Source organism: Protopterus annectens, chromosome 7.part1, assembly GCF_019279795.1.
Source record: "Protopterus annectens isolate FY-2018-M chromosome 7.part1, PAN1.0, whole genome shotgun sequence".
NCBI lineage: Eukaryota > Metazoa > Chordata > Ceratodontiformes > Protopteridae > Protopterus > Protopterus annectens.
In genome coordinates this window covers 85,116,568-85,188,656 of record NC_056740.1, presented here as the reverse complement: position 1 = coordinate 85,188,656, position 72,089 = coordinate 85,116,568, and positions in this window count along the sequence as shown.

The following is a 72,089-nucleotide window of genomic DNA, read 5'->3' as shown; positions in this document are numbered from 1 at the left end:
GTAGCCACTCTATTGCAGTTCCTATCTCACTGCAGAAGTTGTTAATTTCTTATTCTAATAGTTATGTATTTGAGGTACTGTAGTTCATATATTGCAGTCTGACAGTGGTATCTATGCATCTGTAGATGTGGTATTGCTCTTATTTATTTGCTGTACATACTAAAGGTTTTAAAAATATCATTTCTTGCTATTTGCCACTTCTCCATCTTTCCTACAAATCTTTCTTCTTTAATCCTCACCTTTCAGTTTTATATTACTATTAACATACTTACACAGACAATATAGTCCATAATTTAATATTTAATATACATAATGGCATTTATAATTTGCCTTTGACTATTGAAGGTTATAAGCTCCAAATTTTATTTTTTTTAGTGTTTGTGTCTGATTGTCAGACCTTTAACCATATGTATTTTCTCAGCTGACTACATTTAGGTTGGTGTCCCACTCCTTTAACTTGTTTAAGTTTCTACCATTCAAGATAGCATTAATTTATGCTGTCTCATCCTTTTAACTCCCTGTTTTATATTTCCACTTCTCCAACATTTTTCTTTCTTTCTTTTCATCACTTTTGTATTTTCAGATGATGTCTTCTCATTTATTAAAGTAAACACTATTCATTTTATTTTTTTTTTTGTTTTGTGAAAAAGCATTCCCCAAGCATGACCACAAGTTATTTTGCTCACCTCCTAGCTTATTGCATCACATACCAGAATTTATCTTAGTGATGATATTTATTTGATTTTCTTGTTGATACTTAACTTATTGCAACTTACTCATTGTCCTTGTCTTGTTTATTTTTTCTTTCTGCCCTCTGGTTAATCCTCATCACTTATTTGTGAATTATCCTTAACCTCTGTAATGGTTGTATATTACATTCCCCCATTACAAAGCTTCATTCTGCTAGCAACAAGTTAGGAATCCAAAATGAGGCCTTGTGCTCAAGCAAAGGCTGATGTCCCAGTCATCCACTGGTAGCCTTGAAAAAGAGTTCACCAGGTATAGCTATTATTATTATTAGTATAGTATTATATTACCTGTCATTTTCTTTTTATAGTTTTGATAATTCTTGTCTCATCTATTGAAGCTCCTCTAGAACTAGCTGTCATTTTGCAACTAGTCATTGGGGAGTAGGTTATTCCACTTGTCTTTCTCAATAACTGTAGCAACTGCTTTAGATTGTTTTCTAACAATGAAAGATGATTTTATTTTGCGTTGTTATCATCCAATGTTTGAATGATAACAGAAGAACAGACTACAATTCAAGTAGAAAAAAATATGTACTAATTATTTTAATTAGTTCTATATCCAGTTGTGATACAGTTCCTTTTCCAATAATCATTTGCTGCTGGTCAGCAGGTATAACTGATAAAAATATTGAGGAAAGATTTATTCTAATTACAGTCTCCTTTGTAGCACCAGCCCCTTACTTTGCTGCTATCAGCCCAAGTCATTCAATTCCATCTTTCATAACTCAACTTTGGATGCAGATTTCCAATATAGAACTTCTATTATTCTGTCAGATGATTAGAATGTGGTCCTTAACCCTGTCCTGAACCAGCTGGATATTTAAGTTGGCAATGTTAAGGATAGTATAGCTTTTTCAGGAAATATGGGAGTTTCAACCTTTCTAACCTTTGGAAGACTTTCCATAATAACAATGATCTATACACTTCAAAAACACTCTAGTGTGTAGCTCTTTCATGACTAGACTTAATTGAAATATGTGATTCTAGTACCTTACATGATATTGCAGCTAAAATTAGCTAGACTTCATTGTAATAATTAATTCTAGTATCTTACATGATATTGCTGCTAAAATTTGCATTTTAAATCTTGAAGCTTGGAGACTATATTGATGCACTCATTGTTTTTGGTTTACCATACTTTTCACAGCCAAAGTCTTGTCTTTCATTTGTAAAAAATTATTTTGTGGGTACTCCTAAACTCAAAAGAGATCTAACTTTTCTTTTATCATAAGCTACATCTCAGTAATCAACTTGGAACTAAAAATTGTTAAAAAAGTGTTTGCTTTCTACTTGGAAAAAATCTGTAGATGATATCCAATAATAAACAAACTCAAAGATAGAATGGACCAGCAGATAGCATTTCATAACTGAGATGCACCTCAGCTGCAATGCTCTTACCAGCTAGGCACTGCTCCTGGTGCTGTACCAGCTAACATCAATACAATATTGATTTCATATCTCACTGAATTCATGAAACTTGTGGAGCAGAAAACAGAAGCTTAGTGGGATGGACGCAGTTAAGTACCCTTTGTCACATTTTTTAATTGTCAGATTAATTTCTTACCATGGCATTATGTATAATTTTTTATTTATGAGCATTTATTTTTTTTTAATTGCATTTGTAATTCTTTGCACACTGTTCTAAACAGTAAAATACTTTTCACATTTTTGTTACATTCTTTTGTTCTTATTAAAATACTATTTGAAATAACTAAGTTAAAAATGTTTGTAGTCATTTTTATGACATCTTGTTCCACTGGTAACTCTTGAAATATCAGCAGAGATTCAAATCACTCCTTAAGCAAATCATCCTTCATATCATTTTAAGACGTTTTACAGTTTCAGTGTTTTAAGGTTTCAGTGTAGTCAGTGTCCCAGGGCGCAATGTTACAACTTTCTCTGTAGTAGTAGAACATTCTGACTGGTTAAGATCTTTGGGGACTGTTTCCTTATTGAAACTTGTAGTCATCTATTTAGAGAATTATTTTATAAATGCTTCAACACCTTCTATGGTTTCATCAGTTATTATTTGCTTTTTAAAGATATGAGCCTTGAATGATTTACATTATAATACCTAGTCCATTTCAAAAGAGTATTTTTTTTTGCTCATTGAATTTTTGGTGAACTCAGATTCATGCATTCTCTTACCTCTTCTTAATTCCTTTTTATTGTGAGACTAGAACACACCCTAGTGTATAACAATTGGAGGCAACATACACATTTTGCAGAGATACTTCTTTTTCTAAGAAGCTGTATTGAGATTTGTATCACACCATGACACATCTCATTTGACTTTGTTCTTTATTTTATGTGATAGTGGAACACATTCTGTTATTAAGTTATCTATGCTGCACATACTCTGTGTCAATCTTCCTCAGCAGTTAGTTTTAATAATTTTTGTTGCTAGTTCCATGACTTCATAGTTGTCTTTTTAGAACAACCTAAGTGTTTCTTCTGTCTCTGTCTGCTTTTTAATGTTTAGCCTTATTGACCAAGTTATATTTATATAATCAGAAAAGTCGACTTGCTCAGTCAGAAACATGTTATCTGGGAGTGGAATTAAAATGTTTAATTCACTTTCATTAGGAGAGCAGAAGTTATCCTATATTGATAGTGACACATTTCTATCATCAGCTATTGTTTTCTTGCTGCCTGTCATAACACTTAAGACTTCAGTAGCAAAGTTTTCTTGGTTTCATAGTTTCAGATTTGGGCTTCTGTGAAAGGTCTTGTTTGGGATTGGCAATTTTGCTGTTAAAACTCTTGTGGCTGAAATTTTACTAAGACACTATTAAGTACCATGGAAAATGGTGTGCAGCCCTTTAAGTATATGCTTTCTGTAACTGTATTACTCTACATATTTTTTTTAAACTGATGATTTTTTTAATATACCATGTATCTGTAAGAACACAAATGCCTGCATGTTCTTTAGTCTCTCTCTCTCTCTCTCTATATATATATATATATGTATATGTGTATATTTTTATATATATATATATATATATATATATATATATATATATGTATATATATATATATATATATATATATATATATATATATATATATATATATATATATATATATTAATTAATGAGTCTACTTCTAACTTTTGAAGTTTCAAAACTTCACATTTCTGATGGCAGAGACCATAAGATCAAAGTTTTGAAACTTCAAACCATTTCAATGGAGATAGCCACACAGCACAGAACAATATATTTACTATTTACTGTTTTCCTCACTGTAGTGTGAGTTCAGAGTTGGTACATTTAATTAGCAGGTGGTGTGGGGTTGCAGAGGGGCTTGCTGCCCTGCAAAAATGTAAAAAATAAAGTTTTGTTTTTATTTTTTTATTTACATTTTGATGTTCCAAAACTTCAATCTTATGGTCTCGATCATAAGAAATTTGAAGTTTTGAAACTTTGAAATTTAGATGTAGACCCATATACATGAACTACAAGCTCTCCAAAGCCAAATTAGAAGTGTGTCTAAAAAAGTTTAAATCAGCTTAATTATTTTTGAGCACAAAATTGTGCTTCCCACATGATTTTACATATAGCTTGTCTTTAGCAAAGAATTTGTTCCATGAGATATAATGTTTTCCCAAAAGGATATTTGTCTGTTTCAGTTCATAAGTACTGCTCTTCAAAACTCACTAATCATTTTACTTGCTTTTTGGATAACATAAATGGAATAATTTCATAACTGTAATATGACAGTAAACAATTTAACCCCCCTTTCCGTATAAAACCAGATAATTTCCTAATAGCTAAAATGGCATCATGCTCTGAGTTTCTCATTACATCAATGTGACCTGCAACTACATTCACATCTTTGGTTAGAAGATTGCCTCATTTTTTTTATCTTTAAATTTATAGCCTGTAAGGTATGCATATGTTTTTTGGTTTCTCTTTGATTCTTTGCAGAAACATTGTATCACTGAATCTATAATTATTAAGACTTTGTTGTTTTCTTCTACTATTTCCACATTATTGCTGTTTTCAGTTTTATTATCTCCCCAAATTTGTTTGTGTACATCATTTATGTCTGTTCCTTGTGGAAGGCAGGCTAACAAACACGTCAAGCTATTTTGCCTGTTTGATTCACCTAGTTTAACATGAGGACCTCAACCAGAACATTGTGCCTTCTTTTTTCATTTTTTTTCCTTTGTCAATTTAAAACATCTTCCTCTAGGGTACAACATTGCTGTTTTTTTCATTTAGGTTTTGCATATCTAGTTCAAAGTGTTCATAACCATTTAGGTCATTGTGCCTTCCATTTTGTTGGACTTTTAAGTGACCTTCCAGCTCTTTTACTTGACTGATTTGAGATGGTCTGGTGTATACTGAAGATCTATTTGATCTGATGTTACTGATTCTCCAGAAGTTTCCATCATATTTCAAGCCTGCATAAACCAAATCTGCCTGCATGCATAGCTTTGCATTCATTTGTTAGTGTCAGATTTGAAGAAAGTTTACTAGTCACTGTTTCAGAGGAAGTTAAGCTGATAAATGAATTAGGATTTCTATGGAATCATGTGAATAGCTCTGAGGTTGAGAATGCATTGGAAATATAAATTAATTTGAAGTCGTGTGAAAAGCTCTGAGATAAAGTTATCCAGAACGCATTGGATATATAAATTCATTTGGATTCATGTGAGGATTAAGTATTTCAGCCATGATATCTGATATGAATTTACTTGTCAAAAGTCATTGCATGTGTCTGGTGGTAGTCTAACGTCAGTGTCATCCTTAATAAACAGACAGTATCAACATCTTCTATAACAGAGTAACAAATGACATTTATATGCATGATAAAGTACAGCATGTGAGTTTCCAATGATTTCCTGTTTATGACAATCCAGGTATGTCTGCCTCTAAGTGAGGTACAGTAACATGGCAGTAATGTATCTCTCACAGAGTGGCTAAAGAGTGGAATAACTCACAGGTTGTATGAATGACATGTAGAAGAGATGCAACCAACATTGCAGAAGGTGAAGTCTGCAATCTCTGCTTGTATATGGCATGACCACTCTTATGTCATCTGTCACTCTTCCTCAGGCATTCTGGAAAGGAGGCATGTATGACTCGCTCATCTTACAGAGCTATTAAAACTTGATGACCAATTATCAAGACTCAGATTCCTATAGTTATCACACTAACAATTTTTAACCCTGCTAAGTGTGGATTAGTATCTTACAGTTTTAGGGGTCCATGGTAAACAACCTTTCATATCCTATTGCCTGTTTGTACTAGAGTAGACAGTACAGCTCAACATACGTCCATTCAGTTTTTGACTTGATAACATGGCTGTTTTTTTGCAGCTCTCTCCAGTTTGTTAGCAGCCCGTGGTTCTGCTTTTGAACAGAATGTAGTTATGCTGGGATGGTACTCATTAAAAGAAACTGCCAAGATGCAGATATATTTTATTTTTGTTTTAAGTGTTTATTATTTGCCATAGTAGTGGTAATAGCAGCAGTGGAGGTCAAGCGACTTGATCTTTAAAGAACTGTCCTCCTCATACACAATAAATGCTCATAATATTAAACACTTTAATATTAGTTATGATATGCCATACAAATTACATTGTAGTGATGCTCTACAAAGATGTAAGTCAAACGTATATAAACAAATAACAGTATGAAAATTATGCATCCATATAACACATAGGGTTGTATAGTGTAAAACTAATGACGTGTGTAAGTCCCACCAGACTCCACTTATGTGGTCTGTACCCAAACACATTTGTTTTCTTTCTCTTCTTAGATCATGCATGAACATGTGATGTTTGTGACTAAACTAAAATTGAATAAGCTGGTCATAATATACCTAAATAAAGGTATTATTTAACCATTTAGCAAACTGAATAGCTTCCATTTAATCAATCATTTGTTGTATAGGAAATATTATAAAAATGTCAAACCTAAGTAAACACAGATCTAATCCTAGAGTACTTAGTTGTTCAGAAGATAGATGCAAATGCATTCAGATTTTACAGAGTTATTTCAATATCCATTTTAGGATAGTCAGTATGCAATGTGCAGCTGGCTGCTTTTCATTGTCATATTAATAATATTGCTTTATTCTCATGAGGCAGATGAAACTAAGACATCTTATCCCATTTCTTAGAACTGGTTCAAAGCCAGCTTTTTCTAAAGAAAAATAAATGAAAACAGGTATGTCATTCTTATAATTGTTGCCCCTAAAAAATGCTGTGAAGTTACAGCTAAAAATAATCATGTATAGGAAAATAACCTTCAGGAAAGATAAAAATCTGCTCTTGCAGTGACTCATCAGCTATGATAGCTTTAGCATTACAGCTTCAAGCAGACTCCAGATGTTCTTTCTGTCATACTGAAACAACCAGTGACCTGTGGGATAGAAGAGAAAGCACCATATAAAAAATTCTGTAAGAAAATTGCTAGCAGTATCAAAAGCTCAGCATACTTCACTGTTCATGACTTACCTCTTCTGGGTAATATAACAGGACCAAAATATTGATAAGATGATCTTTTCAATGAAGGAAGATTTAGATGAGCTACTGCAAAACAGAATATAATATATATTATTTCAGTTTTGCATTATTCGAAGGACTGGTGATTCTAATTGGAAAGCATTATCAAGCTTATTTAATAATGTATTAATAAAAACCTGGAATTTCTTTTCAGTTGTTCTTGGTGCGTATATTTTCTCATTTTTATATTTAAGAAAGAAGTTCACCTAAAGTTCTGCTTATAGCAATGTTAAAGCTTCAGTGAACTCATCAGTTGCTGAAGTGTGCCCCAAGTTACTGCAGTTGTCCTATTTTGAAATATTTCTTAAATATTTATTAGAATAGTAGCTAGCTCTGGTCGACGTTACTGCTACATGTGGCTATAACATTACTGTTGTAATTGCCCTTGATAATTTGTGAAGTGTTGTACAATGTCATCTTCTCTCTCTTGTTTCTCACAAGACTGCTGTTCCACTTTCTGACAAATTTTATTAGTAAACCTTAATAATGTTGTCACCTAATCTTTTTAGGGGATACTATATAATGAATGACTCAGAATGTTTCATGATATAACAGTTTTATCTAGTTAAATGTCTGCTGAATATCATTGACTATATTTATCGTTTTTTTTCTGTTTCTGTTTCTGTTTATGCATCTAATTGCTTGCCAACAATCTTTTCTCTTTGTTCTTCACTAAAAAAGAGTAAACCACTTTGACTATCACACGGAAAACAATTCAATAAATAAAACGACATGTGCAGCAAACTGTTTACTGAAATAATATGTCTAATTGGTAGTATCTGATGAGGCATGATGGGAAATTTCAGGGACATTAGCATTACTATCCTTTTAAGACTTTGTTACATCATTGAATATGCTGAAAATAAATTTTGTAAGTGGCAAAACATAGGCCAGGTTCAATTATCTGTGGTGACTAGTTAAGACAAAAAGACAGAATGTATGATTAAATTAAATGCACTGTGATTTCCCTTTGCTGTGATAACTTTGTTGACTTACTCTTGCTGACATTGAATTCTCACCATTAATACTGATGTGCGTGCTATAATCTGTTAACTGTGATATCACCCTCTCACTTCTTTAAGGCTAATACTGGTCCACTGAATTGATTAACTCTGCTGCCTAGGCGTATGGAATTCATTACAGTCTCCTCACTCTGTTTATCTTGATGGACCTCTCAGTCCTGTTATTCTTGCTGAGACGCTCTGATTCCATTAATCTTCAAGAGTCACTTATTTATTTAAAAATATAAACTAAAAAAAAAAAATACTAGCAAATCGTACTCAATAGGAACAATGTATAAAGATGTTTATTCAAAATGCAAAAGTAGCAATCTTTTCTGCAAGCATCACTCCTTCAGGTTAAACAAACTAAATCATAAAAATAGCACACTCAAACCCCTGGATTTATGAAGCCCTTTATAGCGTGCAGGATTAGTTTAAGAGCTATTTTTGGCAATATGGCTGATGTGCGATCCAGGAATGAGCTTCCGGGATGTGCACGTGAGCTCTTAGGCTAATACTGCACAGACCGAGCTCCTGTATGCAAATTACCCACATTTGCATGTGAAAACCATGCAAATGTGGGTAATTTGTGATCCAGGAAGCAGACAGCTGTCAGTGCAGGATGAGTGCAGTCTGCAGAAATGTACTCGGTTAGTAACATTTAATTTTATCTTCGCCGATCTTTCCGGTTAAGCATAGGGCAGCGGCGCGCAAACGGGATCGGGAGAAAATAATAAAACAAACCTAAAATAAGCATTCTAACTAAAAGCAATATTCTGCCATGCAAGTCAATGGCAGGCATAAGACAACCTGGACAGTGAGTAATGGTTGCTAAGGGGGGAGGCTCAGTGTGGGACATGTAACTATGTGGCAATCCTATGCAAATCAGGGGAAGGATAGTGAATCCCAGATTTCCTCAGGGTGTGAGGCACGTCCCAAGAGTGTAAGAGTATAAATAGCTGGGTGCAAGACTAGGATATAGGTGACATCATGGGGGGGTGCCAGGCATACTGTAAGTGGATTGGAGCCCTGTGGCTCAGGACTGCTCCTAGCTTAGCACAGCTAAGCTAGAGGTGTGTCCAAGCTGCCTAGCACTCCTTACAAAGTGTAAGTGGGTGTGCATGCCACGCACCAGGTTTCACAGGAAGAAAAAGGAAGTTAAACCAGGAAATAGCAGCTCTGTGCACATTTGAGCACTCTGTTTGCGCTGCAAGCACAGGCTTAAACAGGGAGGCAATGGGAAGGGAAAACAGCAGTAGGAAATTAATCAAGGGGAACTAACTTAGCTGACAGGTGAAATGTATCAGAAACAGCTACTCACACAGGCAGCAGCCCAGCCCAGCACACCATTTTAAACTATGCAAACACCTTTCCTCCTTGTTATTCCCAATAATTCTGCACCACCGGTGTATACAAATGGGGAAATTTTAGAAAACGAAAGCAAGAGAAATAATGTTAGGGGCTGCATTTGCTATCATAAACCAGCATGTGCAAGAGGCTGAGGGTGGTGAGGATGTGAATGCTGCCAAGCAACCCACAGTGAGGAGATGGAGAAGAGTGTACAGACCCAGGGTAACCTACCAAGAGATACATGAGCTGGAGATAGTGGAGTGCTTTACGATGGACTGGGACCTCCTACAGCAGATTGTTGAGCTGTGCTGGCCACGCCTCACACACAGAACTAACAGAGGGGAACCCATCCCAGTGGATACCAAAGTATGTGTAGGCCTATGAATACTAGCTACAGGTACCTTCCAAAGGCCAACTGGGGATATGATGGGGATATCGCAGGCATCAGCATCCAGGGTACTCCACCAGTTCTTGGATGCCATGTCAGCGCATGTTTGTGAGCATGTATATCTCCCCATCACCGGTGAGGCATTGGCCAGCAATATGCGTCTCTTCCATCAAATAGCAGAATACCCCGAGGTAGTGGGTGAAATAGACTGCACGCACATATGCATCAAAGCACCACCCTGTGAGTGGGGTAGGGTCTACATCAACTGCAAGGGCTTCCCCTCCATCAACTGCCAGGTCATGTGCGATGCCTAGGGCATAATAATGAATGTGTGTGCTGGCTGCCCTGGAAGCTACCACAATTCCCACATCTGGCATCTGACACAGCTGTACCACAGATTTGCCAATGGGGACATCCCACATGGCCACCTAGTGGGAGGATGTTGGATATGCACTGGAGCCATGGCTGATGACATCCATCAGAAATGCACACACACCCGAACAAGAACTCCATAATGAGGCACATGCCCAAATACGAATCATAGTAGAGCGTGTGTTTGGGATGCTCAAGTCATGGTTCCGGTGTCTGGACACATTTGGGGGAGCCTTGCAGTACTCACCAACTACATGTACCCAAATTGTCCTTGTTTGTGCCATGCTACACAATATGATCCTGCAGAAACAGCTGCAGCAGGAACAGCATGGGGCAGGGCCACACAGCCCCCCACCATTGCCAGGGCCTGCACAGACACAGAGTGACTCAGAGGAGGAACAACCTGAGCCTGCCCCAGTAGGCAGAAGGAGGTGTGCCCAGTATGCCCTGGCCCTGGCAAAGAGGCAACACATAGCACATGCACTGACACAGTAGGGACCCAGGGAATGTCACCTCTCTCCGACTCGCACATACAGTAAAAGGGATGTCAAACATGACACTACCTGTGCTCAACCATGTACAGGGAGTGTACTCTGTGTATCCAACCTAGGCAGCCCCGCAGCACCACCCTCAATACTGGGACACCCACAAGGTAAGTGACTCACCCATGCCAGTTGTGGGGGGGGGGGTTCACATACCCAACAACTGTTACAGTCAGCAGGATAGGTGCAGACAAACACAAACAACTGCTGCACTATGGCCTCTGAATGAGCCCTATGTGTAACCCCCCCAGGCCTACACAGACAGACTACAGCAGGCCAGGCAGTTGGATTTAAGATGTGAAGGCTAGGAAGTCAGAAACTAGCATGTAGGCAGTGAAAGCTAGGATCTGTAGTACACTGGTATGCCTCTAGCCAGCACGATAGGTAAGACTACAGACTGAAATGGAGTACCCGGCATACCAGTACAGTCCTAGCAAATGTGTAGAAGTGTCAGGGGTTCCCCCCCATCCTACGTACACTTATAGTAACAGTCAGGTGTGCCCCCCCACTCCTGTGTAGAAATGTAGAAACAGTCAGGTGCCCCCCCCGCTATGCAGAAATGTAGCAACAGTACATGCCAAATGACCGATGGATACCCTGCAGACACAGCATGCTACCTGTTGGTGTACAACGCAAAGGTCAGCACCGCAGTACAAACAACCTGGACATGATCCACACATGCAATACAGATGGCCATACTGGGCATGCTCACACACTTAGAGGAATGAAGGCAATGTCAGTCAACAACATACTGAAAGGTCATACTGGGCATGTTCACACACAAACACATGAAGGCCATGTCTGCAAACACCAGTGGACCAGACATATCTGGCAGTCGCAGTTCTAAGTGCAGACACATGTCAGTATGCCACACTCCTGCCCTGCACATGCAGTGGATAGGAATACAGACATATATGTAAGGACAACACACTATAATAAGCCAAAGGTAGATGGACATAGATGTGTGGAAGAGTGTCATCGTGACAAGGACCCATCTGGGACTGTCCCACCCAGCACACAGCCAAAGGCCCACAAGCACATGAGGTGCAGATGCACTCACTGCAGATACTAGCCATCAGCATCTGTCAGCATGACAGACTATGTGGTGCTCGTGCCAGCTGTGCAACATGACTGTACAAGGAAGTAGTCATCTAGTAGCTGTATACATGTACCTGTGACATATGACCCCGTGTGTGCCTGCATGTGGCATGTCAACCCAGACATGAATGGGTTATGGCCTATGCACACATTTCCCACCCCATAGTAGTATTATGACAAACCTGCTGAGGTCATCCAATGTGAAATACACCTTTGTGAGAGCCGTAGCTCAGGAATCACCATGGTGTGTCCCATAACTGCATACTGCTGTAGTGATAAACCAGTTAGATAGTAGCTCAAACCCCAGACTTGACAACTGTGTGAGTGTGTGGTTTTGTGTGTGTGTGTGTGTGTGTGTGTGTGTGTGTGTGTGTGTGTGTGTGTGTGTGTGTGTGTGTGTGTGTCTGTCTGTCTCTGACTATGTAGAGAGCAATGCTTTTTAGGAAACTCAAGCTCCGTACAATAGTGTGTCCTGTAACTGCGTACTGCTGTAGTGTGACAAAGTAGTTAGGTAGGTGTTCTAACCCCAGACCTGACAAGTGTGTGTGTGTGTGTGTGTGTGTGTGTGTGTGTGTGTGTGTGTGTGTGTGTGTGTGTGTTTATGTGCGAATCTGTGTGTGTATCGGACTGAGTAGAGAGCAATACTTTTTAGGTTACTCACACTCCGTACAGTTCATGTACTCAACTTTGGCAGGGCTGCTGATGTCACTCACCTACAAGTACATCTCTGGGAAAGTCATAGCCCAGTAATCTCCATAGTGCAGAAACTGCATACCACTGTAGTGTGATAAAGTAGTTAGGTAGGTGTTCTAACCCCAGACCTGGCAAGTATGTGTTTGTGTGTGAATCTGTGTGTGTTTGTCTAAGTGAGTAGAGAGCAATGCTTTTTAGGCTACTCACACTCCGTACAATTCATATACTCAACCTTGGCAAGGCTGCTGATGTCACTCACCTAGACATACACCCCTGGGCAGAGTGTAGCCCAGTGATCTCCATAGCTCGTGCTGTAACCAAGTACTGCTGTAGTGTGATTTAGAACTGTGGTAGGGTTCCATCCCACTCGTGGCAGTTCTGGATGTTTTGTGTGTGTTTCAGTGTGTGTGTATGGAGCAATGCATTATAGGCTACTCACTCGCAGTATATTTCAAATGCCCAACTGTGGCAATCCTGCTGATGCCATCCATTGTGAACTACAGCTTTGGGGAGACAGCTTATCTGTAATCCCTGTGTTGCATCCTTTAACAGCCCATGCTGTAGTGTGATATAGATCTGAGTCAGGGGTTCTATACCCACACATGTCAGTTGTGGATGTTTTGTGTGTGTTTCACTCCCTGTGTAGGGAGCAATGCGTTTTAGGCTAGTCACTCACAGTACAGTTGAAATGCCCTACTTTGGTAACCCTGCTGATGTCATACATTGTGAAATACACCTTTGGGAAAGAGGTACAACAGTGGTGTTCGTGGTGCATACTATAACTGTATAGTGCTGTAGTGTAATAAATTAGTTAGGTAGGGGTTCTACTCCCAGACATGGCAGATGTGCATGTGTGTAACATGTATCCTTTGTAGAAGTGGCTGTGAGTGTGCTCAGTTCTTTTATGGTGGCTATATATCACCAAGTCAACCATACAGGGATAACAGATGTAAATTAGCTGAGAGGCTATGGTGCAAAGGCATACCCAGTCATCTGACATCAAGGCCAGCTAATCACAGTTAGCAACCCCACTATTACCCAAAGCACATACACGTGCCTAGGCAACAGCCAATATGTGGGTAGTATATTTGCCCTGTGTTTGTGCCTCCAGCCACAACTCTGTCAACCTTTGTACATGTTATGCAGTAGGGGGTGCATATGTTCTGTACTTCATAGTCATTGACAGCATATCTGATAACAAGCCAGTGAGATATCAGACTGCTACACATGTTATGTATAGTAGGGTTTATAATTGAGGACATAGCCTGGACATTATGTGGTTGTGTGTACAGTACTGAGGTATGTGTAAGTCTGTTAATTGCTGACAGTGTGTGTATAGTGAATATGTACCTTGGCCTGTGTAGAGACTCTTGTAGATGTCATTGTTCCTGATCCTGTTCTGTCTGATGTTACATGCTGCTCCACTGTATGTCACCCTAAGAGCTTACATGTTTGTAGGGGTGAACACACACACATGTCCCATACCACACACAGGCATCGGACCACACTGTCTAGTGGCACAGTATATGTAGGGTTGTTATGTGAGTGGCTCATATGAGGATGGTGTAGGTCAGATAGTCCATATACTGTAACAGTACGCTAACTTACCATATGTGGCTGTGGCTGTGTTCATATTGGTTGTGGTTATGCACTTTCACACAGGTGTCTGTTACTCTGTGATGTGACATGCCTGTAGAGCCTGCTATATATGCAGGTACATGTGTATCCCCACATGGGAGATGTAGCCCAGTGTTGAGTCAGTCTGTCTGTAGCTTGCACTGTGCTTTGTTACATGCCTAGCACATTATTGTACTTATCCAGTGAAATGACATGTCCAGATACTTGCCAGATGTACTTCTGCTGGGCCACCATGACAGTCATGTATGTCAGACAAAGCAGTGGGATGCTGTTCAGCTGTATGTCACTAACTAGTGGGTAGTATGTGGCCATGGCACCTCTGTACCAGCAGTTATTATGTGTCAGGAAAGACAGGGGTGTATGAATGCATAACCTATGGGGGCAAATGTATACCAGTATTTACGTGTTATACCCATCTAAATGGCTGTTAACATCCACATTGACAGGCCTGACCCACATGTCTTGCATGAAGGGGTTCTGTGTATACCTCTGGACTGACCAGCGTGTGTCAGACTGTCCACATATATTGGGCGTATTGCAGCTGTAGTCCACAGGGACATTACTGTGCTAGCAGTGATACTGTACTATGATGACCTTAGGATGTCTGTCAGTAGCCAATGGTGCACATGTCCACAGCAGATGTGTCCTCACACACACCATATCTGTGAAGACGATCCCTATTACAGTAGCAATAATCTACAAATATACCTGCAATACATACATGACATCCCCTTGCATTGAGAGGTTGGGACTATTGGGGCTGAGGTAAGGCTCCACTCCATGTGCAGGACATATGTCAAACATATATGTACATATCATTATACATATATCCATATGGATATGTGCACATTTATGCATCTTGCTTACTGTATGACAACAGTTGTACACATATGTGTCTGTGTTCCAGACTCTGTCCTCCACCTACATACCTGGCTTTACACATGTGACATGCTGTCAGGGTTTGTTATGTAGTGGGCTGTGTGTATGTCATGCTGTCATTCCTGCCATACCTCCATTGCTGTTGTGTCCCCCACACATACTGGGGGGTTGGGGCCATATATGTCTGAGCTCCTCCTACACAATACATGTGTGCCCTAATGCACTGCAGAGGGCAGTGTACATAACCGTGGTATATGGCCCAGTAGTAGTGAGTGTAGTGGGGGTGCACCATGACTAACCTAGACTGTAACAACATGTGTGGGTATCTGGGGTAAGCTGCCTTAAGGTATCTGGATGTACATTACCATACAGTCCACTGTGGGTAAATGCAGGCCTACTGCCTCCTGCCATATGGAATGTTCTGTTTGTCAGTGTGATTGTGATGGTGTCAGTTATGTCTTGTTATGTAACAGATATATCCCATTGTGTCAACTGGGGTCTGTACCCCCTAGGGATTGTGTACAGAGTGTAGATAGAGGCTGCTGACCTATACATCTGCATTATGTACTGTTGATTGTCTGGTATGCTGTGGGCCAGTCTGTCATTACTATTGTACTACTAGAAGGCCTCAGCCTGGACAGCAACATGTGTCAACCTTTCCTGACTACTGTCTCAGTATAACTGTTTCACAGTTGCATTACACTGTTCATATGGATGTCAGTGTCTAAACGGCTATATGACATGGCATATACAACTGTCATAGTACACAAATATAGCTTTCATGTTCACTTATGGGCACCTGTGTGTGGTGTTATACCCATTGATATCTCTGTGGGTATGTGTTGCAGGCTGTGAATGTCATTCGTATGGGTGGCTCATACAGTCTCCAGTCGGTAAGGTGGTGACTGTAGGAATACTGGCTGCTCAATCTGTGTGCATGTACTACATATGTATCTTACTGTACATATCTCTGTGTGTGTATGTGCACTTACATATATATATATATATATATATATATATATATATATATATATATATATATATTCCTGTATCTGCATATATCTGTCTGTGTATATGTATCCAAGGGATGGCCATGTTGTGTGTGGTCCTGGCTATGTGATCTGCAACACTTGTTGCTGTATTACAGGGGGACATGCTTGGCTGGGGGGAGTATACCTATTCATACCAGACGTATATTGTGTGAGGCCTCTCAACACCATTAACATTGCATGAGGACATATAAGTTTTTGTTATATTCCCATTGTTATCACCAGATGTCTGTCCGTATACACCAACATATGTACATATATATATATACCTGCTGACATATGAATGACCTGCTCTATATATTTACACATGTAGATGTAGACATGTATATCCATAGATGTAGGCATTTGCATCTATATACGTTCATATATATTTATATATGTAGATATTCCTATATATATATATATATATATATATATATATATGGATTCCATACATTAGATCAAATTTTCACTAATTCGAAATAGTGGATGGAATGTTCACTGCAGAGAAAGTGCACTTAATCGAAAGTGCACTTACGCGAATTTCAGTACAACGAACGGGTGTTGTACTGAACTTCCGTGCAGTACTCATGGACCTTAGGGTTAGGGCATGAGTCATAGTAAGGGGATAGCCCATAGGGCCATCCCTTTACCATGACCCATGCCCTAACCCTAAGGTCCGTGATGACTACAGCGGAGTGAAGGACATAGCAATTTCCTCCACTATGGTACAATAGTCACAAACCTTAGGGTTAGGGCATGGTTTAGGGTAAGGGGATACCTTTACGAACTATCCCCTTACCCTAACCCATGCCCTAACCCTAAGGTCTGTGACTATTGCACCGTAGTGAAGGACATAGCTTGTTTTTTTATGTCCTCCACTGTGCTGCGGTGCTTTTGGTGAAGTGAACTTACGCGAAAGGTCACTTTTGTTAAAGTGAACTTTCGCAGAAGTGAGGCTTCCTATTACAAGTTCGAAGTAGTGAACTTTTGTTCTTGTAAAAGGAATCCATATACATATCTATATATATATATATATATATATATATATATATATATATATATATATATATATACACACACACACATATATCAATATGTTGTACCTGTTTAGACATTAATATATTTACTTACACACTACATCTATATGTTGCAATATATTCTATGTACTGTTGAATGACTGGGCTGGATGATATGTTTGTGGAAACATCAGGGTTATGTATATCTGCCATGGTTTAGTGGTAAATCACTTTGTGTATGATGTGCAGAGTCCTGGGTATGAGCCTTGCAGAGGCAGTTTATTTTGTTGCTGGCCAGAACACTCCCGCTTACCCCCACGCTAACCTATTTAAAAGGAAAGGAAAACGGTTGATAGGAAAGTGGTGAAAAAGGGACAGAAAGAGGGTAAGACAATAGGGAAAATAGCTAGGCATGTGCAGGAAGGATGTAGGAAAGGTCCATAGCTGCCCATTTCTACTACAGCAACAGCTGTGCATATACACCGAATGTGGAGGTAGATGTGGACCCTCAAATTCCTGGGAGAGGGGTGAGGACAAAATAAAGGCATTGTGATGCCAATTAGATCGGATTACATGTGTCCAGTGGACACGTGTGCAAAATGGGCAGCTATGTATGGGGCAAAATTGTTTTGTGGGAACATATTGCCCTTCCATTATCTTTTCAGGTGGGAGTGGGATGTTGGGGAGGGGTTGTAGATGTATTTGGGGTGGGAGGATTGTTTCATGGGAACATATTGCCCTTCCATTATCTTTTCAGATGGGATTGGGATGTTGGGGAGGGGTTGTAGATGTATTTGGGGAGGGAAGATGGGTAGGTTAGCAGACATGACATACAAGAAGCATACAGGGGCGGTATATGACACATGTGGGGGAAGAACACTTTAATAGGGAGGGGTGTTGGGATATTGGAAGCCCACAAGCCCCCTAGTGGTAACAGTGGGACTGAGGTTATCACACTTGGGCAGTCACCATGGTGTCACTACAGTGCCATACTCTTGTGAAATATGACTGCAGACCATCCTCCTGCTGACACGTACACCTGCAACACATTTGGATAACATTATGGAGACCACAATCATTGTTACTGTCAGCTAAAATGCATCATAGCTGCATGGCTACACTACCTGACATGTATGCATTACACATTACCCCTGATGACATCTTACACTGCGGTACATTACAGCACTCAATAGCAGTCACCATGTGCATCAGAACCATATTAGCCTGTCCATGCATTGATGTTATGGATGACAGGGATGTGGCACAGGTATCATCATATGCACAGGGTGTGTTGCTGGCTTGCCAGAGGCCAAGGGTGATCCATACATGTGTTGCCATGAGTATGAATGAGAGGTTTGGTTCAATGATTGGGGCATGGTGATGTGGTGTGTGTTGGTATGGGGTTACCCTAGGTGTGGTTGCATAGTGTGTGGGTATGCATGCACACAGTCCTGCCATGTGGCTGCCCTATACAGGTGTTGTTGGACAGCTGCAGACCATACCTGGCAGGGTGTGCAGTTCAGTGCCTCCAGCCATGGACATGCTGACTGTGCCTGCCAGGGGTTCCATGGGCACATGCAGGTACAGACCTTGAGGTGCTACTCTCCCCTGATGATGACAGGTGTCCTCTGGAACCATGTCCCACCTGGGACTGGCCAGGGCCATGTGCATGAGGCCTGCTGTGGTGTGGTGTGGACAGCACCCCCAGTGGTGTGCTGGGGCTGGTACTGCCACTATGGGAGTGGCTTGGTGTCCTGGCATGTCCACATTGACCACCAGCTGCTGGTGTTTCTGGCTTACGTCTACACGGATGTTGCACCACTCCCAACACATGCTCAAACACGGATATTTCACAGTCGAAGAGGCCCACCATCTCACCCCACCGTCTATCCATGACTGCGGTATGTTCATGGAGGGCAGCAGCAATGTCATGGAGTGTGCCACTTACAGATGAGAAAGCAGCCCTCAGCAGCCTCAGGCCCTGTCTGGTGCACACGTCCATATGTGCCTGTGCCTCCATTACAGCCTGAAACATGCTCCTCGTGGTACCAGTTGTGGCACCTCTGCCAGGGGCATGATGACCAGTGTCCCTCCCTCTATCACCTGTGCATACATGGACACCCACACAAACAGACACACATGTACACACACATCAGACATGCATTGACCACACTCCACCAGATTGCACTTACCCACACACACACACACACACACACACACACACACACACCTACGTGTGGGGTTGCACACCTTTTGTACACACAGTCCTCCCATTACCCTTCTGTCAGCATGCATTACATCTGGTGCTCAACAGTATGCAGTACAACTATAATAACCTCAAGACAGCGGCAGTATACATGTGTGTGATGCATGGGCTGTGTTGGTAGGTGATGGCCCTTCCTCTTGTTAACACTGCACCCATGTACGAAGTGTTACTGTCGACCTGTTCTGCACCCTGCCTTGTACTGTGCACCATACCATACAGGTGTACAAACCACTGCTGCTTATGTAGTACTGCGTCTGTTATGTCAGCTCCAATGCTCACAGCCCCTAAGTGTTACAGAACCTCATAACTGGGATGATATGTGAACGAATATAAATTGTGAATGCCTGATGTCTGCTTTACAGATCACAACATCAGCAGTGCATGTATGACCAGTACAGGACTATTACACTGACACCCACCAGACCTTACCATGGCTGTGGGGGGTACCCTACACATGTCCCAGAAATCTGCATGGTTGCAAGTTCTACTCACATGCACATCCCTTGGAGTGCACACACTGCTGTCACTATTGCTGTGGGGTCAGGGTTATGTCTGCTACAGTTACATAATCTGATTGTGTGCAGTTACAGCCATGAGGGTGTTGTTTCACACATGTCCCTACTGTAGGCCGTGTGTCCAGCCATACTTCCCATCCCTGAGGCATATTGCACAATGACAGAATGTTAGTTATCTTGCATGTGTGTCTCTTGTACCCTTCCAATACCCCAGCATGGTCACTACTGTGACGCAGTGCATTTCACAACAACAAAACGTAAACATGTACAACATGCAGTATGGGTAGGTATGCTAGATGTGCATGAAATATCCCATAGCCATTACATGCACAGTGTCTTGTCATTCATGAACATGAACCATACTCACTGGCTACAGACTGCTGCTGTGGTGGTATCCTGGAGGGACCTACATAACAGTGTGAGAATGTTGTTGTCAGTGGCCACAGCTGTGGCATTTTTAAAGGGTGAGTGCAGCATTATGTTACATCTACAGTAGGGATCCACAATACTACTGCTTATGCAGGTCTGTTTATTACTACTACACAGAAACAGACTATGTATATGACGTCTCAGATTTGCATTATGTACCTGTACAGATGCAGATGCATACACATGAGTGGTGTACTGATGTGCCCCGGGGCCTTACCTGCACGCTCCTCAGCCAGTGTGTCAGTGGCACCCACCTCCACAATGCGCCCTGCCAGTTGTTGGTGCTGCAGGTGGGCAGGAGCCATAAGGCTCCTGAGTAGTTCCTCCACACGGGTGAGGGGTGGATGGATGGCATGCCTCCCCCCTGTTGTGAGGTGGACTCCCTGTACAGCAGCTGCATGCTGACGTACATGGCAAAGCAAGTTGCTGCAATGCTGCTGGACCTGCTTATAGCTGCGGTTATGCAGTCCAACATCATTGACCCTGTGGACTAGTTCGTTCCACAGGGCGGTCCTCTCCTGCTGATCTTGGTCTGTCCATCTGAACAGCTGTTCATAGTGCTGTACCAAATGTGAAACTATGACCTCTGTCTCAGCAGCACTGTAGGCTGGCAGACAGATGTGGGGCATCCTCCCTGGAAGACATAAAGATGGAAACAGGTCAGTGCAACTCATACAGCAGGATTACCATAGTTCTTAATACACATCTTTGTCTCCCCCACCATATCAGCTACAACAAACCGTTCACAGAATGCAATTGCTATATCGGCTGCTTACCTACCATTGGGACATATGTTGTATTGTACTAAGCTTTGTGCTATGTGTTTCTGTCATGCTTTGTGCTATGTGTTTGTAGCCATGCTCCTTGTGGAAACACTATCTCTGCTGGCCTGTTACAGACTATTTCACCTGCATGCCATTGTCAGTGCCACTATATATATATATATATATATATATATATATATATATATATATATATATATATATATATATATATATATATATATATATATATATATATATAAATACGTATACGTATATGTGTAGATATATCTTGTGGGTGTTTATATACCTACATCTAAATAACTGTATATCTGTAGACATACCTGTCTGATTATATATCTCACAGATAATTATCTATATATGGGGTGCATACAGACATCTAGTCCACATTCTGTAACTGTCTTTCATTCACAGATGCACTGTTCTGCCTTACTGCAACACAGCCAGGTGTCACATATGCGCACAGACTAACATTAGGGTGATATATATGGTGAGAGATTGCTGGTAAGCCTATTATATACCTATGGCATTTGTGCATGCTGCATTAGACATTAACATGACTATCCTGCATGTGGTGTGCTCTGACACCCATGTGTCTATCATGACAGCAGTACTTCCACCACCAGCTATTGCCCACACTAACATACCAAACACACATATTATGGCTTAAATCTTTGTCATTCCATGCTGATCTGAAACAGTTGGTGGGTATGTCCCACTGCCTACAGGGACAGACAGTATTGTCCAGAGCAGTTGTTCAGCAGAACTTCATTACAGGGACAACTTCAGATGGCACAAATAAACATTCCACATCATATTTCCTATTATTCTATACCACATACTGCTTTCAATTACATACATATATGTTTTACATACCTGTCATTTTTTTTCCTGACAGCTGTAATTGCCTGTTGTTGTTTACGGTTTACTTTATTTTCTTCTTGTGATGCACATGATCAGGTGCACCAATCAGTGTGCAACAGTTGCTTATTGCATGCAGCCTGCTGTGTAGTACTTCAGATAACCACTGTCAAGGCAACCCAGTACTATAAAATACTGACTCGTGTGGGCATTGTCCCTTAACCTTTCCAGTATGGAGGACATCCTTCCCGTATGAGGGCAGCAGTGTTGCAGACAGCAGGATACAATACCTCTTACAGCAGGGATTGCAGGCAGAGGCCGATTACACATTTGTATGAGGTTCCAGACCTACAGACAGAGTGAGTAGTGTTCATATGTGCATTGTGTATTGCTGGTCTTGCAGTGTTTGCGTGTACCTAGCTGTTTAGGATGGAATGCAGTCAGTCTGCATAGCTCTCAACTGTGGGCCTCCACATAATGGCCAGTGGATTGTGTGGTTGGTTTGGTCTGTGCACTACACAGATCTTGCCCTACATATATCACTGGCAGTTTGTCTGTTGCGTGCTATCAGTACATAGCTACATCCATTTGTGTTTCTGATGTACTCCTGCATAAGAGTATGTTGCAACAAATCCTGTAACACCAGCAATTTCCAGGATGTGTAACAGCAATATTGCAAGTATGGCCCTGTGTACCTGCCTCTGGCCTCCACATATATGGCAGGCTTTGTCCTGCTGTGATACAGTTAGGAGTTGTTGGGTAATGTCCTATCATTATTTACTGCTAGCATTCCTGCTACCATCCCAGTCATGTTGTGGACTCCCACAAAATATGTTGGTCAGGGTCCATACATGTGACTGATACATTGACATTACCACAATTATTACATTCCCTCTAGGGCTTGACTACAAGGTGTAATTGGAGGCTGCTGAAATACATCAGTAATTGTTGATTGTTTCCTATCTTGAAGGCAAATCCTTTGTCTACTGTTGTACTAATTGAAGGCCTGGGCCTGGACAGCATAGTATGTTATATATCCACATTGCTTGCATCTACTGTTTTGTGTGGGCCTTGCATTCATCACTGATTACATATGTCAGACTTCATGTGCTGTAAGTAATGGCATACATTATTGTATTGTACACAAATAAAGGTTTTCTGTGTATGCATACCTGTGTGTCCTGTCATGTCCTTTGAATTGTGAGTGGGTATATGTTTAATGTAAGTATTCTCATTTGTGGGAATGGTTGCCACACTACACATTTCACAAGTACCAGTTACAGGCCTTGGGGCTGAGGGATATAATTTGCACCCAGTACTTCCACACTACTCCTAGGGTGGCCACGGTGGTGCAGTGGTTAGCATTGCCACCTCACAGCAAGAGGTTCTCCGGTTCGATCCTCGCCTGGGGTGCCTTCTGTGTGGAGTCTGCATGTCCTCCCTGTGGTCGCGTGGGTTTCCTCTGGGTGTTCTGGTTTCCTCCCACATCCCAAAGACATGCTGTAGGTGGATTGGACACTCTAAATTGGCCCTAGGTGTGAGTGTGTGCGTGTGTGTGTCTTCTGTGGAAGGCTGGGTGCCGGGCTGGCAACTCGACACCGTAAAACTCCACTGCCAATCATTAGCAGACAAGGTGATCCACTGTGGCGACCTCTAACCGGGAAAAGCCGAAAGAAGAAGACTTCCACACTACTCCTACATATGTATGGCTACTAATACCTTTTGTCTGTGTATATGTGTATGCACCTATATATATATATTTATACATATAAATATATATATATATAGATAGATAGATATATGTGTGTGTGTGTGTGTGTGTGTGTGTGTGTGTGTGTGTGTGTGTGTGTGTAAATATATATATATATATATATATATATATATATATATATATATATATATATATATATATATATATATATATATATATATATATATATATATATATATATATATATATATATATATATATATATATATATATGTATATATATATATATATATATATTAATATATATATATATATATATATATATATATAATATAGCTGTCTATCTGTCTACATTTCCAGATATATATCTGTCCATATGTCCATGCATGCTCAGATCATATTTTTGGCCTGTACCTCATTCTGTTGGCAATTGACATGAATGATCACAGCACTGTAGTCAGTAACTAGTGCCAACACTTTTGTGTTTCAGACTTCATCTCCTTCAAGATATGTGTTCTAATACATATCACTGTGTGAGTAACAACATTTTAGGTGTCTTAGAGCAGTATTTGACATATAGCCCTACTTGTCCCCACATTTTGGCACACTCTGTCCAGAATTCTTGCATTAAGTGGTTTTGTGGTATGATATTACTACATTTCCTTTACTGTTGACTGCTTGTGCTGGATGATATGTTTGTGAAAACATTAGGTTATGTATATCTGCCATGGTTTAGTGGTAGATCACTTTGTGTATGGAGTGCAGGGTCCTGGGTTCGAGCCTTGGAGAGGCATTACATTTTGTTGCTGGCCAGAACAAGGGACATTGGCTACAGAGGGATTAAGGCCCTTTTATGCAGGTGTCAGTGGGTTTGCATGGATTTGTGCTATGTTAAGCACTGCTAACCTCCTCTTATGGTTTTGCACAATCAGCTTCTTATTTCTAAACCTGTGTAGGCATAGCTTACCCCCGCGCAAGCCCACGCAAACCCACTTGCTGCTGCTTAAAAGTGTTGACTGCCTCTTACCCCTGCACTAATTTCTTTAGAATAAAAGAAAAAGGGGTTGATGGGAATGTGGTGAAAAACAGGGCACAAAGAGGGAAAGAAAGTAGGGAATATAGCTAGGCATGTGCAGTAAGGGTATGGGAAAGGTCCATAGCTGCCCATTTCTTCTACAGCAACAGCTGTGCATATACACTATATTTGCAGGTACATTTGGACCCCAAACCCCTGGGGGAGGGGGGATGACATTCATTGTGATGCCAAATAGACCAGATTCCATGTGCCCAGTGGACATGTGTGCAAAATGGACAGCTATGTATGGGGCAAGATTTTGTTGTGGGAACAGATTGCCATTTCTTTATTTTTCAGATGAGAGTGGGATGTTAGGGAGGGGTAGTAGGTATATTTGGGGAGGGAGGTTAGTTAGGTTAACAGACAAGACACACAAGACGCATACAGGGCCAGTATATGACACATGTAGGGGGTAAACACCTTGGACAGGGAGGGGTGTATGGAAGTCTCAAGCCCATGAGCCCCCAACTGGAAACAGTGGCACTGAGGTCCCCACCCATGGCCAGTCACCACTACACCTTCATGGCTCCAAAGGTGGCTGTGCTGGGAGCTGTGTAGGAGTGGCAGGCTCACCCTCTAATAGTGTCACTCGGCCCTCAAGCTGGTGTAGCCACTCTCAATACTCCATATTGAGCTCCCTATGCACCATGACCTGTTGATGGGTGACAGGTTCCCCTCCATGCCCGCACCGAGGGGGGGCGAGCCCCATCCCCTGCAGCGGTTCCTCCCAAAGATAGCACAGGGCCCACGGAGGAGGAGGAGGTCCCAGGCTGGGCCCCAGATGTGCTGGTGCCCGGTGCCATGGACAGCTGAGGTGGGACAGTTGGGTCCACTGGGACCGTCCTTCCCATATGAGCTGTGTTGTCACAGGCTGATGGCAGATATGGGTTAGTAACAACCAACAACATTCAGGATTAGTTATAATAGCATGCATAGGTATTCCCATTAAACCGATACACCAGATTTAAAACAGTTGCAGAGCAAGCAGAACACATGCATATATGGAACAACAGTGGCCATTACAAGAGCATGCAGGTTTCTTTGATGGCAACAGGCCACCAGTATGGGTGTATTTTAACATGGCACATGCATAGAAACAAATGTGAATATGTATAACCCATTAGGACATATGTCCCAACAATGTTTGGAGTGTACACATACCAGTTGAGGAGTGTCATTGGGTTATTTTGCACATATGGTAGGGGTGAGAGAGTGTTCAATTAACAACTGACAAATCCTTGTAGTTTTCACAACATTCATAGTCAATGCAGTGATCTTTCCCTTACAAGTTATTACACTACCCAATGGCCTTATATTGTACACTGGTATGTTTATAGATTATTATATACGTGACCTGTGTCTTACATACAGGCATGACAGGATGCAGGTGCTAATGCAACATATGTTGTGTATTGCTGTCATACACTTTGGGTGAGGTGCTACAATGACAGGTTTGTTTTCATAAACATTCTATGACTATGTACACGTTTGACTTTCAATTATATGTCATAACAGCTGCCTACATTTCTGGGTTCCTCACACTACTTTTTCAGGGGAACAGGGCACCAGGCTGGTGATATGGGCCATTTATCTGTACATGCTGGACAGACTGGAACAGTTGTGGGGTATGAATATGCATACAACTGTCTAAACACTTTAGCAAATTCTGTACAGTTGTTTTGTGTAATTATACATGCAGCTTTCTATCTGAACATTGTAACAAAATCCATACAGTTGTGGGGTATGATTATGCATACAGCTTACTGGGTTAACTGCGGTGGTGGTGGTGCTGTGGTAGCATTGTCGCCTCACAGTAAGATGTTGTCCTGTTCGATTCTCAGCTAGAGCGTCTTCTGTGTGAAGACATGCGTGAATGGGCGTACCTTCGTTGAAGGTTGTGCGTCAGAGCCGGCAACTCAGTACGTAAAAATCTGCTGACAATCATTAGCGGATCGGAGTTCCGCTGTGGTGACCCCTAACCGGGAAAAGCCGAAAGACACAACAAAAATTATGCATACAGCTTACTAGCACTCCCGGGATTCAAACCCTTGCTGTGTGTGACAACAAAATTATAGTTAACATCACAGTATACTGTGTCATCAGGGAATTGATGTGAAGCTTTCTACTGTCTTCTATCTAAGTCTCGCTCACTTGTACAATATGACTGACCTCTTGGCACTTCCATCATTATTATATAGGCCTTCAAACACATTTTATCTGCATACTACAGAGTGGGTAACACTGCTTAATATAACACTACTATTTATAGTATGCAACAGTTCAACTACATATGACAGAAGAGTACACAGAAGCACTCCAGGGGTTATACCTTTATTCACAGAATATTACACATTTATTCCTACTGGTACAACACTTTCTAAGGCTCTTATATTTATTTGTTATGACAGTACATGCAGAGAACTACTAACCTGCCTCGCGACACAGCCTTTGTAACCTAGCATCATGGGCTTGCTGGTTCACAGCCTGCTCATCTGCAGATGTCAGAGGTATGCAGTGATATGTAGCCATAACTATCCATAGTATACACAAGCTAGGCAATTCTTAACTACTTAGTGGAATGAGTACTTACTCAGTACTGGGGTATAAGCCATCTGCCGAGACTGCTGGATCCACTGTTCCAGTACACCCCCCTCCACCGCTTCAGGTCAGCATGGTGGTGTCTGACTTGCTCACCAGCCCAGGGGATACCTGTGGCACTGGTGACGTCACGGGCGAGACTGTCCCAGGCCTCCATTTTATACTGCGAGCCCTGGTTACTAGCCCTGCAGTGGTCTCGCCTCATGGTGTCATACCAGGAGCCATACCATGAGTTTTGACTCCTGGATGCCCCAGCGCTGTGCTCTAAAATGAGTGCCTTCACCCACACCAGCCATTCTGCCTGCAGTAGGAAGCTACAACCACTTATGGAACGTATTCCTGCCTGTGTGGTTTATATACGGCCAATTATCCTCACTTTTCCGTGATTGGCTGGGTTTGAAGAGGCTAAGCTATGGGCACACCTGCTTACTTAAGGTTAGCAGTGCTTATAGGAGTATACCGGTAGGCAGATTGGATTGGCTCCCCTACACATTGCTTACTCTTACTAAGTTGAGCTGTGCTGCGGTTAGCATTGCTTAATAGTTAATTTGCACTATATTTGCCTTATGGCAGTAATTTATTCTTCATTACAGGTTTTATGTGTCTGGTATCCGTGATTCATGTGTACATACACTGTATAGGGACCTGGGGACTTCTACACTTTATTACAATAATACCTCACATCTATGCTTACTGCAGTACTCCAGTTCACATATTTATGTTATGTAGCAAGTTAGACCACTTCACACTGTACATAGATTCAATTCACATCTTTGGTTTGATTTACCTGTGGTGAGGATTAGTTTGCTGATACCTCATTCATCTGTATTGCTATGATGGTTTAGTGGGGTGACTACTGTGACTATAGTGTACAGGGTCCTGGGTTCAAGCCTTGCAGAGGCAGTTTATTTTGTTGCTGGGCAGGACACGCGGGTTTGCTTGGGTTTGTGCGACGGTAAACACTGCTAACCTCCAGTTACAGTTTCTTAAACCTGTTAGCTTCTACTTTGCTTAATCTGTGTACTGCCCCCCCCCCCACACACAGGCATACTCCCGCTTGCTGCTGCATACCCCTGCACTACTTCATGTACATGTAGGTTTTATACATGCTTAAGTCAGGTGTACATGTCAGGTATGACTGTTCACGAAGGTCAGTGTAAGGTTAAGTGGAATTCTGGTTTAGCATTTCTGGTTAGGCTACACTCAGGTATTTGGGCTAGGTTTACATATGCCATACCTGTGTTGTAGAGTAGAAGCGAATAGTGGAGGTGTAGGAGGGTAGGTGGAAGGGGGGGACATTTTAACTGTATAGTAGGCCGTTCGACTGATTGGTGGGGGTGCGGTAGTGCAGGTTTGCAGGGTGTTGGGATATGTATGCGAGGCAGGACAGGAGGTGTCAGTGTCAGTAGTTGGTGTTGGGGTCTGGAATGTTGGGGGATGGCGTACATCACCAGGTGGTGATCCAAGTGTGCTTGGTTCATAGGTTCATAGGTTCATACTAGGCTATCTGCCCTGGGGCAATTATACGCCTAGCTCGATTCTGTATGGCTTACGCCATCCCTTGATTTGAGTATACTGTGCCCTTTTTAAGGTTTAGTTTACTGTGCCTCTGTCTAATAGTGACACAGGAGTAATCCCTGGGACAAACCTACGATCCCCCATCCACTTATCGAGATTCTTCTTGAAGAGATTCAGTGAGGTGCTCTGCCTCACGTGAACAGGAATTCTATTCCAGAGCGAAGGGAGCCTTTGGGTTATGAACCTGTCCCTCCAGCAAGTTCTATTTATTTCTGTGCTGAGGTTGAAGTCCCTTGAGCATGTGGCTCTAAGGGATTTAGATTTACTGAGGTGGAGCATGTCCATTAATTCTGGATTTGACATAGCTTTGTATGTCAGGCATAGATCACCTCGAAGTAGGCGGTATGCAACTGAGTAGAGCTGGAGTTTTTTTAACCGAGCAGCATATGGCATCTGTTTGAGACCCTTGATCCTCTTGGTGAGATACTTTTGGGGTCTTTCTAATTGCTGCAGGTGTCGGGTAAGGTACATCCCAAAAGGGGCATTGTATTCTATGATGGGCCTGATGAGGGATGAATAAAGGGGCATGATTACCTCTCTTGATCTAGATGTGAAACCCTTCATGATGAGGTGGGCTATATAGAAGGTCTTTCTAACCACTTTGGCAATGTGGTTTTCAAAGGAGAGATTGCTATCAACTTGGGTCCCCAGGTCCTAATAACTTTCTCTGTACTTAATGGGTTTCCGCCTATGTGGTAATTTGTGGGCACATTGTTTTGCCAAAGGGTATGACTATACATTTTGGCATTTAGCTTTAAACCATGGCGCTGGCACCAGTTATCTGTCTCTGTGAGACCTTTTTGAAGGATGTTTGTGTCAGCTGGAGAGTCGATTATGGCGCCCAGTTTGCAGTAGTCTGCAAACTTGGTGAGCCATAGTCCTTCCATGTTTGCCTGTACCTCGGAAAAGTATATACCGAACAAGAGTGGTCCCAGGACAGAACCCTGTGGGATGCCACTTGTGACCGGTTTCGACTCTGACATGGCTCCAGCAACTCTCACTCTGTGGGTTCTGTCTTTGAGCCAGTTTGCAACCCATGTGACATAGGGGTTTATATTTAAGCTGGATAGCTTATCTATGATGCCCGAGTGGGGTATTGTGTCAAATGCCTTTGCAAGGTCCAGATAGGCTGTGTGGACTACCTTCCCTTCATCTATGGCTTTGGTGACTATTTCGAAGAAGTCAACCAGGTTCAAAAGGCAGGATCTGCCCTTGACAAAGCCGAACTGGGTAGGATCTAGTGTCTGTAGGTCCCCAATGTCTTTGTTTATGAGCTCCATGATGATCCTCTCCATAGCCTTGCAGACTAAGCTAGTCAGGCTTATGGGGCGATAGTTTCCAGGGTCCGTAGAGGCTCCACCTTTGTGGAGTGGGACCACTGTTGCTGTACACCATTCTGTGGGCACATATCCTGTAGTGAGGCTGAGATTGTATAGCTGTTTTATTTGAGGGATTAGTTCCTCTTGGAGCTCATGTAGGACGCAACCTGGGATGCCATCTGGCCCCATGGAAGCAGTGTTTTTTGCTTTGGAGAGGGCAGCCTTCACCTGAGCATCAGAGATGTTTGGGAGGCAGCCCTCTGCCGGGATAGATGCTTGCTCTTTTGTGGGGGAGGGGGTGGAGAAGTTTGCACTGAACCTGTCTGCCATGATATTGGCGATGTCTGTGGGTTCAGTGTATTTTTTGTCATTTAGAATCAACTCAGAACAAGTCTGGGAGTTGCATCCCAGGTTCCTAACATAACTGAAAAAAGTCTTATGATTGTCTTTGGTGTCCTGTGCAATTTTTCTCTTGAAGCTGGCCTTGGAGGATTTTATGAGGGATCATAGATTTTTGCTAGTACTGATCAGAGATGCCTTCCCTATTAGGGATTTTGCTCTATCATGTAGTAGCTTCCTCCTTCTGTTGTATAGTTTATTTATGGCAGGGGTCCACCAGACTGGACGCCTGCCTTTGGATGATTGGGTCTTGGTTTTGTTTGGGATAGCATGATCCATGCATTCCTGGAGATGTCCGTAGAATGCATTTATATAGGATTCTGCAGTTTGGGCTGTAGTTTCCACTGACCCTGGGGCCTTGAAGGATTCCACTTCGGTTTTGAGAAGTGAGAAGTTCGCTTTTGAGAAGCTTTTCACTGTGGTTTTCTGGGCTTGGGGTGGGGTCGGTATGTAGACATCCAGTGAAATTAATTTATGGTCTGATCTTACCAATGAGGGATATACTTCTGGTGTGGAGCATAGAGTCCCCATGTTGGTAATGATCAGGTCTAGTATGTTGTCCCCTCTTGTGGGAGTGGTGACTAGTTGTTCCATAGCATTTGAGTTTATAATTTCCAGGAATCTTTGGGCTAAGGTGCTGGGGCTTGAGTATTGCTCCCAGTCAATGTTTGGGTAGTTGAAGTCACCCAATATAATGGTGTTCGGAGAGATCTTCATGTTCTCCAATGTTTTCAGGAAAGCCGAATGGAATTCCTGACTTTGAGAGGGTGGTCTGTAGGATGCTATAAACTGAAAAGCAGTCTTGCCCACTGTTAGTTGCACATGGATGGTCTCCGATACTTAGTGCAATGCCACTAACCTGGAGGTGTGGATATCCTTGATAAATATGGAAACTCCCCTTCCTTTTGTGCTTCGGTCCGGGTTTTGGGGCCAAAAAGCATGATACAAGGTATAGCCTGGTAGTGCTGGGGTGCTTTCTGGAGCCTTGAACCAGGTTTCTGTCACTGCACAGATATCGATGTTCTCCATACTGAGGAGAGCTTCGAGTGCGTGCATCTTGAGGTTAAGACTTCTGACGTTTAGCAGCATTACCCTTAGTTTCTTGTTCCTTGTGCTGTCTATGCGGGTGGGTTTGACTTTTGAGCCTTGCCTAAAAAAGGCACTATGGGGGATGGCAAGAGCCTTTGCCAATATCCGAAAGCCCAGTGGTGACAGGTGCAAGCCGTCCCTAGCAAAGCAACGTGGCTTGTCGAGCATGTCATCCCAGGCTGACAGACACTGGATCCCCTTTGAATGACACCAAAATTTTAGCCAATTGTTAAAATCGATCATTTTGTCTTTGTACTGTGGCATAATTCTAGGTGAGGGTAAGATACTGCTCAAGGTCAGGGTCATGCCAGCCTGGGCTACATGATCAGAGAGCTCCTCTATGTCTCTTTTCATGTAGTCCAGGGAGGTACGTCTCAGGTCATTCACACCAGCATGTACAATGACTGAGTCATATTTGTATTTGCTTTGGAGTGACCTGAGTGCTTGCATTATGTGTCGTATCCTAGCACCTGACAGGCAGCTCACCGTGACCTTCTCTTTATTCAGCCTGGTGAGCGGGACTTCAGTGTGTCTGACAATAGAGACACCTATAACAAGCGTATCAGGTGTGTTATTCAGCCTTAAGGGCTGTGGCTGCTTGGCAGACTGACTTTGTGGGTTATGTGTTGTGTGTGTTTTGTTTTGAGGTAGCGTTTGCTTGGATGTCTGCTTTGGAGGTCTCTGTTGCTTAGGTAGATTTTTATTTAGAGCCTCCGAGTATGTTTTTGTGTATTTATGTGTTTAGTTCGCTGATGTGGTGGAACTATGTGATACTGGAATTGTGTTGTGTGAGGTTACCTTCTCCTCCTGACTGGTTACACCAGTTTTGAGATGAGAGAGCTCAGCCTCCAGTTTGGCTAAATAGTTGCATCTCTCACATATATTTGAACCTGTTTGGAGGAGGAGAGGGTTGTCCGTGAACATGAGACAGTTGTAACATTGCTTCAAAATTCCCAGATTCACCAGCTGGACTGGAGAGGAAACCATTGACTGACCTTTGGACATGCTAGAGTAACAGGGAAACTGAATTTAAGACAGACCAATAGAGGACGAGGGTAATCGTAGAGAGTATAAGAGTAAGTAGTGCTTATGGTTTAATAGTGCTAACTTGTAGGATTACTTAATTGGACCAGTGAAGGGCCTTAGAATGAGAATATGGTGTTTAAATTGAGAGATAGAGCAGTTCTAAGGGAAAAAGTGAAGAGCAGACTTTGTGGAGCCAGGAATAGTTTAAACCCAATTAGGCGGCGCTGCCCGTTGTTGCACTATGCTCAAAAACCGCAAAACCCGCAAAGAGGGTTTTAAGAGAGGAAGATGAAGGAGTTTTGGAATTGACCCAAAATGGCCAATAAAACTACAGTTTCAAGACAGTAACCACTCCCACAGGGGCAGACAGGCTGCTCAATGTTTTTCACTGCCACTGATCAACAGAGTGACTTTCCTTTAGCCCAAGCAAAAAATGGCCTCACAGAAACTTACAAACAGTTCAAGAACAGCAAGCCTTTAACTGAACTTTTTTAAATCTCAGAAAAGTGGGAAAAAGGCAAGATTTTTTTGTTTTTTTGTTTTTTCAGAGATAGCAGAGGTTAACAAGTATCAACAAGTTATAACAGTGCAGTAAATGACCCCACACAAGAGTGCTAGGCCAAAGACAGATAAAATGCAAGTTTTGAGAAAACAACGATTTTAAAAATAAGTGCAAACAGGAAATTCAGTAAACAGCTCTAGGTTGTGCTCTAAATACAGTTACTAATGCAGAAATCAAATTTAACAAGCCAGAAAATGCTCAAAATAGGCGGCTATGCAGAAAAACTTAGCAAATAAACAGAGGAAAAATACTTAAAGTCTCAAAAGTGTTTTCCCTTCATGTATTTTTACATGTGTAGTCTGGGACAGCTGCGGTAATACACCTGGGTTGGAGGTTCCAGATTCTGCCAATATAGTTGTGTGGAGGGTGTCACCTACTTGTGACTGTGGACATTACTATGAAATGGGTCGATAGGTAAGTGGTGTTATTGGGCCACACAGACGGGCTGATAGTAGGGGACATGTCCAGGGATATGCAGGATGGCTGACGGAAAGGTACACAGCTGGCCATTTCTTCTACAGCAATCGCGATGTATATACCCTGCATTTGGGGGTAGGTCTGGACAATCACACCCCTGGGTGGGAGTGAGGACAGCAACATAGCTCTCAACCGATTGGAGGAAACCTCAACAGAATCAGGGACAACTCCTCAAATAATCAGGGACAATCAGGGACATTTTCTAAATATTTGTAGTATTAACCTGAAACATTTGCAGAATAAGAGAATGTGGATTTACATAGGATTTCTGACATGAAACATCTATAACTCTGTATTACTATCATTATTTCTTAAAGAGCAATTCACCACCTTTTCTTCAGCACTCACCAGTTTTCAGGGGGATTAAGAGGGACAGACCGAATACTGGAGTCTATATCAGGGACAGTTGTGAGGTCTGGACAGCAATAATACCTTGTGATGCCAGTTAGTCTGGCTTACATGCCTACAGTGGCGTGTTGCGACCAAGTGTTCTTGGGTGTAATTTAACAGATTTGCAACAACACATCTGGTTATACCGTTCTTTGCCATGTAAACTTGACTTTGCTGCAGTGGGACTCGTACCAGGCATGGCTGCTCGTTGGGCATCGACTCTGCCCAATGCACACTATTACTTACATCCCTGGGGCGGTCCACATAGAACCACTCCAGCCAACACCTGCACAGCTAGGCCCATAATTTCATACCCATAGTTCCCAAATTGCACATCCTCTTCGGCACTCTTCCTTAATGCAGGTGCAGGTCGGGTCTGGCCACACCAGTATACACTACCCACTCCTCACTTCTCGGGACAAATCACGTATGTTGTCTCACCCCATAGTTCATCAGGCTTCCCCTACCTTGTAGACTGGGAACATGCGTGGCCTGCCGTTGGACATCGGTGTAATGGCTGGAAACCCGAAAATCATAGAATTTTTGGGTGTCCCACAAGGGACATTCATGTCTTTGTTTCAAGATTAGACTTGGTGGGTCTCTCACACTGGTGGTATCCTGCCTGTACTACAGGAAGCAGCGGTGTTTTTACTTTTATTGTGTGTTTGTATATTTCACTGGTCTAGCTGGTGGGGGGGGTTGATGCTACGTGTTACATGTTTGTTGATTGGACCCCTCACCCCCATTTGCATGGCCAGTGAACATATGTAATTCTTAACTGCTGGATCATATCCTACCTATAAATATATATACATATATATATATATATATATATATATATATATATATATATATATATATCTATATATATATATATATATATATATATATATATATATATGGGTACCTATTACTTGATCGACAAGTCAAAACAGCGACACTCACATGTTCGATTCCACATCATCGACACTTCATAACATCGACGTTTCAGGTAAGCGATCTTCCCCTCACAGGACCCATGGTAGCACTCGTTTCTGTCTTTTAACGTGCAAGGTTTACGTCAGTCTTCAAAATGTACTCTGACAGCGTTGTCCTTACCTACTTAATAGTGAAGCAGTGCTACCATGGGTCCTGTGAGGAAGATCACCTGAAACGTCGATGTTATGAAGTGTCGATGTGAGTGTCGCTGTTGACTTGTATCAAGTATATATATATATATATATATATATATATATATATATATATATATATATATATATATGTGTGTGTGTGTGTGTGTGTGTGTGTGTGTGTGTGTGTGTGTGTGTGTGTTTGTGTGTGTATATTTACTCACATATATATATATATATATATGTATATAGATATATATATATGTATGCATATATATATAGATATATATATATATATGTATGCATATATATATAGATATAGATATATATATATATATGTATGCATATATATATATATATATAGATATATATATATATATATTGCTGTATCTATATATATATATATATATATATGTATATATATATATATATATATATATATATATATATATAGATATATAGATATATATATATATAAATAAACGACATAGTTTCATAGGTTATAGGTTCATAGGTTCATACTAGGCTATCTGCCCTGGGGCAATTATAAGCCTAGCCCGATTCTGTATGGCTTACGCCAACCCATGATTTGAGTATACTGTGCCCTTTTTAAGGTTTAGTTTACTGTGCCTCTGTCTACTAGTGACACGGGAGTAATCCCTGGGACAAACCTACGATCCCCCATCCACCTATCGAGATTCTTCTTGAAGAGATTCAGTGAGGTGCTCTGCCTCACATGAACTGGAATTCTATTCCAGAGCGAAGGGAGCCTCTGGGTTATGAACCTGTCCCTCCAGCAAGTTCTATTTATTTCTGTGCTGAGGATCAAGTCCCTCGAGCGTGTTGCTCTAAGGGATTTAGATTTACTGAGGTGGAGCATGTCCATTAATTCTGGATTTGACATAGCTTTGTATGTCAGGCATAGATCGCCTCGAAGTAGGCGGTATGCAACTGAGTAGAGCTGGAGTTTTTTTAACCGAGCAGCATATGGCATCTGTTTGAGACCCTTGATCCTCTTGGTGAGATACTTTTGGGGTCTCTCAATTTGCTGCAGGTGTCGGGTAAGGTACATCCCAAAAGGGGCATTGTATTCTATGATGGGCCTGATGAGGGATGAGTAAAGGGGCACGATTACCTCTCTTGATCTAGATGTGAAACCCTTCATGATGAGGTGGGCTATATAGAAGGTCTTTCTAACCACTTTGGCAATGTGGTTTTCAAAGAAGAGATTGCTATCAACTTGGGTCCCCAGGTCCCTAATAACTTTCTCTGTACTTAATGAGTTTCCACCTATGTGGTAATTTGTGGGCACATTGTTTTTGCCAAAGGGTATGACTATACATTTTTGGCTTTTAGCTTTAAACCATGGTGCTGGCACCAGTTATCTGTCTCTGTGAGACCTTTTTGAAGGATGTTTGTGTCAGCTGGAGAGTCGATTATGGTGCCCAGTTTGCAGTCGTCTGCAAACTTGGTGAGCCATAGTCCTTCCATGTTTGCCTGTACCTTGGAAAAGTATATACCGAACAAGAGTGGTCCCAGGACAGAACCCTGTGGGACACCACTTGTGACCGGTTTTGAGTCTGACATGTCTCCAGCAACTCTCACTCTGTGGGTTCTGTCTTTGAGCCAGTTTGCAACCCATCTTGTGACATAGGGGTTTATATTTAAGCTGGCTAGTTTATCTATGATGCCCGAGTGGGGTATTGTGTCAAATGCCTTTGCAAGGTCCAGATAGGCTGTGTGGACTACCTTCCCTTCATCTATGGCTTTGGTGACTGTTTCGAAGAAGTCAACCAGGTTCAAAAGGCAGGATCTGCCCTTGACAAAGCCGAACTGGGTAGGATCTAGTGTCTGTAGGTCCCCAATGTCTTTGTTTATGAGCTCCATGATGATCCACTCCATAGCCTTGCAGACTAAGCTAGTCAGGCTTAAGGGGCAATAGTTTCCAGGGTCCGTAGAGGCTCCACCTTTGTGGAGTGGGACCACTTTTGCTGTACGCCATTCTGTGGGCACATATCCTGTAGTGAGGATGAGATTGTATAGCTGTTTTATTTGAGGGATTAGTTCCTCTTGGAGCTCATGTAGGACGCAACCTGGGACGCCATCTGGTCCCATGGAAGCAGTGTTTTTTGCTTTGGAGAGGGCAGCCTTCACCTGAGCATCAGAGATGTTTGGGAGGCAGCCCTCTGCTGGGATAGATGCTTGCTCTTTTGGGGGGGGGGGGGGTGGAGAAGTTTGCACTGAACCTGTCTGCCAGGATATTGGCGATGTCTGTGGGTTCAGTGTATTTTTTGTCGTTTAGAATCAACTCAGAACAAGTCTGGGAGTTGCATCCCAGGTTCCTAACATAACTGAAAAAAGTCTTATGATTGTCTTTGGTGTCCTGTGCAATTTTTCTCTCGAAGCTAGCCTTGGAGGATTTTATGAGGGATCATAATTTTTTGCTAGTACTGATCAGAGATGCCTTCCCTATTAGGGATTTTGCTCTATCATGTAGCAGCTTCCTCCTTCTGTTGTACAGTTTATTTATGGCAGGGGTCCACCAGACTGGACGCCTGCCTTTGGATGATTGGGTCTTGGTTTTGTTTGGGATAGCATGATCCATGCATTCCTGGAGATGTCCGTAGAATGCTTTTATATAGGATTCTGCAGTTTGGGCCGTAGTTTCCACTGGCCCTGGGGCCTTGAAGGATTCCACTTCGGTTTTGAGAAGTGAGAAGTTCACTTTTGAGAAGTTTTTCACTGTGGTTTTCTGGGCTGGGGTGGGGTCAGGATGTGGACATCCAGTGAAATTAATTTATGGTCTGATCTTACCAATGAGGGATATACTTCTGGTGTGGAGCATAGAGTCCCCATTTTGGTAATGATCAGGTCTAGTATGTTGTCCCCTCTTGTGGGAGTGGTGACTAGTTGTTCCATAGCATTTGAGTTTATAATTTCCAGGAACCTTTGGGCTAAGATGCTGGGGCTTGAGTAGTGCTCCCAGTCAATGTTTGGATAGTTGAAGTCACCCAATATAATGGTGTTCGGAAAGATCTTCATGTTCTCCAATGTTTTCAGGAAAGCCGAGTGGGATTCCTGACTTTGAGAGGGTGGTCTGTAGGATGCTATAAACTGAAAAGCAGTCTTGCCCACTGTTAGTTGCACATGGATGGTCTCCGATACTTCGTGCAATGCCACTAACCTGGAGGTGTGGATATCCTTGATAAATATGGAAACTCCCCTCCTTTTGTGGTTCGGTCCGGGTTTTGGGGCCGAAAAGCATGATATGAGGTATAGCCTGGTAGTGCTGGGGTGCTCTCTGAAGCCTTGAACCAGGTTTCTGTCACTGCACAGATACTGATGTTCTCCATACTGAGGAGAGCTTCGAGTGCATGCATCTTGAGGTTAAGACTTCTGGCGTTAAGTAGCATTACCCTTAGTTTCTTGTTCCTTGTGCTGTCTATGGGGGTGGGTTTGACTTTTGAGCCTTGCCTAAAAAAGGCACTATGGGGGTGGCAAGAGCCTTTGCCAATATCCGAAAGCCCAGTGGTGACAGGTGCAAGCCGTCCCTAGCGAAGCAACTTGGCTTGTTGAGCATGTCATCCCAGGCTGACAGACACTGGATCCCCTTTGAATGACACCAAAATTTTAGCCAATTGTTAAAATCGATCATTTTGTCTTTGTACTGTGGCATCATTCTAGGTGAGGGTAAGATGCTGCTCAAGGTCAGGGTCATACCAGCCTGGGCTACATGATCAGAGAGCTCCTCTATGTCTCTTTTCATGTAGTCCAGGGAGGTACGTCTCAGGTCATTCACACCAGCATGTACAATGACTGAGTCATATTTGTATTTGCTTTGGAGTGACCTGAGTGCTTGCGTTATGTGGGATCCTAGCACCGACAGGCAGCTCACCGTGACCTTCTCTTTATTCAGCCTGGTGAGCGGGACGTCAGTGTGTCTGACAATAGAGTCACCTATTACAAGAGTATCAGGTGTGTTATTCAGCCTTAAGGGCTGTGGCTGCTTGGCACACAGACTTTGTGGGTTATGTGTTGTGTGTTTTGTTTTGAGGTAGCGTTTGCTTGGATGTCTGCTTTGGAGGTCTCTGTTGCTTAGGTAGATTTTTATTTAGAGCCTCTGAGTATGTTTTTGTGTATTTATGTGTTTGGTTCGCTGATGTGGTGGGACTATGTGATATTGGAATTGTGTTGTGTGAGGTTACCTTCTCCTCCTGACTGGTTACACCAGTTTTGAGATGAGAGAGCTCAGCCTCCAGTTTGGCTAAATAGTTGCATCTCTCACATATATTTGAACCTGTTTGGAGGAGGAGAGGGTTGTCCGTGTACATGAGACAGTTGTAACATTGCCTCAAAATTCCCAGATTCACCAGCTGGACTGGAGAGGAAACCATTGACTGACCTTTGGACATGCTAGAGTAATATAGGGAAACTGAATTTAAGATGGACCAATAGAGGACAGGGTAATCGTAGAGAGTATAAGAGTAAGTAGTGCTTATGGTTTAATAGTGCTAACTTGTAGGATTACTTAACTGGACCAGTGAAGGGCCTTAGAATGAGAATATGGTGTTTAAATTGAGAGATAGAGCAGTTCTAAGGGAAAAAGTGAAGAGCAGACTTTGTGGAGCCAGGAATAGTTTAAACCCAATTAGGCGGCGCTACCCGCTGTTGCGCTATGCACAAAAATGCATACATATGGATGTATGGGTGTCTGCATATGTATATATATCTATATGTGGGTATTTATATATATTCTGTCTATGTATGCATACATTTGTACTACGGAGAGAGAGCGGTATATCTCCATGTAGCTATGGGTAGATATACACACACATACCTCTACATATTTACAGCTACATCTGGTTATTCCATTCTTTGCCATGTAAAATAGACTGTGCTGCAGTGGGACTTGTAGCGGGTATGGCAGCTTGTTGGATGGCGCTTCTGCCCAATGAACACTATTGCTTACATCCATGGGGCTGTCCGTATAGACCCACTCCAGCAAACACCTGCATGCCTAGATCCATAATTACCTACCCATAGTTCCCTCACCCGCACCTCCTCTACAGCACTCATCCTTACTCTGTGTGCAGGTCGGGTCTAAACACACCACTACACACTGCCCGCTCACCACTTCACAGGACCCATCTCGTACGTTGTCTTGACCCATGGGTCATCAGGCTTTCCCACCCTTGTATTCTAGGTATGTACACACCTCGCCTTGATAAGTCATTGCATGGAATTCCTTTTATAACAAGATAATTTTTGCAGTGTCCCGCAAGGGATGCTCCTGTCTGTTCCAAGATTAGACTTCATGGGTCCACTGTGTCCCCCCCAGTTGTATCCTGCCTGTGGTCTGGGGAGCAGTGGATTGTTTACATTGTTTGTGGGTTTGTTTGTATGTTTCCTCTGTCTGGCTGGGGGGGGGGGTCATGCTAAGTGCTACACGTTTTGTTGCTTGGGCCCCTCACCTCCATTGGCATGGCCTGTGAACATATGTCATTCTTAGGTGCTGTATCTTATCATAGTTATATATCTGTGTATATCTATGCACACACACACACACACACACACACATATATATATATATATATATATATATATATATATATTGCTGTATATATATATATATATATATATATATATATATATATATATATATATATCTAATGACATGTGGATGTATGGGTGTCTGCATATGTATATCTGTATTTGTGGGTATTTATTTATATGTCTATCTATGTATGTTTACATTTGTACTGCAGAGAGGGGAGGTATATATCTATATAGTTATGGGCATTCATACAAACACATATACCTCGAATTATTTATCTATATATCCAGTAATGTTGACTGGTATTGCTGGATACTGTGTTTTGTGTGCATACCGGCCAACCTTTTGTGCCACGTAAGCTTTGCGATACCTACAACTGACTCTGTCATGTACACAGACCCACACGTGACACCAGCCATTGGATATGGTGTGCTTAAGGCACTTTCAAGCCGTTGTGAGTGGGTTTGCACAGAGGTTAGCACTGCTGACTTCCAGTCACATTGTGTTACAAGCAGTTTGCGTCTCCTTTGCTTAATCTGTGTCAGTGGTGCTTCACCCCACCCAAACGCACTTGCACACACTTACTATTGCTTACATATGCTTACTACTACTTATCTGTGCTTACGCCTGCTTACTGCTGACTTATTCATTATGGTACTTACTCTTCACATGTGCATTTCATGCAGTACTCCAGTTCACATTACAATGTTATTTGGTAGGTTGTACAGCAATAAAATGCACATAAATGCTCATATACAGATTTTACATGGAAAATGATATCTGCTGCAGTGGGACTCGAGCCAGGAATACCTCCTCGTTAGGCGGATGCACTGACCATTACGCTATTGCTGTGCTGTTTCATTTCTATATCTGCCTTGTTATCCTCTTCAGCCTTTTATGCTGCTTTACCCGTAGCTAAGTGATGTGCAAACCCGCGCACCTATGGTTAGCTGTACTTGGAGTTTTAAATACATTACTACAAGGGTTTCTTCATGTTTTTTTTTCAGTGTACTGTTGCTGTTGAACACATGGGGACTGTTGGTGGGGATATGTGGACACTTATGAGCGGGCTCAATCTTTTATGTACACATTCTTCTGTTCTACTTTGCAGGGGCACATTTATTCTGAGAGCTCTGCTCTTAGACATGCCCTCTGCACTCGTCCATGCTCTGTGTAGCATTAGCTGTTCAGGCAGCGCACCTTCCTTAATATGCATGGCGTGCTGCCGTCTTCCTCTTAAACTGGTGCTTCCGTGCAGTCTAGTCCTGCACGGAGGATTAATGAATCCAGGGCATAATCTATCAGTATTAATTAAAATTAGGTCAATTATCATGTCATTTTGTATGCTACCGGCTGGAAGAAAGAACTTATTTGTTTATTTAGTCTTGACATTTGTTTAACGGGGAAGTCCAACTGGGTAATAAATACCCATTTTCAATGGATGCTTAGGAAGTAAAGCTCCAGATTTAAATATTACCAACAAGATACCAGTACAAATGTAGTTAAAAAAACATACATACATACAGTTTGATAGTGAAGTACACAGGGTGCAATAAAACATGAGGAGACACCAGTGATATAAAAATAAATTTAAAAAAAATGACGATTAAATATGACTATCAGCACATACAAAAATATTAGAAGTATAGTTTACTATGCTATGAAGTAATAATGAAAAAATGTAAGTTAAGCATGGGTGAGAGGGCAGGTATTGAAAGGTCTAGATAAATAATATGAAGACAGGTTAGAGTAATAAAAATTTAAAGTATTCATTATTATAGATTATGCAGGTGAGGTACATGGGCATAGCCATGAGTTAGAAAATTCTTTGATAGAGGACTTAAATACATTGAGGCTAGATATAGTTCTCATTGAATTTGGGATCGTGTTTCATAGTATGTATATGCAGTTTTGGTTTATAGATTTCAAGCAGATTTTTGTTTTTTTAAGAGTGTAGAGGGTAATTTGGGTGATAGTGATGAAGTACTGATGAGATAATAGAGCAGGAGGGTGGTTATATCGTATTTTATGAGTTAGAAGAAGCTGCATATGGACTACTTGATGTGAAAGTTCTAATCATTTGAGAACATAATGCAGAGCAATGATGAGCTTTCTTTGGTAGGGTTAGCTACAGCTCTAGCTATCTTATTATAACATTGTTCCAGTTGTGATTTAAGAGAAATCTGGATGTCAGTCAAAATAGGTGAGCCATAGAGAAGGGAGTGTAAATGATAAGTGCTAGCTATAGTAATCCTAATAGAAAGAGTACATTTTTTTCTTTGGTCTATATTGTAGATTTGGCTTTTGATGAGTTATTTTTATACAGTTTTGTATGTTAAGATCAAACATTAAGTTGTCGTCTATGGTAACTCCAAGCAATTTGATATGGGTTACTGCTTCAATAGATGTGTTATTTAAAGAGGTAATGTGGAAGTTACTTTTCACATTGGCATGGGACTTTGGAAAAAATACTAGTAGTTTAGTCTTTAGGATGAAGTAAGTTAGTTTTCATGTAGCCACAGTTTGACTGAATGCATTTTGTGTCATGGATTGTACTTGTAGTGGGCTGTCAGATAAGCAGATGAGAGTTGCCTGCTGAGAGGAGTTATATAGATTATTTATGAAAATGTTAAAGAGCAGTGAACCAAGAACAGAGCTTTAAGGAACACCTGTTTTCACTAGCAGAAAAGGAGAGTAAGATGAAAGCCATTTGACAGCTTTATATTTCTCAAGTACTTACAGAACCCTAGATAAGTTGGTTTGGTAAGGCCCAGATGACATTTGACTCAGAAGTTTCTCATGGGACACTGTATCAAAGTTTTTGAGAGTTCTAGAAAATCAGAAGAGGTAAACTTTCCTTGGTCTCTAGCCTTATTAATGGTGTCAGAAAATTTGAGGAAAGCTTTGGTGGTGCTATGGCCTGGTCAAAAATTATGTTGTGTTGGGGTTAGGTGACCATTTTGCAAGAGGTACTGAAGAAGTTGTTTATGAATACAGATTTTCCAGAATCTTAGAAAGGTGGTAGAAGAGGGCAATTGGCCTAAAGTTAGACATTTCAGAGGAGTTAACTGCTTATGGAGGAGACTAATGAAGACTTTTGTTCCACAGGGAAAGGATATGGGAATCTTGAATAGATCTGTTAATGAGAACTGAGAATGGGTATGCTATAGAGTTTGTAGCAAGCTTAAGGTATTCAGTTCTGCAGTCATTAGCAGAAGGAGAACAGGGTTTAAGTTTCTTTAGTAACAGTTTATTTTATGATGTGGAGACAGGTTGGACACTGAAGGCCCTGATGTCAGAACTAGTAGAGTTTTGAGGTAGATTAAATAGTTGGGGGTGCTGGATGTAAGAGAGGCTATGATGTTGATGTAGAAAGTATTAAATGTGGGACTGTTTCTGAGAGGGATAAGACAAGATATGGGTTTGGTGAGGAAGGAGAGACAGGTTAAAAATGGTCTTAATTGAGCTCCAGAATATCTTTGGAATTTCTACAGTTATCTTGTGGATAAGAGTAATATTTTTTGTCTAGGTGAATTTGCTTCTTGGTGAGGTTGCACAGCTCCTTGTATAAATGGAAGGTTTGATGGGTTTTACTTTTGTGCCATTGATTCCATGCTTTGACATGTTTTTGCATGAAAAGTTTTGCAGAATGAGACAGATAGGGGTTTTAAGTATTTGTTTTACTCTTTTATTTATAGTAGGGGTAAGAGTATTTAAAGTATTCAGAAATATATTGTTGAATTTGTTGATAGCTTTGTCTACAGGTAGTGTTTTGATTTAAGACCAGTTGACAGATTTCAGAAGGTTAGAAGATTTCAGGTAGCTCTGTTTTGATTTTTTTTAGCTAGTGAGGAATTTCTCTTTTGGTGAATATAGGGTGATGGTCACTAAGAAACTGATATAGTACTCCTGAGTTAGAATACTTGCTGTGGTCAGAGACAAGTATCCAGTCAAGTATAGAATTTTTCTGATTCACGTTCTTGTGTCGAATAGTGGAAGAGCTCAGGTTTGAACTCATAAACGTTAAGACTAGTAGCTGGGATGTTAGATATCACAGATAACCAATGTTAATGTTGCCCAAGATAATGGTTTCAGTAGTAATATTTGCAGTTTTCCGCAAAAAAATTCTTCTAATAAGCTAATATTATTTCTTGGTGGTACGTAGAGGGCAATTATGCAAAGCTTTTTTTTTTATTAACATTGAGGAGATAGATACGAAGTTTGCATTTTAGAAGGTTGGTGCATTGGTTTTGAGGGGCGAGAAACTTAGACAGTTTTTATATACAATTGAAACACCTCCCCCTTTTTGTGCAGTCTGTTACATTGAGTTATGTTATAGCTAAGGGATAGACTTACAGAATCCTTTGTATGGGTTTTTAGCCATGTTTCGGTAATGTCGGTAATATCTGATGAGTTTTAAGAAACCATGCTTATAGGTCTGTAACTTTGTTTAGGATACTACAACTGTTAATGGAAGCAAGGGAAAGGTTTGTGGATGTTGTATAGGAGTTAGGGGTGGAGGATTGTGGAATGGATAAGGCTGAGGGGCCTGGAATGGAAAGTATGTCACTGAAATGAGTGATTTTAGAGAAGAGAGGATTTGCATTATTAGAATTTTGTTATAAGGTATATGAATTTATTCCAGGTTGGACACTCTAAATTGGCAGTAGGTGACAGTGTGTGCATGCGTAAGTGGTGTGAATGAACTACTGCAGCAGTGCTAGCCACTCGGTGGTGTAAACCTTGGCTCAAAATGATTGTCACTGTGGAAGTAACACCCCAACCCCATGTTCAAAATAGGAAAAGGGGTTGAAGATGGATGGATGGATGGGTAGATGGATGGATGGATATCAAAATGAATTGAATGCATTTGTGTTTTCTATATGAAAAGGTGAATATGTTGGACATTAAATAAATTTGAGGAAACAGATATGAAGGAGTGTTTAGCCTGACGATAGGTATGGAGGCCTGTAGTGTGTGTCTGTGTGTGTGTGTGTGTGTGTGTGTGTGTGTGTGTGTGTGTGTGCGTGTGTGTGTGTGTGTGTGTGTGTGTGAATAAAGTGTGAGAGTACCATAGCAGGTAGTCAGGTGACAGAAAGTGAATAGTAGAGATGTGGAATGCCAAAGGATAACATGGTAGACACAGATGACTATGGAGTACTTAAGGGGAGTTTATAGTTGAATGAAAAAGAAAATATTTTAAAGGAAAAGGAAAGAAGATGAGGGAAAAAGTTAGATGAGAGTAGAAATGGCTTGCTGGAGATGTCAGGCAGGGTTGTCCCTTATTATGGAATGGAGAAAGGTTAAGATTTTAGTGGGCCATAGTCAGTTAGAGAAATGTAGAATATATTGTGGTGTGGTAGGGTAAAAGTGTGAATTAGAGAAAATAATAGGAGAATGATTAAGTGGTTGATGTGTATAATAAAGGGTTTGTGAGTATTATGTTTTGAGTCAATATTATGAAGGGCAGGGTAATATTGAGGAAGGGGTTGCTGAGGAGGAAGAAGTGAATATTGTATAAAGGGGAGAAGGAGAATAAAGGTATAAATTGTAAACTTAGAACAACAGAGAAGAGCAAATTGAGTGAGGAAGCAAAGAAAAATGACCATTAGGCCAAAATACATTCTGGTTATGACGTATTATGTCAAAAGTTTTTTGACGAATGTTAAGACTAGTTGATGCCTTTAGACATACCACTTAGACACATTTGGCCCTCTGTATGAAAATGTTATCTCGGCCCGTTTAGCACCACTCTGACTAGTTATGCATGAGCATGATGCTTGTGAGTGTTTTTAATGTTAGTTCTTTATGTAGTTAGTTCCTTAGGTTATTTAGCTTTTGTAAAGGATATAAGACTGAACAGTACGTTCGGAAGTTTCCTTGGGTGACAGTCTTATGGAAAAACTTGCTTTGTGTATTTATATTAATATAAATCTTTTGATTGGTAGCCCTTGCGAACATCATATTTATCTAGAGAAATATATATATATATATATATATAGTTTTTATAAGTTATAATGAATTACCATTTTAATGATAGCTGTGGATTATGGACAATCATGCATATTTTTAATATGAGTCAAGCAATGACTTTAAAGGTATTATGAGTCAAACAAATACGCATTTGTAAGAAATGGTATTCTTGCACATTTCTATATATTTCTTAAACTTATTTTTAGTACACTGCTTAGTTGAATAATACATGTGTATAGACATATACCCGCTAATATATGGAGAGCGATATTTTATCGTAGCATCTGTGTTGTTATTTGATGCATATACAAGAAAAAGTAACTAATTCGTGTTATATTATTGGTCTGCTTGTAACAATATTTTATTGATTTATTTAGCTATTAGTAACAAAATGACAGCGATGCTCAAAAATTCCTTTTAATAGAGATTACTGAACATACAGTTTTTATTCTTTTGGTCTATACCAGACCTATAGTTTTGATTTAAAAATTCTTACAAGTGCTAGAGTTCATGGAATAGACATGGTGAAATATCAAAGACAAACATTGTCTTATACTGTGTTGATTAATGTGCTTTAAGAATTGAATTATTGATATTATCAAGACTTGTATAAGCTAGGAATGTATAGGTGTTATATATGTATTGTTATATATGTATTAAGTATTTGTCTAACAGTTTTTAAAGTATGAATTTTATTTAGTAATGTAATCATGTTTGAACTTTGTGGTTTCAGTAGGGATGGATGACAAATGGCTTCTTTAAACAAGTTAATAGTTTAATTGAAGCATGGTCATATGACTAGTATAAAAGGAAATGTTTGTTTGGCGGGAAGTTTTTAAGGTCCGAAGAAGCTTTGTTGAAAGCGCTTACCTGTGTTCACAATAAATGAACTTTTATCCGTTTACTACTGAGACTGGATTATTATAGTGAGCCGTTTGGTTGCCTCTCCCTGTTCATTGTTTTTTTATTTATTATAAAGAAAAATGAATGTTTAGGAAGGTGGTATAAGATTGTAAAGGGCTTATGTTTATGCTACTGGATAATGAGGTAGTAGCAGGGACTGCAGATGTAGTAGGAAGAGGAGGGGGTTGGAATGAGGAAGGGGTGAGGATATGTTCAGTACAAATTTAGATAAGAATGAGGGTTGGTGGGAATTGGGAGGGATAGTGTAAGGAGTGTCATCAGCTCAAGCACATGGAGGCATTACCCCGCCCCAAAATAAACAATCAGTGACAGTGGCGGTAAATGAAGGTTTAAATAGCAGCATGTGTAGTTTTGCTAAAATAATATGAGTAACTCAACAGGATAGTGGAGCAGAAAAAGTGTTCATGTTCCCAATTTACCATTACCAGGTACATGCACACTTATTGGGTAACCCCCAGATAGCCTTTTACAGGCATTTTGTAGATGATCTTTTCATTTTTTGGAAGTCTCTACACTCACATCTTAATACCACTAGTGAGTTTTTAAAGTTCACGATGAACTGTTCTGGAAAAAGTTTGGACTTTTTGGATGTGTCTATTTAAAGAGAAGGCAATGGATGGTCCACTAAGTTACACAGGAAACAGTGTTGTAGGCCATCTTTTTTACATAGGAACAGCATGCGTAATCAAAGCATCTTTCCCAATATTGTTAGAGGACAGGCAATGAGAATATCACGCTTATGCTGTCAAGAGGAAGTGTATGAAAATGAGCTCAATACTCTAAGGACAGGGTTTGTAAGTGGGCTTATAGTGAACAAGAAAATAATAGGGTATATTACAAAGTACAAAAAGAAAGAGGAGGTATAGCTACACCCTACTATTAAGATAGAGCATGTAGTGAAAAGGTAGGTACTAAGAATAGAGCATTAACCTACACTGCTATGGTATTACCATATACAAAAGATGTGAAAAAGTTTGAAAATATTATTCAACAGAACTGGCATATGTTACTAGTAGATGAGGAAACCACCAACATAGTAGGCAAACAACCACACTTTATATTTAGAAACAAGAAAAATTTAAAACAGCAGTTATGTTATCCAAGGATACTTGTTTTAAAGGACAATATGGTGAAGTGTACCCATAGATGTGGACATTATGCGTATTGCGCTTATATAGATGAGTCCAGATTTTTTAAGCATCGGGGAACAGGGCATCTCTGTGAGCTTAGGAATTCTGCTGATTATAACACCAGTAATGTAGTATACGTGTCTCACTGCAAAACATGTTTCAAATTTTATGTTGACCTTTTTGTATTAAATCAGAAGATTTTATTCTATTTTGTTGTGGCCTGCCTTTATTCCAGCTACCTTTCCAATTGGGCTACTTGTGTTTGGAGAACGTTTTACTGTTGGGCTGGTTGGATTTATTTAAATATTTATCTAGTTACCCTTGCTGGGTGTAGCAAAACTGAAAACCCAGTTCAGTGTGTGTGTGTGTGTGTGTGTGTGTGTGTGTGTGTGTGTGTGTGTGTGTGTGTGTGTGTGTGCGTGTGTGCGTGTGTGCGTGTGCGTGTGTGTGTGTGTATGTGTTTGTGTATTTGTGCATGCGAGAGAAAGAGAGACACACACTTATACATATATAGGATCATAGGCTCATAGGAGATTTCTAGGCTATCGCCGTGGAGGTCATTTTAAAACTAGCCGTTTTAACCCAATGTAATACCATAGAAGTGTTAGTCAATACCCAAGATTGCATTTAGTGATGACTGCCCATGTTCAGAAGGGTTGTGGGCATTATCCCTGGTAAAAATTTATGGTGCCCCATCCACTCATCCAGGTTCCTCTTGAACAGTGTCATAGAGGTGCTCTGTTTCACATGAATTGATAGCCTGTTCCAAAGACATGACAGTTGCTGAGCGATAAATCTGTTCCTCCGGCATGTCCTATTTAAGTTGCAGGCCATATTTAAGTCCCTGAAATGGGTAGCCCTAGACCCATTTGATTTACGGATATAAAACAAGTTAATTAGGTTTGGGTCTTGGCTTGCTCTGTAGGCCAGGCATAGGTCTCCCCTAAGAAGTCTATATGATATGGACTATAGTAACAGGAACTTTAGTCAGTCTGTGTAAGGCACATGCTGGAGTCCCTTGATCTTTTTTAGAAACTTCTGAGGACTCTCTAATTGCTGCAGGTGCTTAGTATGGTACATGCCGAATGTGATGTTATAATCAATTATGGGCTGGATAAGTGGCAAGTATAGGAGAGCTATAACTTATTTTGCTCTCAAGAAAATGCCTTTACTAATCAAGTGTACTACATAGAAAGCTTTCCTTACTATGGTAGGCAAGTGGTAGTTGAAGTTAAGGTCGCAGTCAACCTGTGATCCCAGGTCCCTTACCACTTCATGGGTACTTAGGGTATTGTTGATTTGACAGTGTGAAGAAATATTGTTTGTGCTGAAGGGAATGATGATACATTTCTTTGCATTCAGTTTGAGACCAGGACAAATACACCAGTCTTTGGCCTGCGTGAGACCCTGCTGGAATATACTGACATAATTTACGGATTCATTGATTGCACCTAGGTTGCAGTCATCTACAATCTTGGTTAGCCACAACCCCTTAATTTTGATCTGAACTTCTGAGAAGCATATATGAAACAGTGGGGGCCCAACACTGACCCCCGTGGCACCCCACTGGTATCAGGCCTGCTGGTTGACGTGGTGTCACCCACTTTGATAGTGTGTGTCTGGTTTGTGAGCTAGTTGACAGCCCATCTTAAAACAAAGGGGATTACATTTAGTTTGCTAAGTTTATCAGTAATGCCTGAATGTGGGATTGTGTTAAAACCCTTTGCCAAGTCGAGGTATGCTGTGGGTACAGATTTGACCTCATCAGTAGCCTTGGTCATACTTTCAAAGAAATCCAGCAGATTTAACAGGCAGGATCTGCCCTTCATGAAGCCAAATTGGGTAGGATCCAGGGTTTGGAGGTCACCAATGTCTTTATTTATGAGGTCCAGAATTATATGTTCCATGGCCTTACAGATGAGGCCGACCAGGCTTATGGATCTGTAATTACCCAGGTCTGTTTCTTTGTCACCTTTGTGGAGGGGAATAACTGCAGTTGTTCTCCATTCCACAGGAGAAAGCCTGTGGTTAGGCTATGTTTGAAAAGGGTACTTAGTGGTGATGCTAGTTCATGTTTTAAGCTGTTTAGAAAAGAGCCTGGGATGTCATCTGGTCCCACAGAGGCTGTGTTTTTTGCCTTGTACATGCTTTGAGGAGCTGCTCTTCCGATATTTAGGGTGGATGGGGAGTTTGGGGGAGGTTTTGTTGTAAGTTAGGAGGGGATAAAGGAGTGAAATTTTCACAAAACCTATACAGGTTTGCATACACATAAAACATATAAATGATCTTAGGCTGAGTAATGGCTAACCAATGCAAATGAACATTGTTACTGAATTCTGTGATTTCTAAATAAGAGATATGGCAATTAGTTGTGATTACAGCTGACCATTTGACAAGAGAATTGTGGTACAAAATATAATCCAATATATTTTGTATTTACTTATTTTTGCAGTCTCTGATAGTACTCAATATCATTTTAATTTAGAAAGAAAAAAAAAACAACTGGGAACACTGATGTGCATGAACATCTTTCACTTCTCTGAGCACAATGTCATTTTGTCATTACCAAATACATGACCTGGAAGTCAGTGATGGAATATTTATGAATTTCCAGCAAGCACTTATTACTTAACTCTAGCATCTAAAAGAAAAAAAAAGGTAACGTGGTATTATGAAATGCTTGCTGATTCTTTGCCACTGCATCTGGTAACTTCCTTTACACCTTCTGCACTGCATTGAATCAAAGACTGCATCCTTTGATTAGCCAGATCTTATAAGATAGTGATTAGTAAACAGTTATATGAGATAGTGATTAGTAAACAATTATAAATTCTAACAAAAATAAATAGACAGGACAGAAACTGTTAGATAAGAAGTCATATATATTATTCCTCCCGTACTTATCCAGTTAAGTTTGATCTCAGATATTTATTTGATCTCCGGCTTTCTATTTCTGCATCACTTGGCTGCCTTCCCTTCCTAACTGCATTGATAATATGCTTTTTTATCAATGTCACCCAAAGTCAGATAGATTAGCATCTTTAGAGCTGCTCTTGGTTTGGCTACTTTGACTGAAATTTACACTGAATCTGCTGCATCTAAAGCCATGCTCTGCTAAAAGAACAACAATAAGTATAATTTGCACTTTCGCTGATTATTTTTATTGTTTTTCATAAGAAGTCTGTATTAATTGTTGCATTTCTCACACTTTATAAGGGTTTCAAAGCTGAACTGTTTCCACTGCTGCTATAGTACTTAATTACATCGCATCTGCTGGTTTTACAACACGTAGTATTTAGATTTTGTGATCTCTCTGCCCTTGAGCTGTAAAACTAGCATTTTTACATTAAGATGGCTTTCTGACTGCACTTTTTTGGCAGAAATGTGCTGTATAAAACCTCTCTGAATTGGGGGCTGCTGGCTGAAAGCTTATTGTGTGTTTTCCTGATTATTCCATAGGCCCTGCTTTTATAAAGCATGTTTTTCTGATTCTATATAAGCCCATGGTTTTCACTGGGCTGTTCTCCACTCAGCAGAAGTAGCAGTGCCCTGTATAGATGCAAACACTATCAAGGTAAAATTTCTGTAAGAATAGCTATATTTGCAACTTTGCCCAGTCCTCTTGCTGTGCTAAGAGCATCTGAGTTACACACAAATCAGCATTGCTTTATTGGATAGTTGCAGTTCACACTGAGTATAGCCCCCATTCCTCATCCGTGTGCTATCGTCCCAATCCAGTTAAATCTTCCTACTCTTCTCCCTAGTTAAACCTATAGTAAAAAAGCTGAAACAATGGATAGATTCCTGCTGTTGCTGTGGCCAAACTGGTGAACATGGGCATTGTGAGGCAATGTAGCAATATCTCATATATACTGACAACCACTTAAACCTGAAACAAACACAGTATGTAAGAGATGTAGTTACATTATGTAACTTGAGACATAACTCTCGCATACCAACAAATCAAATATCAAACATGTTGTCAGCACATGCACCTTATTTCCTTCACTAAATAAGGTCTCGACACATAAACCCACATTTGCAGAGGTACTCACAAGTAACTTACCAAAACCTCAGAAGCCTCTCATATGCTGCCCTCAGAAACCACATGCAAACATAACCATCAACACCAACTACTACACATAAAAATACCCATCACAGTGTCTCCACAATCAAGCCAATAAAGGGAAACTCCACATATTTAAACATCTTGGTCATAGGAGACTCCATCATGAGACACACAGATGCCCACTTTACCAGGTTAGATAAAGAGAGGGTTACAGTCAATTGCCTGTCAGGGGCCAGGATTCACCAGATCATGCAGGCACTCAGCAAACTTAACCACAAGTACAAGTATGACTCAGTCATAGTCCATGTAGGTGTGAATGACCTGAGATGTACCTCCCTGGACTATATGAAATGATACCTGATGGACATCTCTGATTACATGTTGAAAGCTTGTATGAGCCTCGCACTGAGCAGCATTCTACCCACACCAAGAATGATACAGACTTCTTCAGAAAGGTTTCTGAAGAAGTCTGCATACTGATTACCTGTACTGTTCGAAGAATGATATCACAATATAAACAGAAAATGATTTATTTTAATATTTGACTTAGCTACTTGTGCAATTTCAAGGGAATCCAGTATTTGTTAGCCTGGAACAACATGACTGACAGATCACGCTGCTTTGCCAGAAGTGGTCTGTACCTGTTGCCGCTAGGCTGTCGAATACTGGCCAAGGCATTAGCCATCCCCATAGTGCCTTTTTAGACAGTGCCAAGCCAACAGGCCTACAAATGTAACAACTTTTTTTAATGTCAAGCTGAAGATACTACTGCTCAATGCTAGGAGTCTTAACAAGAAACCACACTCCCTGGAAGCTATCCTTGCCTTGGCAAATGACATCTGTGCAGTTACAGAGACGTGGTTCAAGCCTGTGGAAAGCACTCCAGCAGTGCAAGGCTACAATGCCTATCGCACATTCAGACCACCCTCTAAAATGGAAAAAAAATGAAAGCATCAGGTGTTTCCATTTACATAAAAAGCAATTCCACCTGTAGATTGGTCAAGCAGGATGACTCGCTTGAGCTACTCCCTGTCCAGCTGATCATAGGCAAAATCCTCTACCATATCATCAGTAGCTACAGGTCCCCAACCATGAACCATGAAACCCACTCTGCATACATGAAGCTACTAGAAGTGCTTACCATTCAGCCCCACACACTATTCATGTGCAATTTTAACTACCCTTCCATAAACTAGGAAACATACGTGACCACTAACATGCAGGCTCAGAGATTCCTGGACTTTGTCAATGAAAATGCTCTGGAACAGGTGGTATACACTCCCACTAGGAGCTCAAATATCTTTGACATAGTACTCACAAACATGGGGGAGCATTGCAACCCCAATATAATGTGCTTATTGGTAATATTGGATCATTAGTCCATTTCCTTTGAAATAAATGTAACGGTAGTACCCCCTTCAAACCTAAAATCCTAAAGAATTTTTCCAAGGCAAATTCCCTCCTATTAAATGATAGCACAGGTCATTTTAAAGCTACCTCTAACCCCAAAAACATGGAGGCCTATGCAGAAGTATACATGAATGCCCTGTTCAACCACTTAAACACCTGTATTGAAACAGCAGTACCTGACTGAACTAAATCCAGGTCAAGCCAAAAAACAATTCACCCTGGAGAGAGCACAACAGAGGAAAAAAATCCCTCATTAGTCTCAAAAGGCAAATTGGGGAAATGGTCAAGTATTTTAAAGCTAAATATAAAGCTAAAATAGTCTTCCAGTCAAAGGATAACCACAAAGCATTTTAGTTTTGTCCAAAATCTTAAGTGAAACACTCAGCTATGTTGTGAGTTGGCTGCAGATGGCACTACATATGTTCAGCCAGAAGAAATTGCAAACCTGCTGGCCAATAAATTCAGCTCAACTTTTACCCCCTCATAAACTCCAGTCACTTCCCATAAAATACCTCCTACCATTCCCTTGCCTGTTATCACAAATGAACAGGTCATCACTGCACTTTCTAAAGCTAGAAATGTGACATCAATGGGCCGTGATGGAATCCCAGGCTCATTATTAAATAGCTTGAAACATGACCTAGCAGACCTACTTGCATCTCTATTTAAGCATAGTCTTCAGACAGGCTTTGTTCCAATGGCATGTAGGACAGCAACAGTCATCCCTCTGCACAAGGAGGGATCATCTTAGCCAGGAAACTACTGACCCATAAATCTGACTAGTCTAATATGTAAGGCTATGGAAAAGATGATCATGGTCCTGATTAACATCAACATAGAAAGTCCCCAGTCTCTAGATCCAACCCAGTTCAGCTTCGCCAAGGGTAGGTAATGCCTGCCCACGGCCATGGATGAGGGTAAAACACTGTATACCTCCTACCTTGACCTGACCAAGGCATTTGACAAAATACCCCACTCAAGTATTATAGATAAACTCACAAAATTGGGCATAAACCTCTACGTCACCAGATGGGTAGCCAAATGGCTCACGGATGTTGTCAGAGTGTGGGAATCCACATAAAGCAAGAGTCCAGACACCACTGGAATACCACAGGACTCAGTGCCGAGCCCCCTCCTGTTTGGAATATACTTCTCAGATGTTAAGGCAAATGTAAATGGCCTTTGGCTGACCAAGTTTGCTGATGACTGCAAATTGCAAACAATCATTGACTCCCCAAATGATGGTGATATCCTACAGAAAGATCTGACACAGACTAATTACTGGTGTCAGAGCCATGGCCTCCAATTAAATGTGAAGAAGTGCATAATAATACCCTTTGGGAAAACAAATATTGCTGCAAATTACAAAATTGATAGCACACCCTAAGAGGGGGATCCAGTGATGAGAGATCTGGTTATTTAGACAGATAGTAATCTGTACTTTGATCACTATGTGGCTACATGGAGACCATCACCCCAGTCCTGAACCTCAGGGCAATAATGTATTCATTTTGAACATTAATTGTTTATAAGCAGAACTAAAATTGCAGTAAGTCAATGTATCAGCCCTCGTTACAATTGTTAGCTCAACTTTTAATTATTTTCTTCCCATGTTTTACACATGGTAATGGCAAATCTAAATTTAGAACTAAAGTCAGTAAAATTTTAAATTTAAATTTAATTTTAAATTTCAAATGGCACATATGAACAAGTAGCTGGTTAATAAACTAAATAAGAGGAATGAAATGCTTCCAACCAGGTCCGTTTTCACCTTGTAGGCCTACTAGAACTAGTCACATCTCATCAGCTCTCAGGTCATTCTGACCTCTGTTCAAGAAGAAGGACAATGGAGATTAACACTGAAGGACAAAACAACAGCTCTTCCCAGAGCCCATTGTGTTCATAGTTCTTATTAGAGCTACCACCAACACCAACAGGCAGCTCATAGAGATCTGTAACAGCAAATCTGTTCACCTAGGATCAAAGAGGAAAGGCTTTAGTAAAATTGGTTATTCCCATCACTCAGGATACTGTGGTGAGGAAATCCATTTATGTGGCTCAGCTTATAAGTAAGGATGTGACATCCAGATCTATGGATGTTATATTACCACCATACTCAACCCTCAACAGACCAGTAATCAAGTATAATGCACCATTTTGCATGTAACTTCCCAGTCACCTACAACAGTTGGAGCAAACTCATAAGTTTCACACCAAAAAACTACAGGGTATAACTAAAATTTTATACATGGATCGATTAAAAGACTTATCACTGTATTTACTTCCCTACCAATTACTGAGAGGTGATCTGTGTCTGGTCTACAAGGCAGTCTCTAACCCAGCCATGATGGAAATTTTTCAAATTCACAAAACTAACTGCACGAAGATTACCCACTCTAAAGATCTAAACCTGATTTCTGACATGAATAGGTCATGCTAGAGAGACAGATGTGTGTCCTAGATATTGCTCCTCCTCTGAATAGGCTTCCTATTCATGTGAAGCAGAGCACTTCACAGACCATCTTCAAGTGCAATCTGGACCAATGGATGCCAAATTGCAAACTCACTCCTGGGGTGGTGCCCATGTCCCTTATAGACAGAGGCAGGCTATAAAAACAGTCAAAGCCCTGCTTGCTGACTTTTGTTATCATTCCTCTAGGGACAAAAGCATTTGATAAAATCTGGGTAAAACTGGCTAGACTTGTGAGGGCTCTTGAGCTGTTAGCCTAGTAATCTCCTTTGAACATATGAACATATGAACCTATGTATAATAGTATTTCACAGCTATTTGCATGAAAATATTTTTCAAGTCTCACCATGGAAACAGGGAAATATACTTGTGAGCAAGCAATCATAGAATCTTTGATTACTAACATTTCTAAATAGGAACCAATGCAAGTTTGATATAGATGCATGTTCAGATGTACTTCTCTTGATCCTGTTATCCTACACACTAAGCAATGACTATGTTCCAGTTTCCTCCCGTGCACTAAAACATTCCACTATGGAGTCATCGTCTACATTACTTTGAATGTATAGTTTATTTTATGATGGACAGATCATTATTGGAACCGGTAATGATTGGGTATGCAATGCTCACTGCTTCTATACTTCCTACATTTCTAAGAATGCAAGCCACACAATATAAATTGATTCTTTGCACACTCCAGGATACATGTGTTATTCAGTTTGAAGATATCCAAATAGTTCATTGCTTAAAGGCCTTAAGTGGGCACAACATGCATCTTCCCAAAACTGAGCCCTGTTATTAATGCATATTGTAGTAATAGTAATTGGGGAAATGTGTGTCTCTTAGTCTACCACATTAGATGGTTATTCATGCAACTGCATGTCTTACTATTTGAGATGTCAGTCTTCATTATGAACATGCTGAAAGCATATGGACCTCAGCAACAAAGTTCTTATATATCAGTATTTGTAGGGTGTGGGCAGTCTATTTAGCAATAAACAACTTCAAATCAAGCAAACTAGAAAACACTCACATACACACCACTTACATACATACTTTAACAGAAGTTAGTGAGACTGCTAATTCCTGTCAAAAAATTTGTTACCGTATATGTCGTTAGAACTTTCGGGTTATCTAAGCAACTCTGGTTTGGGAGAAATTAAATAGATTAAAAATTTTATCCCAGTGAGAAAAATAAAAAAAGGAACCAAATGCTGGAAGAAAATTTATTGGAGAGAACTGTACTAAAGGAATATTTTCTAGTGCTAAATCATTCCAAAAACTAAAATTCAGAATTTTCAAGAAAATAGACTCGTGATCCCCTCAGTCTATGTATCTCTTAGAATGTTTCATGGACTTCTAACAAACATTGTAGCAGCAAAGAAAAATCATTATGTGGCCAACTGATGAGAAGACAAAAACTGCTAAATTGTCAGAAAAGTCAAGGGTAACGTGTATTTTCTGTAGCAGATATTGCTTTTATTATCTATTTATCCATTTAAAACATTTTATTTTACATTTCTTCACAAGATATGTTGTAGGTATATTTCATTTTTTTTTCAAATTGTGTTTTCTAATTTTTTTTTACTTACAGAATTTTATTAGGAAATTTCTAAAGCTTGTGGCTTATTAATTTATACAAAGGGGATTGCAGAAAGTTGGTAAATTGTAACTGATGGCCTCTGTCTTTTGAATAGATACTGCTAAAGCATAGCTATCACATGTTTACAGTTACGCTTGGACCTCGATTCATATAATCTCTTTCACACTTTATTAAAGAAATAAAAATCTGTAAAATCAATAAAGTTAGTTCTTCACCCAGTTATTGTCTGTTATCTAACACCTTCAAATAAAAGTACTCCTTTCAAAGTGCATTTGGTGCTAAGAGCCCAACAAAACATATTACAATCTTTTTCCTTGTCCATAGAATCAGTCCAATATCTCGTCCTACCTCACACAATTGATCCATTTGTTCATCCTCTGCATAACAGCCAGACTCACAGGTCAATGTGCCATCCTTACAGTTAATTTGTTCCCTGACTAGAAAGACAGTCAGGTCATTTGTACCCTTTACAGTGAAGTGCTGGATCCTAAGAAGAAGGCCAATTAGTTTATCTAATTAATTGACTATACTGTTTGCCCACTAATGACCTACAAGCTGCACAATTACTGCTTTTAGAACTTGCATGCATGCTACCACAAATGCTTACCCTCCTACCTAAATGATATCCTGCCAAGAAGAGCGGGTGTTTTATGCTCATTCCTTCAGGAGACACATTCAATTTTTGTGGGAGCTGAATTGTTTCCTTAAGAATTGGTGAGCCAGTATTGAACACTCACTCCCACAAATCTTGGACACTAATTTAACATAATCAGTGTGGAGATTAGTTTGGGCTTAACTCATCTATGTCTTATGACCAGGGCAAACAGATTGATATCTTATATCTTAAATATCATTTATTATACTGTATAAATATCTTATACAGTATAATAAATGCTATGCATATTTAAAGGTAACAGCTGGTAACACTGGTGATCTATGTTCCTCGTGTCAAAAGTTGGATAATTTGCTTACCATTGTTAGAAGTAAATCTAGACTCAATGAGGATGATTGCCCTTGTGCAGTTGGCACAGCTTGGAGAACTATTTCATATATTAATGACTGGACTGGTGAGATAAATAATATTAGGCAAAGAACAAATAGAACACATTTAGAAAATGATGCATCTATGATCTGCAAAGATCACTCAACCCCTATGAAACAAGACAATGCCCCTGACAACTTTGGAATTCTGGATGCAAGTATTCAGCAATCTGAGGATCTGGATTGTTTAGAAGGAATCAAAAAAAAGAAAGAAAGAAAGCAAGAAGTTCACAACAAATAACAAGGAAGAAAAAGAAACTGATAAATGCCTGTAAAGTAAAGAGAATATGCACTAAAAAGGACACTGCTTTGTTATGTAACACAAAGGTTACAGGGAATGACAATATTTTTCTATCAGAAAATCTTCACTGTATAAAAAAGGCATACATTTTCCAAAAGAGAAGGTAGAAAAAAGAGGCAAGGGCCAAGTGAAAAGTAAGAAATCAAAATTGAACGTGGAAGGACCAAAGAACATTATTGTAAGAAAAAGGAAGGGAAAGACAGATGATGACTACATGGCTCAAGCTGTGGATTTACAATGCCAGCTGGATGAGAATTTAATACACAATGAAAATAGTTGGATTAATAAGAGTAATGGTGATAAAGATCTATCCTTTGTAACACTTGATAAATATTGCTGTATTAGAAGTTGAAGATTCTTCAGAGCTGGTCAGCAAAGATATTCTTGTAATTGGGGATTCAATTATTAGATGAACTGATGCTTATATTTGCAGACAAGATAATGAATACTGAATAGTGATATGCTTGCCAGGAGCAAAAATAGAAGATGTGAGACAAGCCTTGGAATGCCATAATGTAAGGAAGTCTGGATCTGTTTTTATTCATGTTGGTACAAATGATCTCATCCTCAAGGATACTCTGATTGTTAGTACAGAACTGACAGCCCTTTTAGGTAGTATAGCTTGTTCTGGTGCTAGGACATATTTTTCACAAATCACCTATAGAAAAGATAGTCAGGTCACCATGAATGAAAAGATTTTTTGGGTAAATACCTACATGGACAAAATGTCTTGTTTTAAAAAATGAAAATGCATAGAGCATCCAAGACTAGTTTTGGGGACACGTGTTCAGACAGGATGGCATGCATTTGTCAAGATCAGAGAAGTGAACTTTTGTAGCAAATATTTTGTAATATCTGACAAACTATAGGTAGAATTTTTGCCAGGTCAAAAATGTAACAGTTCACAGATGGCAACATTTGATGCATCTCTGATGGTTGTTAATGCTAGGAGCATTAATAATATTTTTTTATTAGAAAATTTGCTACATTCCCACAAAATTTATATTGTTATTATTTGTGAAACATGGCTAAAGAAGAATGACTGGAAACCAGTTCTGTCAGGGTATAAATGTTTTACTGCAATAGACATTCTAACAAAAAATCAGATGGAGGTGCTATGATAGGGATTAAGGATAGTAATGAGACATGTGATTATTATACGTTCAATGATAACACCAAGACTGTGTAACTGTGACAACAAAGACAACCCTGGAACATATAAATTGTCGGAGGGTACAGACCACCAAAGACAAATGCAGATGAACTAGAGGAATTTTCACATTTCTTGCATGAAACACAGGAGGGAAGAATAATATTAGCTGGGGATGTAAATTTACCAGAGACAGACTGTAATAATATTGATTCAACAACATTAGTAAGGAAATTATTCACAACATATATTCAGGAACAACAATTGCTTCAGATTGTAAAAGAAATCTACCAGGGGATGGAACATACTAGACATTGTTTGTGTTCCTAAAATAATTACTGTTAGTTCAAGTCAAGTTTTACAACCATTGATGTCCAGTGATTATGGGGTTATAAAGGTTAATTTGTTGCTAGATAATTCTGCCAAACTGAAATCTAAACCAATGCACAGAAAGTTAATTACAGATTATATGAAAGCAAACCAGTCACTATGTAAAACTAACTGGAGTGAAGTTTTCAGTGGAAAAACTGCAGATGGAATGTGGAAAGTTTTGAAAGAGAAACTGTTTGAGTACAAAAAAATAAAAAAAAATTTTAACATCAGGATCTAGGGATACAACATCACAGAGATTTCCATAAGAACAAGATATCTGATTAAGGTGAGAGACACAAATATAGGAAATGGAATAGAGGTTGAACTGCAACTTTGAAAATTGAAATAAACAAGCTGGACAAATAGATTAAGAATAGTATGAGACAGGATCAAGAAAAATTTGAAGAAAATTTATATAATGATATTGAGCATAATAGGAAACTTGTTTTACAAATACATAAGATGTGGAAGAAGTAAAGATATACAATAGATTATAAATATATTTACAAAATCTTATGGAAATAGTTTGGCTCCACAAAAGGGTGATAAGTTGTCCTAGTGACATCCAAGTAACCTCAGATACTGGAATCATATTAGATTATATTGAAAAAGAACTGCACAAACTGTATCCAAACAAATCACAGGGAGGAGACGGAATTAGTAACAATGACCTGAGAATATTTCAGCAAGAACTTACAGTACCATTATATTTATCATTCACTAGGTCATATAAATATGGGGAGATTCCTCAAGATTGGAGACATGCACTTATTAAACCTGTCTTTAAGGGAAAGGTGAGTAGGGCAAACACAGAGTCATATAGACCCTTAAGTCTACTTTCATGTTGTGGAAAAATAATGGAGAAGGTAATATTGGATAAGTTATTGTCAGAACTGGATAGGTTGAGACTTGAAACCATATATCAGCATACATATGCTGAAAATAGATCTACTGCCACCTGTAACATGATGTTCTATAACAATATAATAACAGCTATGAATGAATAATTGGCCCGTGATGTAATTTTATGGATTTAACTTCAACATTTGCCAGGGTCATATACAAAACACTGATCAATATATTAGAACAAATAAGTATTGATGTACTCTTGATAAGATGGACAGCTACATGGGTTACAAATAGGACATGGCAAGTATCATGCAGCAACTGGACAGGTGAAGTCCTTGGTTACAGTCAAGGTGCCCCACAGGGCTTCATCCTAGGTCCTTACTTGTTTACATTGTATCTTTCAGGCCTAACCTTTTCATCTGAGGTGTTCTCCGGTCTATATGCAGATGACCTGAAATTGGGTAAACAGATTATGTGTTACAGATAAGACATGTCTGCAAATTAGCTTTAATAAATTGATGATTTGGGCTGAGGAGAATAATATCCTGATAAATACATCAAAAACTAAGCATATGTGATTTGAGACATAAATTGAAAGGTGAATATTTAATACAGTACATAGTGAATGAAACTGAAACTGTAGACTCATTTAAGGACCTGGGTATATGGGTAGATCTAGTTCTTCTAATCATATCAACCAATTGTTAATGATAGCTATAGACCTATAGGTTGTATAAAAAGATTTATAAAGTCTAGGAAAACAAAAATGATGAAGTCATTATATTTGTTAGTTGCATTAGACCCAAACTTGAGTATGGAATAACAATATGGAAACCCTATAACAAAACATGCATGAGTAAACTGGAAACAGTACAGTGGAAAGATACCAAGGGCATCCATGGATGTGAAAATTTAAGTTATTACAAAAGACTAAAATATTTGAAATTGTACAGTGTCTCTTACATATATCTAAGAGGAGAGCTTATTCAGGTATATAGGGCACTTAGAGACAGCCACCTCTGGGAATGTTTGGGGTTATCAAAAAGTAGTATAGACTCATCAGACAACCTACATAAAAGACTCTATAGGAATGAGAAGTATACTAATTAGTTCTCTAACAGAGTAACTGATGCATGGAACAGACTACCAAATTAAATTAAAGAAAATATTAGTTTAGATATTTTTAAAAAACAGCCTAGACACTTATTATGGGAACAAGTGTTTTGGTATGTTGACAAGCTAGAATAGCATTAATGCCTGTGTTTGAAATGTTTTTATGTATGTATCTTGGCAGATTATTCAGTGTCTAGAATGCTAGGTAAGGCATACTTGTCAATAGATGGTTGTCTGTCCTTAGTTAACACCATTAATCACAGAGAAGTACTGGTTGTCTACTCTGAGTAACTCATCCAGCCAATCAACTTAATTCAATATCACTGGTTAATTATAACTGGGTTTATTTATAAGTCACAAAAGAAAAGGACAATCATTTGGCTAATAGCATGTCATATTTTATTTTTGTTCATTAACAAAATAAACCACAGCAAAGTAAACAATCCGATAAGCATCCACATTTAGTACAAAAGTCAATTAATTAAGGTCCTACCTGATAGAAGAGAAGTGTTGAAATCCAGACAACATACCTATTTCAGGTAATTTCACTTGTCTTTCTGTCCTATAATTTTAAATAGCCTTCTCTTCTCTCCTCTTCTCTTGTCTTCTCTTCCCTTCCCCTCCCTTCCCTTCTCTTCTTCTCTCCTCTCCTTTCCTCTCCTCTTCTCTTCTCTTTCCTGAATCCACATTATTTTAGCTTGACCTATCATCTTTATAATTCTGACAATTATGACTAAATCTTGACACACTGTTATTTTTATAGCATGGCTTGTCCTCCTATCTTATATAAGCAGCTTATCAGAGGATTACTTTAACAGTAATCATGCTATACAAAGTTATATTTTATGAAATTGGCACCAAAGTATTCTGGCATACTTGTAATGTTTTCTACCACCACTTTCTTTGATTGTGTAAAATTTACAGTTTTGTAATAAATTAATTCTACTTGGTTATGCTTATTAGGAAACTAAATCTTTATTACTACTCCAAAACCAGCGCTATTTTGAAGAGACCAAAACTGAAACTTGGCCTGAATCTTAGATGATCATTGATCAGACTTCAGCTATGTCTCTAGAGGACTAGAAATCAAAATCCTGGCCCAAATGAGAGGGCAAAATATTTTATCAGGTACTACACTTTGTCAATGTGAAAAGCTATATGACCAAACAGCTGTTTTATTATTTCCCATTTCCTGACCTCATGCAAGCAGCAGTGGTTTGAAAATAACCAATGTGAATGTTTATTTATTTTATTTTATTTATTTATTGCAGTTGGTTTACCAGGATAGTCCATTGGGTCAAATAACCCGTTTTCAATGGAGTCCTGGGGAGAAAAGCTCCAGAACTAAGTATGTTACAAAAAGTGATTCATACTAGTTATACAAAAACTATAACACGTTATAAATTATATAATAATCCAAAGTATTTTGACACCAGCAAACAATTTCAAATAAGCACAGAAGAAATAGCTATGACAGAAGATTAGATAAAATTAATAGATTATAGATTATAAAGAATAATGCTTTAAAATTTTGAGTTTATACTATATTCAAAATACTGAATCAAGTTTCAGAGAAATAACAGAAATTTATGAAGGAAGTACTTAGGAGGTGTATGTTACAAAAAGTGATTCATACTAGTTATACAAAAACTATAACACATTATAAATTATATAATAATCCAAAGTATTTTGACACCAGCAAACAATTTCAAATAAGCACAGAAGAAATAGCTATGACAGAAGATTAGATAAAATTAATAGATTATAGATTATAAAGAATAATGCTTGAAAATTTTGAGTTTGTACTATATTCAAAATACTGAATCAAGTTTCAGAGAAATAACAGAAATTTATGAAGGAAGTACTTAGGAGGTGAGGGCTAGTGCAGTTTTCCCTATAGAGTGAAATGATAATGTATATTAGTTATGAGTAAATAATCAGATAAAATGCAAGAGGAATCAAGGCGAAGAAGGAAGATGGCAATTACAAGTAAATTAGCTATGAGGGATGGGAGCAAGAGCATTCCCACTTGGATACTAGGTGGGAATGTAGAGATCTTTAAAATAAAGTGGTTGGGGTGGTGCGGATGGATGATGGTAGAGAGTTCCAAACGGCAAGGACAAAAGATAGAAGATTTTTCCCTGGGGGCAGTGGGTTTATAGATTTCTAATAGATTTTGATTGTTGGACCTCAATATTCTATCAGGAAGGTGCATTTTGAAAGCTGATGAGAGGGAGGGACAGAGAGGAGTTAAAAATGAGTTTGTGAGCAAGAGTTAGTTGAGTGTATGTGAGATAGTTAGGAAGCTCTAGCCATTTTAGTGTATGGAGAGAGGAACAGTGGTGTGAGGAGGACTTGTGGTTGGTAGCAAACTTGGCGATTTTGTTATAGCAAGAGGAAAGTTGGGTTTTTAGGGAGGACTGTAGATTAGTTAGGAGTGGGGCTCCATAGAGAAGGGAGGGGATAAGAAATGAAGTAGAGAGAGTGATTTTTGCAGCAGGTGTGAGGTATTTATTTTGCCGGTGCAGCATACCAAGTTTTTGGTGGGTTTTTTTGATATTTAGCTGCAGGTGAGAATTAAATTTGAGTTGGTTATCAATTTGGACCCCGAGTAGCTTGGTCTCTGACACAAGTTCCAGAGGTGAATTGTTTTGACTAGTGATAGAGAAAATGTTTGTGTTGAAGGAGACAACTTTATAAAGTGTAAGGACAGCAGCAAGCCCTGGTTGATATTCATGTTCTAACATACATGAAAAGGAAACATATTTTAAACACCACACCAAAAGCACTGAGGTCCATTTATCAGATTACAATATATTTACACAGGAAAAAGAGCAAGAAATAAGTCATACTGGTCAATGAACATACAGAATCAACTTTATATTGGAAACAGTGTCCTTTATATTGGAAAATCATATTATTCCATCTTTCTTCTTTTCTTATCAACCTAACTCACTTTTAACTTTCATAATTTAATTTTATTTTCATATTCTTTTTCTTCCATCCTGCCCTTTTTTCTTACCACACATTCTGAAACTTTTCATATATCATCTTAATTATCATTTATTTTCTCTTTTTTTACCTTTCACAGTATCTAAAATAATTGCAGAAATGCTAACTCTGTTACTAGATTTCTAAAATTCAACTCACCTTCTTTGTTAGAATGAAAGTTATCCCTTTTCTTACTGTGTTCAGCCTTGAGCCCCAAATGAATCTGAAATAAAAAAATAAAATTAATAACATTTTTTTCCCATTTGAGTAAGAGTCACTCCTGCTAGGTATGCCATTTGACCAAATGTATAAATATTCAATATTTATCTATTTTTAAATGAAAAATTAAACATTTTCCCAACAAGCCAACCATTTTTTATTTCTTTTACTGTGTCTCTCTGTTGACACATTAAAGTTTCATAGTCATCAAATTTTATCTCACCACATCCCTTATACTTCTTTTTACTTAACTGCACACCTTCCTTTTTACCAAGTTTTTCAATCCTTCTTACACCCCTGTAGAACAGAGCATGTGTTGTAACTTTAAGAAGCATTTTAAAGTGAAGGCACGTGCATATAAATAGAGAGCACATGAAGGCAGCAGTGGCATTTTGAGAGAACAGCCAGAGTGTTAACATGTATGAGTGCAGTAGTCAGTCTGTTTACAAGTTTATTTAAGTTTAAGTTATTAAGCCTCAATCCTGATGTGTTTGCATATAATAAAGCTGCCTGAACTGAACCTACAACTGTTTGTTTTATCCTGACTGGACGAGCAACATGGTGTCAGAACCGGGGTAGGGAGTACAACTTCTTCAAGCCTTGACGTATAGAGTTAACGGTAAAGGTACATTGAGCAGATTGGGTAATACAGTGCTCAAATGATTAAAAAAGGCCAGAAACAAACTTCAGGTAACCAAAACTCCCATAAATGATTTTGTAAAGAAAGCGATAGAAAGCATTTGCAAAGCACAAAGCACATTATTAATCAAATGAGTAGCACAAAATGCATTATTAATCAAACGAAAGGCACAAAACTCAGTACTGATTAAACGAAATATTCAAAACCACAATATTTTGCAGAATTATCAGAAATACCTATGTGGGTGTTCAGAGTTCCTTACGATTTGCATGACAAGCATGTTATAAGAAAAACGAGTGCAAGAAATGTATGATGAGCATGATAAGGGGTCAAATGGGTATAACAAATAAAAGGGCAAAATAAGCATTGAAAAGCAAGGCAACTGCATGTTTTTTAGTAAATGACTATGTTTTGACATGAGCTACTATTTCACATTGACTGAAGCTATTGAAAGCATAACTAGAGTTGTTCAAAGTATTTCAGAGTGTACAAAGTGTTTGTAGTGTGTGCTTTATTACAGTACAATTATTTTGAAGAGTTTACTGTGTGCAAAGTACAGTTATTTTGCAAAGTGCAGTCAGAATACAGCGATTTTGAAATGTTTCTTGTGCTGTGTACATTTTATTTACAAAGTGTAGTCATTTCAAAGTGTATCTCACACTATACAGAGTTATTTCACAAAGTACAGCCATTTCGAGAAGTTACTTATCTGTTAATGATTCATTCACAAAGTGCTGTCATTTTGAAGTGTTTCTTACACTGATGAGTGGTTTTACAAAGTATATTAGTTTCAAAGTGTTCTTGCGCCACATACACTTATTTTACAAAGTACAGTTATTTTGAGGACTCTATTGTGCTATTGGGCATAATTACAAGTTCTGGCATAAATTTCTGACATATATGTTTGTGTGTTCGTACATAATTCCAAGGGTCTTTACTACTGTGTGTTGATATAGCAGAGGCATTTCACAGACCCAGTCCACTTGGGTTTGATCATAATATTGCAGGGAACTGGAGAGTACTTGAGCAGGAATATGATATTTTCATACAAGCGGCTTTTTCTGATAAACATGCATGTATGAGAGCATTTATTTTGTTTAACTTAGTGGGGTCAGAAGCCATTGAGAGAAAGCATTCATTTGTGTATGCCCAACAGTATATTCAGAAGGGGAAACCCACCATATTGTGGTATAAGATGAATTAAGTGAGGAACCTGAGTGCTTGAAATATAAATTTAGAGAGATGTGTAACCCCCAGACAAATATTACATTGAAGAGATACCTATTTTAGACAAGAGACTAAAAGCTAGGAGAAACATTTGCTGACTTGAGAAACAAGGCTAAAACATGCAGGTTTGGTGATTTGAAAGATGAGTTGATAAAAGACAGACTTGTATGTGGTGTTATTAATGCTGCAGTGAGGAAGATTTTGCTTCATGACAGTGATTTAACATTGAGCAAAGCTACAGAAATTTGTCAAATATGTGAGCTTACAGAAAGGCACACAAATATGCTTGCAAGTGATAAGAGCATGGTTTCAGCAGCTTCCAGAGCAAACATAGACAGCATGCAGCACATGGCCAGCAGAAACAGGCCTATTCACATGGCACCTGCAGCCCCTCCAGGATTTTCAGGGAGAACACATAACTTTAACAAGTTCTAAGCCTAGCTCAGTAAAATGGACATGCTCAGTGCAGCATAAGGGTGAGTCAGCAAAACCCAAGTCAAGTCTTATTTTAACTGTCATAACTGTGGTGCTAATCATGAATCTAAATGAGAAAAGTGTTTAGCATTTGATCAGCAATGTCACAATGTCACAATGTCACAAGAGTAAAAATGGAACCATTTTCAAAAGTTTTGTAAGTCAGGCAAGCCTCATTCATTTATAAAAAAGGTCACTCAAGAAAGCAAGTTGATAATATAGAAAGCTGCAACTCTACTTTCTATGTAGAAGGTGTATCAGTGGTTGGTGAAAAGGTTAATGCAGTTGATTTGTTGGCAAAGAGTGAAGTGTTTTGTATTGTCGTCATCAATGGTAAACCTTTGGAGCTCAAAGTAGACACTGGTTCAAAGTGTCATATTATGTCAGCAGAAACATTTGCTAAAGTAAGAGCTGGTGAACAACTTAATTTGGCCAGTTATGAGAAGCTTGTTGCTTATGGAGGTGATGAGATTCAAACTGAAGGCTCTGCACTGTTTTCATGCTATTCAGCTAGGAACAGTTACAGGTTGCAATTTTATGTAGTCATAAGACCTGTTCAGTCATTATTAGGTCTCAGTGACAGTTTAAGAATTAAACTGCTTTCTTGTACCAAAGAAGTCCATCTTGTAAGCACATGTCCTAGTTCCAGTTTCACTGATACTATTTTCTCAGGGTATGTTGATATTTTTAAAAACAAGCTAGACAAACTTCCTATTGTGTACTCCATGAAATTACACCCAGAGGTCAGTCCAGTGGTCAGACCAGCAAGAAAAGTTATGATAGCTATGCAGGACAAAGTCAAGGTCCAGTTAGATAAAATGGTGCAACAAGGTGTGATTTGTCCAGTCATAGAACCAACTGAATGGGTATCTTCCATGGTAGTTGCTCATAAGAAAAGCTCAGTTGAAATCAGAATATGTACTGACCCAAGAGACTTAAAGCATTAAAGAGACCCCACCATCCTATGCATACAGTTGAGGAGGTTGCTACCCTCATGCCAAATTACACTGTTTTTTTCTGTCTTAGATGCAAAGAGTTCATTTTGCAAGTAATGCTTGATTGCAAATCTTCACTATTGACTACATTCAGTACCTCATTTGGTAGATCCAAATTTCTCAGAATGTCTTTTGGAATGAATTCTGCCAGTGAAGTCTTTCAGCATGCAATGGAGCAAATTTTTTTCAGGTTATCTATGTGCTATAATAGTAGATAATTTACTACTTGGAGGTAACAGTGAAGCAGAGCATGCCAGAAACCTCAGGAAAGTTCTGGACAGAGCGTGTGAAGTGAATTTAAAGCTCGGTCCTCTGAATTGCAAATTTAGGCTACCAGAAATTACTTGCATAGGTCATTTATTTAGCAGTACTGGCTTATGAGCAGACCCTTCCAAACAAACAGCCATTCTTGAGATGTCAGCTCCAGACAATATCCAAGCCTTACAGAATTTCCTTGGTATGGTAAACTATTTTGGCAAGTTTATACCAGACTTCAGTGAATTATCAGGTCCTTTAAGAGAGCTGACATGCAAAAATGTTGCCTGGTCATGTTTGGAACAACACCAGAGAGCATTTAATGACCTGAAATAAAGAATTGTCAGTCCACCTACATTGAGGCACTATGATGTCCACAAACCAGTAATTCTTTCCTGTAATGCTTCAAAGTTTGTTCTTGGTGCAGTTATTCTTCAAGAAGGCAGACCAATAGCTTATGCATCTAGAATTTTTATCCAAACTGAGATGCAGTAGGCTCAGATTGAGAAGGAACTTTTGGCAATTGTGTTTGCATGTTCGAAGTTCAATGATTATATTTATGGCCAAGTTATCCAGATTAAGACTGATCATCAATCTCTAGTCACTATTTTAAAGAAGCCTATGCATACAGCTCCAGCAAGACTGCAGAGAATGATGCTCAGATTACAAAAGTACAACTTCAAAATGGTCTTTACAAAAGGCAAACTTCTTTGTCTGGCTGATACCTTATCCAGATCACCTGGAAATTCTACAGAAAAGCTTGATGAAAAGAATTCTGACTTTGTTGTCATGGACGTAAAATTTTTCTATAACAAGACTTCATGAGCTGAGAGACCATACCATGACTGATCCAGTTTTGCAAAAGCTCAACCACTGCATCAGTGCTGGATGTCCCTCAAAGCAATAGTGTGTACCAACAGAAGTGCAACCTTATTTTCCTTACTGAGATGAGATGTTGATGGAAGATGGTATCATTTCCAAAGGTCCTAAAGTTATTGTTCCTACTTCCTTACAACATGAGTACATTCAAATTTTGCATTGTGGCCACCCAGGTTCTGAAGCTACCAAAAGAAGTGTGAGAGGACTAGTATTTTGCCCTTCTCTGTCAAAAGATATTGATAAAGTGCTTGCACCTTGTTCTGTATGCAATACTACTAAACCACATTTGCAAAAAGAGACACTTCAGCTAAGCTAGATTCTTGAGCTACGTTGGTCAACAGTAGTCACTGATATATTTGAGTGGAACAATCAGAATTACTTAGTCTTGGTAGACTCTGATTTGAACTGGTTCGAGACTGATCTGCTACCTAACATAACATCTAGTACTGTTAGTATTAAGTTGAAATTTCACTTCTCAGTCCATGGTAGTCCACACAAAGTTATTTCTGACAACAGTGCCCAGTGTACCAGTCGGTTATTTCAGAAATTTGCAAAAGAGTGGGACTTTATCCATATTACTAGCAGTCCAGAATACCCATAGTCAAACGGCCTGGATGAGCATGCAGCATGAAGTGCAAAGCAATTACTAGAGAGGTCAGAGTGTGACAATACCAATATCTGCTTGAATTTGCTTAATCTCAGGAATATACCCCATGACAACTTACTTGGATCGCTTGCTCAGAGACTTCTATCTAGGCAAACCAGAACAACTGTGCCTATCAGTTCCAGTTTGTTGGTGCCTAATGCTAAAAACACCAGAGCAATCATAGCCTAACTATTTAAAACGCATTCCTTTCAGAAATCCAGCTATGATAAAATGAGAAGATTTCTTCATCCATTGAAAGAATGAGAGATAGTGAGAATGCAAACGGTGAAAGGTTTTGATCGAACTGGTCAAGCATGAGGTATATCTGCTGAGCCGAGATCCTACTTA